Below are 72,089 nucleotides of genomic sequence, written 5' to 3'. Positions count from 1 at the left end.
ATTCCCTCGCTTCTTGTGTCCACCTGTTGTCCCACTGTGAGTCAGTCCATTGCCATTTTATGCTCCGTCTCCTCTCTCTCTCTCTCTTTCCTGAGCCCAATACGTATCAATAAAAAATAATAATAATAAAAAAATTTTGATTGCAGCAGCTGAATCCCATACCCTCTCAGATTTTAAATTCTCTCAACCTACATCACTTCCCTGAACACCTGCTGCTCAGACCCATGACCCATCGCTTTGTGCTATATTAATAGTGTTTGCTCCTTTCACTCTTACCGCAACCAGAGTTTGTCAATCAAAACTATCAAATCGATACATGGGATGGAGTTCCATTAAAAGTTTTGATCATTTGATACCCAAAATATGGAAAGTTTAGTCATCTGTTCCTCCTCCAACTGCCAAAGAGACTTTTGTATAGTCTCTGACGGAGGCCTGTTGGCAGGTGGCCACGCAGACGGAAGATGATATCAGCCCCTGTTTGAATGTTCTATTCTTGGGCTTCAACTGGAGAGGCAATAATGTCTGAGTTTGACGTGGAAGGCTCAGCTCGTGCTGTAGTTCTGCCCCCATTCATGGACACACTCTTTCCATCGGCGCTGCCGAAGCAGTCACGAGGCACTCAGTACAATGGGTGGTTTGCCATTGTTTTCGCAGCGGTAACCAGAGCAGGAATTTGGAATTCGGCCAGGGTAGCGAACGCGATGGCTGATATTTTTCTCGAAAGCTGTTGTAGTTTGATTAATAAATAATGTTTGGGGTGGTTACTGATCACCATACATTATGATGTTTCTTTTTCCATGAGAAATGTATTCAATGAACGCTTTGGGTCCTTTTGGATGCACCAGCAATATTAAACAGGGATATAACATCTGGTTATGTGCAAACTACAAAAAGCTGATCCTGTTACTCACTGCAGTTCCCTCCCTACAGGTGTCATAAGCATGAGAACATCATCACGTTGTCACCATGATTGTTACATCTCGACTGTTATTCAATTTTTTTTATTATCAACTGACAGGATCGCTCAGATGTAGCAGACTCTACTTTGAACTGTATAGTCTGTGTTTGATTCTTGATCCGAGTATAGAGTGTCAGCTTGGTGCTTCACAGCTCGCGGGTTTTGCATCAGAGTGTGTCGTCCTTTGGTGAGCTTGTCCCATATATTAGCACTTACTAATGGACTTAAATATTCCTCGGCTGCATTTGGAAAAGAGTAAAGCATTGTTTACAGATGCTCTGATAAAATTCCTTCGTGCCTGATGGAGGATTAAATGATGAATGTCGAATTTGATGTCCTGTGCCGTAATGTCTATGAATTCCAAAAAGGCTGTTCACCATTGTCTATACATCTCACTCCCCTCTCCCTCCTCCCCCACTTCCACCCCAAGTTTACGCAAGTCCTGTTAATGTATTCCCAACGGAAGAAGAACTTTTGGCCTTGGAGAGCACGGCAGCCAAAGCTGGAATCTTGGTGGCCGAGCGTCTGGAAGGTGAACTCATGTCTTACACAGAGGAGCTGAATCATGAGCAAGTCCAAAAGCAGGAGACGGAACAGGAAGTAGCTGGACTTGCGCAAATGCTCCAGAATTTGCAGCTGAAAGCAGCAGAAGTGTCAGAACAAAGGGTTCACCTTGAACATACTGCAAGGGAAATGGAAGAAAGATTTCATTCCCATTTGGCTTCCCTACAAGTGGGTTTGCAATGCGTAAAGTTTGCCATTTTCTGCTTTGTTTCTATCAGCAATTGCTTTTAATGATTATATAATATCAGCAAAGGTGGATGAATTCCATACAACCATCATAAAACAAAAACACAAACAAAAGAACCAAGATGTTTTGGTTTAAATTGGCCTTGCGCTTTGTAGGCCAGGGTGTTGCAACGAGTGCGCCATCCTTCAGAGAAGCCATTTACCAGTTGCCCCATGTTCTAACGTTCCCTCCGAGTGTTATAGATCCCATGGTATTTTTACAAAAGATAGGACATTGTGTGCCACTGCCGTGGCCACATTCCAGCAGCACCATGCAATTGAGCTTCAAACTAGCCAGGATGAACTTTCCACGATGGAAAAGTTCACGACTTACTTGTGGGTGTCCTTAATATGCTCCAGATTGTCATGGGAATAACAATAATACATGTTTCAGTTCTCAGCAAAGCCATTCTCAATTTGAATGACGCAGGTATGGACATAATAATTCAGGGGCATCTAGATATTACATCCACATAGTGGTAGGATTTAACTCTCTCCCCCCTCTATGTCCTCCTACTCTTATGTCATATTAACATCCTGATATATGATACTAAGGGGGATACTCGGTGCTGCCCAGCTGGGTGAGCTTTTCCCCGGAGGTGGTTTTGGAAAGTGTTAGACATTGAAAAGCAATGGAGTTATTGGCCTCATGGTGGTTAACTGTTGCGTGTGGGCCTCCGGCAGCACTACCTCACCCCACATCCCAATATACACTTTATAGCAGACTTTAGTGACATCAAAATGGACGTCAATGCCAGCATTTGGTAGCTTCGAACCTTGCCCAGATTCTGAATTACCTACACCCAAAATTTGAAGCCTCCAGTTGCTATGTTTCAGCCGTGAAAGAATAACGTACAGACGCACAAACACTTGAAAATATGTATATAGATTGATAGCCTTTTAACAGTTATAACTGCAATTGTCATTTTTTTTTGTAAACTTAGCATTTTTTTTTTCTCAACAATTGTCACGTGTCGAGTTGTCGAGAGTAGAAATCCTTTGCTCGATAAATTTCTCGGAAGACAAATATCTTGTTGAACAGCTGTGAAGTTAGGTAAGCATTATATTTAGTTTTGAGTAATTAAGGGCGAAACGTATCCGATAGAAATGTCTGTGTAGGCTTATAAACCTCTTTAATCCCACAGAAACCTTCATAAACCTGCCAGGTGTTTTTGCACAATTGTAGGAAAGAGCAGAAGACCTGGAACAAGAGAGCAGTGAGTTGCAGATGGTTGCTTTGCAACAGTCGAGGGAGTCTCGGGAATTGGCAGCTGCAGAGATGCGACTCCGCTTGGAAATTGCTGCTTACAGGTGTGACACAAATCACCTGTTTCAAACACTCAATCTTTCACAGATAATGAGACAAAGTGCATGGATTTTAAATACTCCACCCCCAAACATCCTTATACCCCCCCCCTTCCTATCCATATCCTGTTCCTGTGTGCCCCCTCCCCCTAAAGCTTTAATCACAAGACAATAGCAACAGCCAGATTGTGAAATTTTCAGGGGAAGACAAAAATCTGCAAAAGGTAAAATGGAAGTGTAACAATACTGACATTTTTTTTTACAGGAGTATGCTGCAAATGGAATGTGGTGATCCTATGTTTGATGAAAAAGAACAGCAATTACGAATCCAACAGAAAGGTGATATATTATTTAACACAATAACACTTTCTGAATTTTTTTTTTTTAATATTCAAAATGGTCTCACTTAAAAGCACATCCTAACTCTTTATGCTGGTTCCTCAGGGTTGCGGCAGCAACAGCAAAAGTCCTGGATGCACAGCCCTCACAAATACTATCCGAGGACTGATGTTGGGCCAAGCTTGAGGACACATACAGAAACGGCCAAGGTCAACAGGAGAAGACACGACTGGATTTGTAACCAAAGAGTTAAGAGCCCAACCATGTTAACTTTAAACCGTTCACCACAAACGGCTTTTGGGTTGAGCAGAAGCAAGAGGTTGAGTGGTGAAAGTGCTGCGAGGTCATCTTCTGTTAAGATTCAACACAGTATGGAAGGAAAAACCATTCACGGAATCCAAAAGGAACAAAAGAGTGATGTGTCCATTTATAAAATCCAAGAGCTGAGTGAACAATCATCGGAGGTAAGTCCTCAAACCGAGACCGACGTAGCAGAAAACAAAGTGCATGACATCGTCCCTACAGCTTATGAAATGGAACCTGCCTCAAAATATATTGAGGATCCAAACAGGATTGGGACAATTGAAGAAAAAAAAGAGGTTGAAAGTGGTGACTTATCCACACTAACTTCTTTGGAGCTCTTAAAAGAAGACTCCTTTGAAACCACACCAGCCGCAGAGAGTGTCATGGAATCGTGCACCGTAGCAATCACTGATAAACAAAAAGATGAACTCATTAGTGAACATGTTGGTACAAATTCCGTCATTGAATATCCCGAAGAATGTGAACAAACATTAATAAGTGATGACGTTGACAAAACCAATGCGAAAGTTGCTTCCTTGCCTCCTGCGCAGCAAGGAAATGAAAGTGAAATGCATGAGAACGCCGCCACTGATTCACAGACAACTGATATAAAAGAGCAATACTTCCCATTGCTCATGGAAACTGAACCATTAGAGGAACAGAATCCTCAGCCTTATGATACCTGTGCAAAAACCGAGGAGCCTGTTCTAAGTCCATCGTCACAACTATATTTGGATGAGCAACCTCTGGGCATTCATGAAGGAGATAATGTGTTCACTGATCCTGAAAATTGGGAAGAAGTCCAAAATGCGTGTGAAAGGTTGGAAGCAACAACTCGTTCAACAGACCTGCAATTAACCAAGGAGGGGGAGATGTCTTTAGATTTGCCAGAAAACTCCGAGAAAGATGACCGGGATAGGAATGTTGAGTTTGATTTGGAATTGCCTTCGACAAACAAAATTTGCGTAATTTCCACTGCAGAATCATCTGCACAAGAAGATGACATCAACATCATTGAGGGGTTGGACAAGCAATACATTCATCCGGAAAGACCATTTTCTCCGAAAGATAAAGACTCAAGTTTCCAACTTGAGTTAGAAATGACACGAGAGCGTGAAGAAGAGTCATTGCAGCCGAAACAACAGTTCCACGAGATTGTTCACAAAGAGGAGGCTTATTCAGGAACTTGTGATGACGTCTTTGGGCACCGAGACGTAATAAGCCAGAGTGAGGAAAACATAACGGACTCTGTTACTGAAGTGACAGAGACTTTGAAAACGCATGATTCAGAGGTTGAGGACTTCACCGTCTCAGTGGGAACATCGAGTTCCATGTCACCACATTCCAAGGAAGACCACATTTATGATTATGGGAAGACGTATGGCACCACAGAAGAAATCCATGAACTGCACATAAATGAATCATCTGAAGAGGAACGACAAAGCTCTCATGAGAGTGCGTTGCAAGTGCTGGAGAGTACATCAGAAGCTGAACATGTCCTTCAGGATGAATCTTTAGCATTACCCCAAGAAGTCCAAGAAATATCCACAAAAGAGTTGAAGTTGGAAGAACCTTTTTCACCATTGTCTGAGCAGACTGACATGACAAAGGAAGCTGTTTTAAAGAAGAGTTCAGAAATTATTCCATCAAAAATGATGGAATGTAACATCGCTGAACAGGCAAAAGTGATTTTTGAATGTGAAGAAGAACTGGACGAGTTGACACTAACGCGAGCTGATGATGAAAGTTATTGTATAGAAGAAGAAGAGGAAAGTGTTGGTGGTGATGCTCCAGCAACTAACTCCTCTTTAAAGTATGGTGATTATCAAGAAATGGTTCATTCTGAGGAAGAACTCCGTGACGAGCCGTCTCAGCAGGAAGAACCCGACCAAGTGGGAATGCACGGAAGCAATGCATCGCAAAATGAGGCAGATGTGACGAGTGATGCAGATGATGAAATTGGAGAAGAGATCAAGGTATTTGGGCACAAACACTTATTGAAAGACCAGCTTCCAACGAGGCTGTTAACTGATAACGTTCCAGAGACTCCTGTCGACTTTCCTGAGGAAGCACCTGATCACTGCAAAGAGACTCTACCGGATATCCCGACATCCGATCTTGAAAGAAGCCTTCTTGAGTATCAAAATACCACAAGTGAATCTGTCCCTCAAACTACCGGCACTGAAATCCAGGCTCCTGGCTTGAAAAAGGAGAAGAAAGTGGAAAGTAGATACACGGAGGTTGAGGCAGATGTGCCAGGAGGAGATGTTGCACTGAATATTGTGGAAAAAGAAACAAAGGAGCGTAAAAAGCGATTGAGGAGAAGAGGAAAAAAGAACCAGACACCTCTTGCTCATCGATCAGACGACACAACCATGAAATTAAATTTGCAGAGAGGGGATTCTGAACGGTCTGTTGATCACAAATCGGAGCAAGAATCGCGTTTGTATGAGGAATCGGCGATTCCACACGAGGAAGCCAGTACTCGAAGCAATGAATGTGAATTGAAAGTTTCAGGAAGTTTGGTGGAAGTCTGGACTAAAAAGAGTGATACAATATCAACTGATGGAATGGAAAACGTAGCCGTGTCGTTCACTGCAGACAATGTGTCACTGAAGCAGATGGAGGAAGGCAAGGACAAACAAGAATGGGAGGGTGCACAAGATGAGTCGCATATACACGAAGATATGGAGCAATTTCCCAGAACAGACATAGATTCCTTCACTGGGAAGAACGTGACAGATAGCGGTTTTGTAGATTCACCGGTGTCCGACATGTGTATTTTATCGACATCTGTCGGTGCACTCAGCAAGTCTACCACATCTGAAAGTTTGCAAGATGAAGGAGCAACATTCCAACAAGACTGTCATGAATACTTTTTAACAAGGGAAGGTGTTGCGGGTGAAACACACATTCCAGAGAGTGAAAGTAAAGATGAATCTACCGTCATAGAAAACGGTCTTGTAAAAACTGACGAGGGAAAAGAACGAAAGTCCTACAAGCCTGATGATTGTGCGGTTGAACCCGACGACTCATTCAAGCTTCAGCCCAACCAGCTAGAAGAGTTTTCTCATGCAGGTGAATATCCTGGGTGTGAGGATAGAAACGTAGTTACAGACCAGGAATGTTTTGGAGAGCAAGGGAAGGAAAATGTGAAAGAGCTCACAGTTCAGCATCAAGAATATTATTCAAAACTGAGCAACAAGAAGGATCTCACTGAAGACATGAGTGAGTGTGACGTTCATGATAAAAATCACAATAAAAAGGTCGAAGATCATTATGTTGACATTATGGACGATTTCCAAATTTTGCCATGGAAAGACAGATTATCGGGAGGTGATGATGAAACTTCCCTGCAAAATGTCTGGAGAAGTAAAAATGAGACGGCGCAAGAGTTATTCAAAGAAGGCGGAGACGACCAGCAAGTTACAAGTGAAATTGATTCCTTGTCATCCCAACCTTCCCTTGAACCACCTTCTTTGACTGAAGACGGCGATGATGTTACCCATGAGGAGATTCGAAGACCTGATTCAAAAAGCCCCCAAATTTTGCCAGTGGTGAGGGGTGATTCTGAAGACGGTGGAGATGTTTATGTTGATGGAGTGCAGTTGACGTGGTTGTCGCAAGATACACGCAGTTTCCCTGTCGTAGAAGTGTTTTCAGAATCGAGTACAACGGGAATTGAAAAGTCTGAATCATCACTTGGCCTTCAGGAGAAGGAAGAATTATTAGAAAAAGAAGAACAAAGTTTAAAAGCTTCTAAAGAAGATGATCAGAAGTTTCCAAGCGAGAAAGCATATCAAGTGCTTGAGGCGGTGGATGCGACAGATATATCAAAAGAAGTTTCCATTGATTATGAAAAGGAGCGTTTTGAAAAACAATATCAAAGCTCAGAATACGTAACGGTTTCTGTGCAACCGCTAGACGATGAGGAGCAGACTCTTATTTTCGTTGAAGATGAGCAAAATATAGAAAATGTGGTAATACCCGAAGAGCTGGAATCTTCTGGAGACGAACTTGATAAAGCTTTCGCGGAAACGAAGAATGATGAGCAGTCACTTTCAGATGAAAAACTTGATGAGGTTGTCACGTTGTCGGATGACGAGAATTGTCCAACAACCTCCAAAAATGTGGAAGAGATTTCAGCAATGGAGGAGGTCAAACTGATAACAACAAAACTGTCACCAGAAGAAAAAATTTCAGTTGTTGAGGAAGGCTCAGAGCCGACCTTGGAAGAGATACACAATATGAGCAATTTATTCAAATTCCAGCAGGAAAACGGGACACAGCCATTTGCTGAAATTGTGTTGGAACAAACACCTTCAAAGGCTGTGGATTCTCAAACCATATTTATCGTTGATGAGGGGAATGAAAAATATCCCGACGCACAGGAAATGTCGGATATGACCCAAAAGGTTGAGAAACAGGATGATCCTGCTCTTAAATTGAAAGAGATATTACGAGATATATCAACAATTGGTGCAGTTCCACTGGACGAGCAAACAATATCATTTGGACTGAACCAGGACAAAGTTACAGGATCTGCAGTTATTCAAAGTCCGGGCTTATTTGAAAGCGATTCGGTTAAAACGTGGCACGAAATAAAAAAGGAAAAACAGTTATTTCATTGTGAAGATGAGTATTCCAAAATTTTGATGCAGGACAATGTTGAAGAAAGCAAACAAAGTCAAAATGCTCCAATCAGTGGAGAGTTCATTTTCGAACAAACAGGAGAAGAACAATCGTTCCTTAGCTCAAAAGAAGATGGTGAAGAAGGAGAAAAACAAACAATGAGGAGTGAATCGACTGACAAAATGTCTCCATCTGTTTACAAAGAAGAACGACATTTGCCATCTGATGAACGAGATGATCATCTTTTGTCAGAATCTGAGACAACCCAATCTACGCTCGCTGCTGGGCAAGAGCAACGATCTCCACCAAATGAAGAAATTCCTGCAGACTCAAAAAGGCAGTGTCAAGAAATGGTTGAGTTGAGAATTGAAGAATATCTGAATCCTTCACAAGCGATTCTTCCCAATGTTGAAACTCAAGTCTACGCCGACTTCAATCAAAATAAGCCGGAGAGGTTTACAGACGGTGATTCAACAATACAGGCCGATACTGAATATGGAAGACCAGAGACTTCATTATATGGAGATGATGAAGAAAAGGAATTGACAGAATTTGAATGGCATGCAGAACAGGTCAAATCAAAAGCTTTAGACTTCCAAGTTTTCCCTGAATTAGATGAATTAGGTGCAGGACATTCATCCTTCACACCTGAAGACTTCACAACGACAGATGAAGCGAAGGAGAACGAACTTTCAGGCATCATGCCAATTTCTGCAACATGCTCCTTTGGCACATCAGACAGCATCATTCAAGAGGCAATCGCATTGGGAAACGACACACCAATAGAATCTGATGACTTCCATTTCACGAGTTTAACGCAAGAGGAAAACGTCTTACCATCACTCGGAACGACCACGGAGTCATCATTGGCTCATCTGCACGCGGAGGATGCACCTGAAGCCTCCTCCACCTTTGTTAAGCTGGAGGAGAACCAGGAGGGATTTGGAAAAGAGAATGATGAAATTGCAGAAGAAAACGATGAAATCGATACCATGTTCCAACAAAATTATCACTCCTACAGACTCACAAACTCAAATCAACCGGTGCTTGTGGATACGGGAGAACAGCAGGTTGGGTTCATGTTCCTGGATGAGAGTAATGTGTCATTTCAAGGCCACTCATTACATTGAAGCTTTACTCAACAATTATCCTTTATCTTTCTTCAACTTGCAACTATAAATTTTTAACTTCAGAAAACTCCTGAAACTACCAATGTTTTGCCCGTGGGCCCAATTCGTACCACAATGGCTTTGCATTACTTTACCAACGCATTCATCCACCATTTCTGTCACGTGCAACGTCATGGGAATAAAGAGTGAGACGTATGAACCTTACGGGTACAAAAAGTGAGATTAATTTTTATCAACAGCAAGATATATTAACAAGGTTCACATTTATCGTGGAATCGCACTGTCATACTCGATACCAAACATAGGGCATCATCATCCACCAGTGTGATGCTTTGTAGCTACTGTATTTGATACTCTTACTCCGTTGTAGAATAACATGCAATCTATCTAAAGAGCCCAAAAAGGATAATGTTGAAGAAAACAAACACAGCCTAAAGTACCTTAAGTCATTTTATTTGAATAAAGCAAACAATGGTGACTGGAACCTCGGTAGGAGGAGTGGGGAGGGGGGAGAGTGGGTAGTAGTGGGAAGGGGGGCGGGACAGCTGAAACATTTCCCTTGGCCATTCCTTCACCATCTTTGGACCCTTGAGGGTTATGCCTTACAATTTATGAACAGGTGTCCCCCATGCTGAAGCTGTTCCTGACACAATTATCAGAATTAGACCAGCTCCACCATCGAGTGTCCCTAATCGCTTCACTTTCCACTATATGCCTTCCTCTTATCGTCCTTTTGTCTTAATGGTGTGTATTAGGTAGTTGGAAACTCTCACATAAAGGAATAAAGTGCAGTTGAAACTCGTTCTTTCTAGTTTGACCTTTCTTCATGGCATTTGGTTTTGGATGAAAGCTTTCCTTGTTCTTTTCGTCTGGATTGGTGTTGTGGGAGAAAAAGATTTTTGGAAAAAGTTGGAAAAAAGTTGTTGTTGGAAAAGACCAAGAGGAAATACAATGTGAAAGGAATATGTTTGTTTTGAGGGTTTGAGTGGTTGGAATTTTATGGGATAGTGAAAAAGAGGGGGCGGGGGGGGGATCGGGAAGGAAACGCAACTAGAAAATGGTGATGAAAATAATTCTCAATTAAGCGGAGTATTTTTGGAAATACAGGGATTTAAACTATTTTCTTTTCTTTTATATATTTTTTTTCCTTTGAAAGATCGAGGCTCATGGTAGAGCAAGGCGACGGAGGGTATGAACCGAGAGGGGGGCTGGAAAGAACGAACAGAAAAAAGGAGGAGGAGGAGGAGGAAACACAAGGGGCTTCAAGATGGATCCTCACCACCACGTCAGGTCATTCCCCATCCATAACTGATTATCTTTTCTCGACTCATTAACCCTCCCAAAGCCCACCCCTTCCTTTCCAGGTAATTCCACCCCTCCTCCCTTTTTGTTCTATTTCCGTTTCATCCCCGGTTTCCTCTTCTTGCTGTGTTTCAGCTTGTTCACCCCACCCACCGTGTCCTCTCCTTAATCTCCACGCTCATTCTTCCTCCAAATGTTCCTCTATTGTGCCTCTATCTTGCTAGTCGTGTGTGTATCCTACCACCCTATGTTCTGATCCATTCTGTGTTCTTGCTCTTCCAAGAGTCTTGACTTTGGATACAAAAAGGAGGGTTGGGTTCTGCGGCGTCAATGAGGGCGAAAAGTTTTGTTTTTGGCACTTTTCTGCAAGTTTACTCCTCGATGCAGCTTGTGAGCGCAAACGTCTGATAACCGTGCTCATTGCGACATCGATTGTTTCAAAAATCCAATTTCTCAACCTCGTTAGACCAGGTTGTTTGAGCTACGCGTCAATCATATAATTTCTCAGGAGAGGGCAGGTTTGAGCTATTTTTCAAACGTTTGAGATTCCACAGACGGACAGGTACGCCGTTTAACACCTGTTCTAAACTAAATTTCATCATTGACAAACTGAGAATGTCACTTGTAAGAGACAGGCGTGAAGGATATGTCAACAGAAAAACCGTCAGTTCCATTGACTGACAGTTATAAAAAAGACAGTTTGAATGAGTTTAATTATTTATTTATTTTTCATTCTTGTCCATCAGTTTAGAGTGGAGAGCCAATAGGAGTTCAGCAGAACAGATGCCAAAAACTCATGTGTTGCTTCTTGTCGATCTGCGGGTGTAATTGAATCTCTCAAATGTGCATCACTTCTCTGCTGGGTTCACCTTCTGTAAAGGCGAAGCAAACATTTCGGTAGAGACGATCGCAGGGACTTCATGTAGGTATGTACACTCGACATTGAACCGTCTCGACTGGGTTTGAATGTTGACTCAGCTATAAACTGTCACTCTGGTGTTCCACGTTGAGGGCGACACATCGATGTGTGCTCCATCCGTTGGAAAGTCCTGAAGCCGGAGGACCCTTCGATCAACACTGGTTGTTGGTGGACGTCAAATATCCCATGGTCTTTCGCCAAGAGTCGACGAGTACTCGCCGGAACCCTGCACAAAATTAGAGCTTCTTGCAGCACTCAGTCGCGTGTCATGCCTGGGCACGAAGCATGTCAGGTACCGCAAAGCCACTTGGGCTCAAATGGTCCCCGGATGACTTCGCAAGGCGGGAATAATTTGGGCTAGGAAAGAAGAAGAATGAGAAGAGTTACGTCAAGGTCATGAAGTCCTTCGTATCTTTGACATGCGATTTCTGAAAGATGTTGCTCCAACAGCCTCCGACAGTTCTTCATGCCATTGCTCACTGAAATACATTCTCCTGAGGGTTCTTCATGTAAACTTTATACTCTTGAGTGGAAATTGTACTTTATTAATTACAGTTGCCATAATTACGTTTGAATTCCCTTAAGGGGCTGTCACACCTTGACGTTTTAGCCAGCGTATGGCAAGGTCTCAAAATGTATGTAAAACGCTGGCGTACGCTGAACTATTGATGGTTTTTTTTTTTTTAGTTTTGGGCATATAATAACGTGTTGGACGTATGCATAACGTATTAGTAACGTACACAGAACGCTTTAATCACATATAAATAACTTATACCAATGAATGCTGAGCGTGTTGTCGGCGTTCACAACCTATGCCCAACGATAGTCTAACTTATGCATAGCGCGCGGCAGCGTATCGCCGACGATCACGTGGCGTAGCCTATTAAAAGGCTGCTGCACAATGATTCAAATCATAACCGCACTAGACATCGAAGTGCGAAGCCGCTGTCACAACTTGACGTTTTAGCCAGCATATGCTGACGTATGAAAAATTTGCCGAACCAAGCTGGCACACGTCGAATACGTTAATGGTAAGTTTTGTATACGTTAAGAGCACGCTGGCATACGTCGTAGTTTTCTGTCATACGCCGAGTACGTCGAGAAATTTTCAGCATGTTGAAAATTTCTCGACGTACTCGGCGTATGACACACGTTCCACATACGCTGGCATAAGTTGTAGGCACGCTACGCGATCGTTGACATGCGTCAACACACGTTACTTGTATGTTACTCATAAGTCGAAACACGTTGAGGTAATAGTTAGTGTCAGTGTTCCTGACTCCCTGTTTTTTTTTTTTCTTTTTTTTTTTCTTCGGTATGACGGTGATGTTGACACTTTGATTTCTAGTGCGGTTATGATTTAAATCGTTGAGCGGCAGCCTATTAATTATATTATATTATAACCGCACCAGAAATCGAAGTGTCAACATCACTGTCATACCAAAGAAAAGAAAAAAAAAACCAGGTTGGCTGGAACACTGACGCTAGCCATTTCCTTGACGTGTTTCGACTTATGAGTAACATACAAGTAACGTGTGTCAACGATCGCGTAGCGTGCCTACAACACGTTACTCATAGGTTAGAAATAAGTTTCGGGTACGCTAAACATTACCTCGACGTGTTTCGACTTATGAGTAACTTACAAGTAACGTGTGTCGACGTGTGTCAACGATCGCGTAACGTGCCTACAACTTATGGCCAGCATTATGCGGAACGTGAGTCATACGCTGGCAAATGTCGAAAAATTTCAAGCATGGAAAATTTGTCTAACACCTCGTCGTACAAAGACGTATGCCAGCATACTACGAAAAAAAGCCAGCGTACTACGACGTATGCCAGCGTACCACGACATATGCCAGCGTGCTCTTAATGTATACAAACTTACCCATAACGTATTTGACGTGTACCAGCGTTTTAGCCAAATTTTGCATACGTCAGTATACGCTGGCTAAAACGTCAATGTGTGACAGGGTCTTTACAAGGGACTTCAATGCAGGAGGAGGCCATTCGCCCCATCAAAGCCTGTCTCATGGTTGCCAACCTATGGGTTTTTATTTTGTATACCTTGTCGAGGCTCGTATGAAAGCTAACACACAACGCACAGCAAGGGGGGCACGAAACAAGAGGGGCGAGAGTGGGAAGGACAAAACAGTGGAGAACAGAGACATTAGGAGATCTGCGGAGGGGAGAGGGATGGGGTGGGGAACATGGTGAATAGAAGATGGACATTACAGGGACTTTCAGGAAGGAAAGCAGGGAATTTGAAGGAGGTGGACTTGGGTGGATTATCGGGGGTAGAAAAGATCGTGGATTTGGATGGGGGATGATAAGAGGTGGTGGTGAACAGCTGTTTTGAAGGCCTGGAAGGAAGAATGGGATTGAACAGAGTGAGGGAGTTTATTCCAAATGCGAGAAAAAAGAGGAATGAAAGAGTGAAGGTGAGTAATGATTTGGGATTTCGATAGTTTTACCAGAATGAGGTTGTTGGCGGACCTTGAGTGCCCTGTGGAAATGTGGTGGGGACAAATCGCAGAGAGAGAGAGAGACCAGGGGGGGGGGCGAGGCTGGAGAGGAGACGGTAGAAGACAGAAAGACCACTGACCAGCCTGTGATGAGAGAGTGAGAGACCCAAAGACTCAGCCTCATCACGGGAGATGCCAATGATCCGAAATGCCTTGGTTTCCACAGTGTGAAGCCCAAAAAGATGCGAGGCAGGAGCACCAGCCCAGAGGGGAGAGCAGTACTCCATCAGGATGTGGACCAAAGCTTTGTCGCGATCAGGAGCTCAGGTGGGCCAAGGAAGGACTTTTCATGATGGAGGATTCCCAGTCGGCGACTGGCTTTGGAGGTGAGGTTTGAAACGTGGCTTTCCCAGGAAAGGTCATGGCAGATAGTGAGACCCAGAAGCTTGAAAGAAAGGACTTCTTCCAGAGGATTGTTGTGACAGTGGATGGGGGGGGGTTTCTCAACGGTCCTTTTGGAGAGACATGGTGAGAGTGTGAGATTTGTCTGGATTGAAAGACATGTTCCACGTGTTGGACCAGTTTGTGATTTTTACCCAGATCTGCAGTGAGCGAAGAAGCTGCTACTTGCCGGTCTGAAGGATGACAGATGGTACGACAGAGGGTGGAGTCTATCCTTCAATCACATACAGCGATTGATTGTATGTGCTCTATCCTTTTTAAAAGCCCAACCTCACGTCCCATTTTTAAGTCTTTAGCACAGTATAACTCAGCCGAGGTTTGAATTGGCGACTGCCCAGATTCGGAGGGGACACTTTCTAACCCAGTGTTTCTCAAGGTGGGGCGTGGCAATATTTTGGTGGGGCATGAGAATTCAGAATTAATGAATTAATATATGATCGCTTTCGAGAGAAAGAGAGAGAGAAAGCTTAGAGAAATCGACTGGAAATCACGAAACGTGCTGATTTAAGGCTGAAACTGACAAAATTGGTTCCTCGAATCAAACAAATCTGCAGCCAGCGTCAAGGGCAGGGCTCCCATTGAAGTGAGAAGCAATTGAATAAAATCTGCAATAAAGTTTTAATGAAGCCTTTTGAATACATATGTAGTACATACTGTAGAGTCTCCAATCAAGGTGGGGCGTCCAATTTTTTTTTTTGAAAATCAAAGTGGGACGTGGGACAAAAAAGGTTAAGAAACACTGCTCTAACTATTAAGCCACCAAGTTTGGTGGCATAATGGCTGGAGTGTCCCAGACTAGAGTGGAGTGTTTTTAAATGCCACCAGATATTTTGGTGAAGATCCAGATCCAGATCCGGATCGATCATTATTTAAAATTATTTGTGTGATTCTTGATCACCATTGAGAGATGAGGCCAAAAACGATGGATAACATGATATATCAAAAAGTTATGGATGGATTCAGACGAAACTTGGTGAGCGAGTTGGGTAGGTGAGAAAAACAAGCCGATTCAATTTTTGGAGGTCCGGATCCGATTCTGGGCTCTCGGTGGAATACAAAACATAAACTGTTCAGCCTGGCGGAGGTATGCGCTTTTTCGAGTGCTGTTATAGTTGTATGTGAGTATGGCTGTAATTATATAAATGAAAACACCACGTTAACAGATTAAATTGATCTTCCTTTCAAAATGCACATTTATTATTAAAGTCTTCTCATCCCTGAGTTGAAAGCAGTCTGCATTTCTCAATGGAATTTTTTTGTCTCACGTTGTCTTTCGAAAATTGTAGGCCGTTGCATGTTGGTGCAATTGACAAATTTCAAATGACTGTCTCGTGGTAGACTGGTCAACGTTTGGTGTGGCTTACATTAATAGTGGACCATATTATAACAAGCCAGAAGGCGGACATGGGTATTCGATCAAGTCGAATTTAGTCGTTTTTCAGCCGTTACCAGACAACAAAAGCGTCTATAGCAACGGTTCTTATTGTATGTTGTCTGGTATGAAAAAATTTCGAAGTATTTTTGAAAATGTACGTGCAAATTTTTTTTTTTTTTTTTTTGAAAAAGCTTCTAAATCGTCCAAAACGTGAATAATTTTTTTTTGGGGGGAAACCCCAAGTTCAGAGGGTTGCCATTTGGAAGGTTGAGGGAAATTCTTAATTTTGAAGAATTTGTTTTTTGCACAATCGCTAAAGATTATGCAGAAAAAAGTTTCAGCATCCTACCTATCGCATTAAAAAAGCTCGATCTGGAGACCATTTGGCTGTGATTTTTCAGTTTCAGGGCTGCCATTTGGAAACTATAAGAGATAGAACCTGACGCGATGGGCCCGTTCGATGGGGAATTTATTCATGGAGCTTGTTCAAAAAAATGCAGTAGTACCCCCTGTAGGCTAGAGCGGGAATTTGGCCAGCGTGCCAGCGATATCTTGTCTACTCTTCTCGAAGGAGACGGTGGGATCTTTAACATCCACCACTAATGCTGGCAGATGAGACACCCAATTTATCATCTGTGCAATGGATGGCACATACACACACACACCTATTGAAGTATCACCCTGCATGTAAAACACCAGTATGACACTTTATTTCTGATGGAAGACTTATACCAGGGCAGAGTGAACCTAAAGTTTGCTGTTATCCAAAGCTAATGATCCACAGGCTTTTCATCGGCCATGCCACACCTGTATACTGACAGAGCTGTATGCCACACCTTCTAAATGAAGCACATCACCATGACATTTCTCACAGGCTTGTTCAAAAAAAATGACCTGAGGATAAAGCACAATAAAATTCATAATTCTCGCTTCAAGGGTTAATGCTGAAGATTGTATTTTCGTTAAAATACCCCCACATTTAGAGGTTTTTCGGCCATTGCTAGACAACAGAGGGGTCCATAGCAACGGTTCTTTCTCACACATAACTAGGACATACCATGAACCTACCATACCAGTTTCATGTATATCTGACTCATAGTCTCTGAGATATAACGAACTTCGTTTTTTTATTGTTTTCGACCAGGGTTCATTCAAAGTCTATCTTCTCCGACAGTTTTCATAGGATCCGGCTGGAAATTTTTGACAATATGGCTGAATGTACTGCCCACAGTCACTCGTGGCCTAATTTTTGATTTTCGGAAAAAAAAAAAATTGAGATTTTTTTTGAAAATTTCAAAGGTCCGTTGCTAGGCAACGGATGGGTCCATAGCAATGGTTCTCATTTGCACACAACTAGGTCATGGTATGAACCTACCAACCAAGTTTCATCGAAATCGCCATTGTATTAACAGAGCACTGGACTGAACAGACATACAGACAGACATACAGACAGACAGACAGACAGACAAACATATCGACGGAAATACTGATCATAAGGGTAGACTAGATCGATGACCCAACAGAAAATCTGGCCTACAAACTCAGTTGTCCAAGTCATTCTAAGATTCCAAGACATTCCTTGGAAATGAAAGAACTACTCACAGCCTATAAGGCCTTTGTCCCTACATCAATGGAGAACCGCCCTTTGCTCTGGACTGATGCTCTGGACTGATGCCCCCAAAAAAATTTAATCTCTGCGCATTGGCAAGTACTCCTCATGGGGAATAAGTGTGATATTTTATGACATCATAGGTGCCTTTGCTATGACGTCATAATTGCATATGTAGAACACTACATCTGATCGGTATGAAAATTTTTGAAAGTCATCTAGGGATAAAACGGTCTGCAGAACAAAATTTCTGTGGCTGTTCCTGTTTGGGTTTGAGGGTTGAATAGTAACAGCTGAAATGTGAATCCGATCCAGGTTCCTCCTCATGACTTCATTTTTTTTCTTTTTGCTTATTTGGTTTCCTTCTTATTACTCCAATGCAGGACTTGTATCTATTTGGTATTTAATTTGATTTGAATTGAATTTATTTCAATCCCACTCTAGATTAAATTGAATAACTAATAATGATTAAAAAAAAGAACCTCATGGGTCAGGGTCACGTGTCCGATAAAAGCGGGACGTCTTGGTACCCGGTCATCACTGCCGGCAGTTATTAAGTGGCAGTTCTAATTATGTCTGTTATGAATTACATAATACAAAACTACACAAACACCACGCAAAAGACACCACATAAAAGCAGTCCTGGCGAGGGTCTGCAATTTCTGATTGGTCTTTTTCTTGTTCCCTTGTTGTTTCCATATGTTGCCATCTGTCAGTTTGTGATCTTTTTACCCTCTGTCCTTTCGCTCTTGCATGAGCCTTGATGTTCTATTTTTAAAAAGGTGCTCGGATATATAATGTCCTCTATATGTGTGCCTGGTGTTGGCTTAATCGTTAGGGTGGAGGGCTTGGGATCCTGGGATCCTGATATCCTGAGTTCAAAACCCCCTCGGCTGTTCAATTAATACTAGGTGTGGTTGACTGCCTGTCATCCTTCTGAGGTCGGCAAAATAAGTGCCAGCTTGCTGGTATCCTGTGTCGGATTGGTGACCCGTCCAGAATTCTGCCCAATAGCCAAGGAGACTGCTTAGGCAGCACCAACGCTCTGCACAGAGTATGCTCCCAATGCATCCATGCATATGTATATATGATTACTAATGCTGGATGACAGAGAGTAACAACCTCCACAAAAACCTTTTGTTAATTTTTTTTTTTTTTAAACATAGTTTAGAAGAACAACGAAGCTTGAAAATCATTTTAAATGACTCAAGTACCCTTTCATCGATTATTTTTGACACCGTAAAACGTGATTGTCAGCACTCAATGTCACATACGTACGTTTTCTAATCATTGGACGGGTTGTACTAAACGGCGGCGGCACACCCACGCACCCACCAAGTATTTATGTATCATCCAAGATTGTTGAAAGGAGTTTTTTATTTTTATTTTTTTAAATAACAAACGTACTTTATAAGTAACGAACATTCAGAATATTTCAATTTTCGTTTGAAAATAATTTGGTATCTGTAGCCCAAGCTCATGTGGGAGTGATCGGTAGATTTGGGTGTTGGTATTTATTAGTGCACCCCGATGGAGGTTTCTGAGCAGCAATTCCCCTTCCGTCAGTGGCATTTTGGAAGGTTTCCAGAAGTGTCGAATCAGTATCTTTACTACTGATGCCTTCGACTAAACTTGAACCTTCAGTCTGTTGGATAGTGATCTAAATTCCTCAAGACGAGGCCACCCAGCTCACAGGTTGTGGGTACTTAAACACAAGACCCCGCACGGCATATTACATCGAGAGCATCTGCTCTGATCCTGGGAGATCAGTGGTGGTTCCAAGCCCGACCGCGTCATACCAAATACATTTAAAACGTACGTACTGCTTCATCCTATCTTGATGCTCAGCGTGTAAAATAATAGAGCACGGACAAACAACGATATGTTGGCAATCATTGCATAGACTTGATATGCCTAATGGCTTCCTCCTGCATTGAAGTTCCTTGTAAGGTAGTAAATATTATAAATTATTTCTTCTTCTTCTTCCTCTTTACTATGCAGTACATGGTGGTTGGTTGCATAATTTGCTGGGTGCAGCTACGCCGCTGATGCAGTACCCCCTGTAGGCTAGAGCAGGAATTTGGCCAGCGTGCCAGCGATATCTTGTCTACTCTTCGCGAAGGAGACGGTGGGATCTTTAACATCCACCACTAATGCTGGCAGATGAGACACCCAGTTTATCATCTGTGCAATGGATGGCACACACACACACACACACACCCATTGAAGTATCACCCTGCATGTAAAACACCAGTATGACACTTTATTTCTGATGGAAGACTTATACCAGGGCAGAGTGAACCTAAAGTTTGCTGTTATCCAAAGCTAATGATCCACAGGCTCTTCATCAGCCATGCCACACCTGTATACTGACAGAGCTGTATGCCACACCTTCTAAATGAGGCACATCACCATGACATTTCTCACAGGCTTTTTCAAAAAAAAAAAAAATGGGTGTCTGCTCGCATTCAATGTAGTTCAGCCGAAAGGAATGTTTAAGATGCCCAAAGCATGGGTGTCAAATATAACCTTGACATGAGAAGAAAGTGAAAAGAACAAAAATAGGGGCATCATTGTTATTTTCTTGTTGTATATAAGCAGCCAAACAGGATATCCTAGCGGTATGCACACCCAGCTTTGGGCAGTCTCATCTGGGTTTGAATCTTGGACCCACCTACAAATGTATCCATACGTACCTCCGTCCATCTGATGGACATTAAGCTGCACGACCTGTCTGCCAGCACTAATTCTTGGTGGCCGTTAAAGATCCCATGGTTCCATTCCCAAGGAGTAGGCAACAGGGTACAAATTTCTTCCACGTTCAGGCGAGCATTCTGATTTGGGATGACGACTTGCCAAGGGTTGGTTGTAGCCTAAAAAATGTCCCTCGTCTTGACCTGATACACTCCAGAGCTCTACAAAGGGTATGGATCTCTAAAAAAAAAAAATGTTTTGCATCAGTTTAAATGTGTAAATCTCGAAGACACCAGACTCGTTTTGTTTGCCGCTGTGTACCAACATGTCGAAGACTTGCCTTAAGCTCATCGTTCAAACGAGTCCAATCCTTGGCAAACCTGTTTAAGTGATAAGATACAACAGCAAAGTTCATTATCCATCGCTTTAAAACGAAAGAAGGTAAACACTTTCAATTAGTCATCTGAAAATAACAGCAAAAAATGAAAAACAAAACAATAAAAAGAGCAATCAGAGATTGCAGACCCTCACCAGGACTGCCTTTATGTGCTGTATGTTGTGTGGTGTTTGTGTACTGGTGTTTCATGTTATAGGAGACCAAATTATAACTGCCACTTTATAACTGCTGCCAGTGATGATCGAGTACCAAGATGTCAGCTTTGATGCAACCCCCCTTTGATCGGACACCTGACCCTGACATATGATGTGTTTTTTTTATTATTTTCCAATTTAATTTAGAATGGAATTAAAATAAATTCAATTCAAATCAAATGGAAGACCAAATAGGTACATTCCATAAATAAATAGATAGATAGATAGATAGATAGATAGATAGATAGAAAGATAGAGAATCAAAGAAAATAAATAATTATGGTTGCCCGACCATGTGTCTGATCAAGATTAAATTTAAAACATATATTTCACATATCTATGAGATCATAAATGTGAAGTTTCACATCGATTGATTAAGCAGTTCCAGAGAAAACATTATTTAATATTTTTCTTCATTCCGATATGGCTGCCAAACCATGCGACCTATCAATTATTCCTTAACAAATTTGTACACGCATGTCGTGGGGAACATTTGTGTGAAGTTTCCCCTCGATTTGTCCAGCCATTCTGGAGAAGAAGATTTTTTTTATAGGTTTTAGGGTAAATCCAATATGGCTGCCAAACCATTTGACCAATGGCATCATATGTGTGAACCTTGTGTTCCTCATGGATAGGCGGTCATACGTGTAAAATTTTGCCTCGATATGTTCAGCCACTTCAGAGAAGAAGATTTTTTTAAGGTTTCTTTTCTTTTTAAACAATATGGCTGCCGAATCACGCGACCCCAGATGTCATCAAAAAAATTTCTGTGGACCATTTTATCCCGAGATGACCCTCAAAAATTTTCATACTGATCAGATGTAGTGTTCTACATATGCAATTATGACGTCATAACAAAGGCACATATGACGTCATTTTTGAAAAACCACACTTATTACCCATGAGGAGTACTTTCTATATGCCAAGTTTCAATTTTTTCAACACCTATGGTGTCAATTTCGTCTCGATCTGACGAGTGGTTGCGGAGTAAAACGCGAAAGTTCTGTGCGGACAAACAAACAAACAGACACGAGACAAACGGACCCAAACGCAATACCCTCTCCTTCGGCGAGAATAATTAAAAGACTTCATTCTTGGTTTTGGCTTCTTGGCCATTCCACTGTTCATGTTGCGATTGTACTCCGAGATACATTCCTTCTTTTGTGCACTACTGTGTACTGACATGTCGACAAGTAGCCGCAAGCTAATCTTGCAAAGGTAGTCTTACGCTGGCAAGACGTGTTTCGGTGATAAGATATGACAGCAAAGTTGGTTACTCATCGTTTTTTTTTTTTTTTTAAAGAGAGTGACACTTTAATCTTGTAATTTGTGGAAAAAAAAAACATCAAAGAAGAAATGAACACTTGATTCTTATCTTTGGCTTATTTGGCATGTCAATGTTAGCATTGGCACAATTTGGAACGACGAAGAACCTCTCCCTTTAAAAGTGTGAATCAGCCATGAAAGGTGTTGTGTTGTTGTGCTTTCAGTAAGTGAGGTACTCTACCACAATCACCTGTTAAGTCCTCATGGATCTGATAAAAATGCAATGGTCCTGCAGGAACAACAACCGGAGGCAGCAATGTGGGATCTGGCTTTTAATTTCTGTACAGATTTGAAGTTTATGGAAAAGGAAGCTGATAAATGACGAAGGGATGTCATACTGAAAATTGGGGGACTGGGGGGGGAGCAGTGGGGAACGCGTTGAATGTGCGACGTATGGACAAATGAATGAAAAAATGAAGCCTGCAGGTGGGATTTGAAAAGGGTGGGCAGGTGGGGGGTGAGGGTTCGTTTGGCGGAAATATAAAAGAGAGTGCTTTGGGATGGAAGATGACCAGAGATGATGGTGGGCTGCCATTTTGAAGCACTGGAGGGAAATGACTCAAGGAGGACAATTCCACAGGTGGGAGAAAAGGGGGGGGGGGAGGGAGGCAAAGGAGTGCAGGTAAACAAAATGCCTGGTTTTTGGAATGTTAACAATAGAGTTGCTGAATTTATTTTTTCATTCTGAGAAGGACCAAAAGGAAAAGGGTTCAACAGTATACGAAAGAAAGGAGAAAATCTGGAGGCCACCGACTTATCTGCAATAACAAAGCAGGATTTGTTCCTCGGGCATTTCAGAAATGCACGAAAATTCAATTTAAATTGTTGCTGAAAATTCAGAAAAGCAAGTTTCATTATATTATATTGACATGTCATGTGAGGCCGACTGAGCGTGATGAATTAACGTGATTACTCAGATACTGATCTTACTCCAGGAGATAATGAGAAAGATAAACGGTGGATTTAAAATTGCACATGTATAATGTTGTTGTGGTTTTGCAAGTACACCCCCAAGCATACAAGAGACAAGCAGGTTCCAGGAATGAGCTATTGTGAGGAATTGGCTGGTATAATAACTAGTATAAATGCCAGCCAAAAATAACCGGTTGGAATTATTTTATTTGAAATGTTCAACGAGACTGCAAGATATGATGTTTCGTAAAAAGAAGCATTATTTTAAAACACTACATGTAGAAATGTGATCACATTTTCTTTATCTCCTGGGACGTTTTGTTTCGATGGTACAGCCTCGTGAGCGTGCCAAAGTCCGAAGCCTCGGCCTAGCGTCAGGTGTGCTTTCATCTTCTTTCTTCATTGCAACGTAAATGAACACTCGTTTTACTCTGTGCATGTTACACATCATGTGCAGAGAATTTCCCCTCCCTGTGCCTTGTATTTATAGAGAGAGAGAGAGAGAGAGAGAGAGAGAGAGAGAGAGAGAGAGAGAGAGAGAGAGAGAGAGAGAGAGAGAGAGAGAGAGAGAAAGAGAGAGAGAGAGAGATGCCACTGAGGAGCACTGAGGGGGTCTGGAGCAGAACCACTGCCTGAAAGCTAAGCTTTTCCCGAATGCTTTGTTGGCTGACTGTACGACTTTGTCTGAGCGAGACATTACATGCCTGCTCGACTGTCTAAAGCAGGAGGTTAACTGACCACACAGCTCTGAACAAGGCACTGATGCTTTCCACAGAGTGCTGATCGTCTGTGCGTCTTATCTGTACCAACAAATGAACTTGGCGGTTCCCACCTACCTTTGCATCCATATCGACAAAGCCACCGACACACCCTTGCTCTCAGTACCTCCTTCCTTCCTCCTCTCCCCCCCCCTCCCAATGACCAACCAATTCACATTGGGACCAATGCAAGTCCGCATTGTCTGTATCGGGTGAGCTGGAGTCGTACCAAAGTCCACTCTTTTCATCCTCTCGCCTGTCTTTCCAGGTTAATTGATGATGCGCGTCATGTCCTGTGTGTAGCAATATATAAGACTGTCTAAGTGGGCTCCATAAGTGTTAATGTAATTAATTACCTCATGTATATTTTTCAATGTGCTTTGCTTTGATTGTTAATAAATGAGTTATTTATGCGTAATTGTGAATTATGTGTTGATCAAATAAATGTGCTTGAAAATGGACAATGTTTGTTTTGTTGTAATGCTTCACTGCTTGTCTGTCCCAAATTTAAATTGTGTCATTATTTTGATCCTAATTTTACTTTTTTTGTTGAGAGTACTGGATTTTGTTTGTCATTTTTGTTGTAACCAGAATTCTTTTTGATTTAGGTTTATTCTCATTTTATTCCATTCAGCATTATTAGTTAACCGTATATTTAATTTCCATGGACGTACTTTAACTCTTCTTTAGCGAGAACGGCGCTTGAGCTCGAGAAGATACCTCCACCAGGCTGAACAGTTTACATTTTGTATCCCACTGACATGCAGGATCCGCATCTGGACCTGAACCAAAATCTAATTGGCTTGTTTTGTTACCTACCAAACTCATCCACCAAATTTCGTCACCAACCTACTCATCCACCAAGTTGTCACCCACCTACTGAGGTCAGGTCAGGTGCAGCACGTCCACTTTCTGCCAGTACTCCAGGGGCCTCCGTCTGGCCATCCCCCAGACAGATTCCAGGCCCATCTCCATCTCCTTGAGATGCCGATCAACCTGCTGCAACCACGAGGCACGTGGTCGGCCCATTGTCCTCCTCCACTCACGAGACTCCCTCGCTGAGAGAATCTGGTGAGCAGGATCAGCGTCAGGAAAACGAGCCACAAGTCCATACAGCGGCAGCTGACGCTCACGGAAGATGCAGGTAACAAATCTCATTTGAGTCTCTCTCAGCAATCGCTCGTTGGACACAAAGTCCGACGAGTGATAGCCAAGGATTCTCCCAAGAGACCTGGTACCAAAGGAATTAAGTCTACGTCTCAGATCCCTGGTCAGAGTTCAAGTCTCGCATCCAGAAAGCAAGACTGGAAGCACCAAGGACCTGAAGACTCAGACTTTTATCTTCCCACACAGGTACCGGCAGCGCCACACCCCATGATCCAGTGAATCCATGACTCCCCAGGCCCGACCCAGACGTCTATTGACCTCTGACTCACAGCCAGCAGAGACATGAATATCACTGCCAAGTTAAGTGAATCTCTCCACGACCTCAACATCCTCACCACAAACAGACACAGACAGGACAGCAGCATCCAAGATGTCATTGAAAGCCTGGATCTTAGTTTTGACCCAGAAAACCCGTAATCCCAGTGGCTCCGACTCCTCATTCAGCACCTCGAGGGCCCCCAAAAGGATATCCAAAGTCTCCGCAAAGATGACTGCATCATCTCTTGTCACCTACCTCGTCATCCACAAAGATTTGTCACCTACCAACTCATCCACCAAATTTTGTCACCTACCCAACTCGTCAACAAAGTTTTGTCACCTATTGACTCATCTACGAAGTTCTGTCACTTTCCGACTCATCGACCTAATTTTGTCAGCAATCGACTCATTCACCAAGTTTTGTCACCTACCTACTCATCCACCAAGTTTTGTCACTTACCTACTCATCCACCAAATTTTGTGACCTACCTCTTCATCCACAAAGTTTTGTCACCTTCCTACTCATCCACCAAATTTTGTCACCGACCTACTCAACCAAGTTTTGTCAGCTCCATACTCATCCACCAAATTTTGTCACCTACCTTCTCATCCACAAAATTTTGTCACCTACCTTCTCATCCACCAAGTTTTGTGACCTACCCCCTCATCCACAAAGTTTTGTCACCTTCCTACTCATCCACCAAATTTTGTCACCTTCCTACTCATCCACCAAGTTTTGTCACTTTCCGACTCATCGACCTAATTTTGTCAGCAATCGACTCATTCACCAAGTTTTGTCACCTACCTACTCATCCACCAAGTTTTGTCACTTACCTACTCATCCACCAAGTTTTGTCACTTACCTACTCATCCACCAAATTTTGTGACCTACCTACTCATCCACCAAGTTTTGTGACCTACCCCCTCATCCACAAAGTTTTGTCACCTTCCTACTCATCCACCAAATTTTGTCACCTTCCTACTCATCCACCAAGTTTTGTCACTTTCCGACTCATCGACCTAATTTTGTCAGCAATCGACTCATTCACCAAGTTTTGTCACCTACCTACTCATCCACCAAGTTTTGTCACTTACCTACTCATCCACCAAGTTTTGTCACTTACCTACTCATCCACCAAATTTTGTGACCTACCTACTCATCCACCAAGTTTTGTCACCGACCTACTCATCTACCAAATTTTGTGACCTACCTCTTCATCCACAAAGTTTTGTCACCTTTCTACTCATCCACCAAATTTTGTCACCGACCTACTCCACCAAGTTTTGTCAGCTACATACTCATCCACCAAATTTTGTCACCTACCTTCTCATCCACCAAGTTTTGTGACCTACCCCCTCATCCACAAAGTTTTGTCACCGACCTAATCATTCACTAAATTTTGTGACCTACCTACTCATCCACAAAATTTTGTCACCCACCTTGTCATCCACCAAATTTTGTCACCCACCTTGTCATCCACCAAATTTTGTCACCGACCTTGTCATCCACCAAATTTTGTCACCTACCTTCTCATCCACCAAGTTTTGTCACCGACCTAATCATCCACCAAATTTTGTCACCTACCTTGTCATCCACCAAATTTTGTCACCTACCTTGTCATCCACCAAATTTTGTCACCTACCTACTCATCCATAAAGTTTTGTCACCTACCTTCTCATCCACCAAGTTTTGTCACCGACCTAATCATCCACCAAATTTTGTGACCTACCTACTCATCCACCAAGTTTTGTCACCTACATACTCATCCACCAAATTTTGTGACCTACCTTCTCATCCACAAAGTTTTGTCACCTTCCTACTCATCCACCAAGTTTTGTCACTTTCCGACTCATCGACCTAATTTTGTCAGCAATCGACTCATTCACCAAGTTTTGTCACCTACCCACTCATCCACCAAGTTTTGTCACTTACCTACTCATCCACCAAGTTTTGTCACTTACCTACTCATCCACCAAATTTTGTGACCTACCAACTCATCCACCAAGTTTTGTCACCGACCTACTCATCTACCAAATTTTGTGACCTACCTCTTCATCCACAAAGTTTTGTCACCTTCCTACTCATCCACCAAATTTTGTCACCGACCTACTCCACCAAGTTTTGTCAGCTACATACTCATCCACCAAATTTTGTCACCTACCTTCTCATCCACCAAGTTTTGTGACCTACCCCCTCATCCACAAAGTTTTGTCACCGACCTAATCATTCACTAAATTTTGTGACCTACCTACTCATCCACAAAATTTTGTCACCTACCTTGTCATCCACCAAATTTTGTCACCTACCTTGTCATCCACCAAATTTTGTCACCTACCTTCTCATCCACCAAGTTTTGTCACCGACCTAATCATCCACCAAATTTTGTCACCTACCTTGTCATCCACCAAATTTTGTCACCTACCTACTCATCCATAAAGTTTTGTCACCAACCTTCTCATCCACCAAATTTTGTCACCTACCTTGTCATCCACCAAATTTTGTCACCTACCATCTCATCCACCAAGTTTTGTCACCGACCTAATCATCCACCAAATTTTGTGACCTACCTACTCATCCACCAAGTTTTGTCACTTACATACTCATCCACCAAATTTTGTGACCTACCTTCTCATCCACAAAGTTTTGTCACCTTCCTACTCATCCACCAAATTTTGTCACTGACCTACTCCACCAAGTTTTGTCAGCAATTGACTCATCCACCAAGTTTTGTCACCTACCCAATCATCCATCAAGTTTTGTCATTTACCTACTCATCCACCAAATTTTGTGACCTAATAAACTCATCCACCAAGTTTTGTCACTTTCCGACTCATCCACCAAATTTTGTCACTGACCTAATCATCCACCAAGTTTTGTCAGCTACATACTCATCCACCAAATTTTGTCACCAACCTTCTCATCCACCAAATTTTGTCACCTTCCTACTCATCCACCAAATTTTGTCACCGACCTAATCATCCACCAAATTTTGTGACCGACCTACTCATCCACCAAGTTTTGTCACCTACCTACTCATCCACCAAATTTTGTCACCTACCTTCTCATCCACCAAATTTTGTCACCGACCTAATCCTCCACCAAATTTTGTGACCTACCTCCTCATCCACAAAGTTTTGTCACCTTTCTACTCATCCACGAAATTTTGTCACCGACCTACTCCACCAAGTTTTGTTAGCTACATACTCATCCACCAAATTTTGTCACCAACCTACTTATCCACCAAATTTTGTCACCGACCTACTCCACCAAGTTTTGTTAGCTACATACACATCTACCAAATTTTGTCACCTACCTTCTCATCCACCAAGTTTTGTCACTTGGCTACTCATCCACGAAATTTTATCAAAACTCCGACACAGCTTTTTGAGACATCAACCTATGTATCGTTTTTGGTCCCATCTCTCAAGGGTGACGAATCACTTATACATTAAAATAAATTCTCATATCCGGTACCGGATTCAGATCTTTACCAAAATGGAATAACTTTGTCCTTATCACACCCCCAATGTGTCCACCAAGGTTCGTCCGCATCCGTCCAAAACTTTTTGAGATATCCTGCTCACAGACAAACAAACAGACAAACAGGGTTGAAAACATAATCTCCAGGCTCCATCAACCTTTGGAGGCAGAGGTAACAATTACATCATTATTTCTGAAAGGCACAGTCATGTCACCTTCAACAATCACTGCAACTGCCACTTTGGGAAGGAGCTTGACAGGAGAAGGAGCTGGCCTCGTCTTGAGGAGTTTAGATCACCATCCGACAGATTGAAGGTTCAAGTTTAGTCGAAGGCATCAGTGGTAAAGATATTGATTCGACACTTCTGGAAATCTTCCAAAATGCCAGCTGGTAGAAGAGGAATTGCTGCTCAGAAACCTCCGTCAGGGTGCACTCATAAATACCTGCCAGGACCAACACCCAAATCTACCGATCGCTCCCACATGAGCTTGGGTTGCAGATACCAAATTATTTTAACATGAAATCAGAAATATTCTGAATGTTCATCACTTGTAAAGTACGTTTGTTATTGAATTTTTTTTAATTAAAAAAAAACCTCCTTGCAACAATCTTGGATGATAGATACATAAATACTTGGTGGGTGTGTGGGTGTGTGTGCAGAGGTTTCGTACAACCTGTCTAACGTATGTAACACTGAGGGCTGACAATCAGGTTTTACGGTGTTAAAAATAATCCATGAAAGGGAACTTGAATCATTCAAAATGATTTTCATGCTTCGTTGTTCTTCTAAACTATTTTTTAAAAATAAAAATAAACAACAGGTTTTTGTAAAGGTTGTTACTATTTGTTGTCAAGCGTTCGTAATCATATATACGTATACACATATATTACATGTCGTCGCAACTTTAAAAAAAAGTAGAACATCGAGGATCATGCAGGAGTGAAAGGACAGAAGGTTAAAAAGGTCACAAACTGACAGATGGCAACGTATGGAAACAACAAGGGAATGAATGCATAGGAAAGGGAACATGGGGTGGAGGTCGGAAATAATGTCACCTTAGAGTAAGAGGGTTGCGTTGGGAAGAGTTAGTGGGGGAAGAAACGAATGTGGGTGAGGATGGGAGATGCCATGAGTTGGTGATGCACCCCTCCCCTCTCATGCTGCTTTCCCTTCCCTCCCCTCACGCTGCCTTCCCTTCCCCTCCCCTCATGCCGCCTTACCTTCCCACCCCTCTCATGCTGCTTTCCCTTCCCCATCCCTCACCCTGTCTCCCCTCCCCTCGCGCTGCTTTCCCTCCCCCTTCTCATGCTGCCTTCCCTTCCCTTCCCATGCTGCCTTCCCTCCCCTTTTCTCCTCCCCTCTCACACTGCCTTCCCCTCCCCACCCCTCATGCTGCCTTCCCTTCCCTTCCCATGCTGCCTTCCCTCCCCTTTTCTCCTACCCTCTCACATGACCTTCCCCTCCCCACTCTCATGCTGCCTTCCCTTCCCTTCCCATGCTGCCTTTCCTCCCCTCCTCTCCCCTCACACTGCGTTCCTTTTCTATCAAGCTGCCTTCCCTCCAGGTCCCCTCACACTTACCTTCTCTCAAACCCCCTCCTCTCTCGACCTCCCATGGACATCGCTGGGCGGTCTCTGCATGCTGAATTAACGTACCACATCCTGTTCAATCTTTCACTACCCCCCCCCACCCTCTTTCTCCATAAGCTCCACTCCAAAATGCAAGTCACGAACCCTTCCCCCCATTTCCCCCTGAAAAACGCAAGTCCAGAAGCCCCTCCCCTCACCTCCTCCCAACCCTCCTCCCATCCTCCATACTCTCACCCCCCCTTTCTTCGCTCTTCACCCCTTCCTAGCACCCCCCCTTCCTCACCCCCTCCAAGCTCTGCCTCCCCTCTTTTTTGTCAACCTTGTCGAGGCTCGTGTGAGAGCTAACACACAACGCACAGCAAGGTGGGGGGGGGGGGCATGAGACAAGAGGGGTGGGAGTGGGAAGAACAAAACAGTGGGGAACAGAGACATAAGATCTGTGGAAGGGAGAGGGATGGGGTGGGGAACATGGGGAATACAAGATGGGCATTACAGGGACTTTCAGGAAGGAAAGCAGGGAATTTGAAGGAGGTGGGTTTGGGGTGGATTAACGGGGGTAGAAAAGATCGAGGATTTGGATGGGGGTGATAAGAGGTGGTGTTGAACAGCTGTTTTGAAGGTCTGGAGGGAAGAATGGGATTGAACAAAGTGAGGGAGTTTATTCCAAAGGCGGGAAAAAGAGGAATGAAAGAGTAAAGGTGAGCAGTGATTCGTGGTTTTGGTAGTTTTACCAGAAGGGGGTTGTTGGCGAATCTTGAGCACCCTGCGGAAATATGGTGGGGACAAATCGCAGACAGAGCGGGGGGGGGGGTGGGGGTGAGACCGGAGAGGAGACGGTAGAAGACAGAAAGACCACTGACCTGCCTATGGTGATTGAGTGAGATGCCCAAACACTCAGCCTGATCGCGGGAGCTGCCAATGATCCGAAATGCCTTGGTTTCCACAGTGTGAAGCCGAGAAAGGTGGGAGGCAGGAGCACCAGCTCAGAGGGGAGAGCAGCACTCCATCAGGCTGCAGACGAAAGCTTTGTAAGTGGTCAGGAGCTCAGGTGGGCCGAGGAAGGACTTTGCACGACGGAGGATTCCCAGTCGGCGACTGGCTTTGGAGGCGAGGTTTGAAATGTGGCTTTCCCAGGAAAGATCATGGCAGATAGTGAGACCCAGAAGCTTGAAAGAAAGGACTTCTTCCAGAGGATTGTTGAGAAAGTGGATGGGGTGGGGGGAGGTTCCAAATGGTCCTTTCAGAGAGACATAGTGAGAGTGTGAAATTTGTCCGGATTGAAAGACATGTTCCACGTGTTGGACCAGTTTGTGATTTTATCCAGATCAGCAGTGAGCGAAGAAGCTGCTGCTTGCCGGTCTGAGGGATGACTGATGGTACGGCAGAGGGTGGAGTCATCGGCAAAGAGATAAAGAGGATTTTCCAGAGAGTCCGAGAGATCATTGATGAAAACCAGAAAAAGAACAGGGCCCAGAACGCCACCTTGAGGAACTCCTGCCTGGACAGGAAGAGGGAATGAAAGAACTCCATTTCGGGCCACACGTTGACGGTGACAGGAGAGGAAGTCTGCGAGCCATGAGTGGAGATGGCCTTGGATTCCACAGGAAGAGAGTTTGGTGAGCAGGGCAGGATGCCAGACCATGTCAAAAGCACATGATATGTCCAGGGATATGGCTCAGATTTCCTGTCCGACATTGAGGACCTCCATCCATTGATGGGAGAGCAGAAGCAGCATATCCAGGGTCGAGTGACCTGGTCTGAAACCAAATTGATGAATGGAAATCAAGCCATTGGAGAAGAGGAAGGATTTGATGTCTGAAACGATGATGGATTCCATAACCTCGCTGATGATTGGGAGAAGGCTGATTGGTCTGTAGTTGCAGGGATCTGTTTTTGCACCTTTTTATGCAGGGCGGTGATGTTTGCTGATTTCCAAGCAGATGGCAGATGACCTTGAGCAAATGAGAGGGTGAATAGAACAGAGAGAGGGTGAGCAAGAGCAGAAGAGTAGGTTTTTAGGACATGTGGGCTGATGCCGTCTGGACCGGTTGCAGAATCTGATTCGAGGTTTGACAGCAAGCTCTCCACCTTGTCAGGAGAAAAGGACACAGAGTCCAGCGACAGTTGCGCGCAACTGGGTAAGGTGGGTCGAGAAAGTGATGGGTTTTGGACACAAGATTTTGATGCAAACACCGAGTTTAGGCATTCAGCCTTTTCACATGCGGTGTCAGCAGGTAAGGGAGGGCCATTTGTGGTCAGGGAGGGATGGAGGGGGAGTATACATCAGAAACAGATTTGATTAGACACCACCAGGATTTGGAGCAGGGAGAGAGGTTTGAGAGTTCAGACTTGACATTAGAAAGATGTTGTTTTCTGGCTCTCCTGAGGGTAGATACACACTTGTTCCGAGCTTTATGGAAGGAACTGAGATTACCCTTAATTGGATTTGATTTCCATGAGGCAAAGGCAAGTTGTTTCAGGACAACTGCCTCACCACAAGCTTCAGTGAACCAAGGGCGGGAGGAAGGGAAGGACAACTGAAGACGAGAGGGGATAAATCTGTGCATGAGGGAGAACAGTTTCTTTGAAAGAATTCCCAGAAAGAGTTGATGTTGGAGAAAGTAGCGATGGGAAACCAGTCGATAAGTTTGATGACTGCTTGGAGACCCTGCCAGTCGGCTTGAGTGAAATGCCAGACTCGACGGTGGTGAGGTGGTTCTCTGATAATAGCCAGAGAGATGTCCACCTTGACAAGGACGTGGTCAGAAGAATTGATTGGAGCGAAGGAAGAGCAGCAGACATTTTCAGGGAAATTTGTCAAAATCAGATCCAGAAGAGATGGAGTACCATTGGTTGAGATCCGGGTCGGGAAATTAACCGATTAAGTAAGTGCCAATGAGTCGCAGAAAGCTTTTGCTGAGGTGCCATGACAGGTGAGAGAGGTACCCACACCTCACCAACTGGCATGATGACAATTGAAGTCGCCACATATGAGGAAGAGAGAGTTTGGATGAGAAGATAGAAGTTGGTCCATGTTTTCGGATAGTGAGGTGTAGATGGAGTCATCACTGTTCGGTGGATGGTACAGTACACATATAAACACGAGGTGGGAGTGGAGGGAAGCCGTAGCCAGAGGTATTCCTGGGGTTGTGGGGGAGTGAGGGCAGTGCATGGAGAGTGAGGAATAGAGTCTTTGATGAAGAGAGCAACTCCTCCACGAGGACGAGGTTCAGGTCTGTCATACCGGAGGAGGGAGTAACCAGGGAGAGATACTTGGGAGTCAGAGACGTCTTGAGGGAGGAAAGTTTCTGTTCAGCAGATTATGTCTGGTTTGTCAGTGGCAGCCTGGAGGGAAAGATCTGTAAGGTTTGAGCAAAGACCCTGGATATTTGAGGTCCATACTGTTAACGAAGACGGAGGGGAGGGGAGGGGGAGGGTAGGACAAGGGAGGAGGGGTGAGGTAAGGAGAGTTGTTAAAAGAGTGTGGGGGATTGCAGAGAGCTTGGGGGAGGGGCAAGAAAGGGGCAGAAGGCAGTTGAGGATTTGAGGAGGTAAAGTGAAGAGATGGAGGTGAGAGGGCAGTGGAAGGAGGCAGCCTTGTGGATGTGAGGGGAGGGGCAACTTTTAGAAGGGGAAGTGAAGGGGGTGAATGGTGGGAGAAGGGTGAGTGGGGAGAGTTGAGGGAGAAAGGTGAGGAGGGGGTTTTTGAGAAAGGTGAGAGGGAAGCTTGGAGGGAGAATCGTGTGATGGTTGCTTTGAGAGGGAGGGGTGAGAGGAGTTAGTTGGCACAGAAGTTGGAAAAAAAGAATGGTTGATGGAAAGTGAACATTCATAGAAAACTGGGGGTTTTAACATTTTTAGGTCAGAGATGTGATTAAAGACTTCTTGATGGATGCAATAAAGGCGAATTAAGAGAATGGAGAGAAGAAACGCTGTAACAGTTGGATTTTTTAAGCAAGGTATGAATGAAAGGTCGAATTGAGAGCAGTTTGTGGAAATAGAGGAAGAGTAGCACATTATGATACAGTAAAGAGAACCACACATGTGAAAGAGGAAGATGAAGCATTATAAGAGATCGTTTTTATTATTGTTTGAGTTTCCATCAGATTTGGTAATCGAAAGGTTGTAGAAAAAAATCGTGAGGTGAATGGTGAATTTGGATCGGTAAACGCAGGAGGTGGAAACAGATCACGTGGTTCCGGGAGAAGCACGTGGCTCTGGGAGGTGTATAGTCAAAATTGAATTTATTTATTTATTTTTAATAACGATTGCGTCACATTCGGAAAAGGGAAGGTTGAAGTAAAATCGTGGAGGTGTATGGTGAATTTGGAACTGTAAACACAGAGTGAAGCTGCTGGGTCGATGAAAAGTATCAGGGACAGGAAGTGGGTGAAGAGAGACTCGTGGTTTCAGGAGGTGTATCGATGGAGAGGATACAAGGAAGATTATTATTTTTGAAGAATCAGTAAGATTCGGGAATGGAAGGTTGTTGGAAGAAATCGTGAAGGTAATGGCGAGAGTGGGTCAGCTCAAGTAGAATAAAGATGGTGTGCCAGCAAGAGGAAGAAGAAGGATCAGGATCAGGATGAGGACTCATGGGTGTGCAAGGAGAAAGGTAGTTTTTTTGTGTGTGTTTGTTTTGGATTTAAGACAAGAAATGGAGTGTTTCATTAGGAGGGATGGGCGACGTTGGGAAAGTGGGGAAAATAGGAGTTGATGGTAATGGGGAGAGAATGCAAATAAAAATGATCGTACACCAAGAGGGGAAGGATGGGTAGGCCTCGAGGAACCCGGTAAGACAAGGTCGACGAAAACTCACAAAATAGCACGATTTTTGAAACAAAACCAAACTAGGAACACACAGTAACATGTGGGTGAGAAAATAAACTTAAAACGGGACAACTACCGACAGGAAACTTAACTTTGAGAAAGTCATCAGAGAGCCCTGAGAGACCTTGCGGTCACTCCAAACCCAGAACTGGAAGACTGAAGACTCTCCTCCCTTAATACTCCAATCAGTGAAGTGATTGGTTGCATTTGTTCTGAAAGGAAGTGCAAGAGTGAAAATTGTGTTTGGGTTCATTCAAACATCCATTTTGAAGATAATTAACGGCCTTATTTAATTATATCCTTCATCAGGCGCCTCCTCGGCTACCTCACTCTTGATGGGGTCTTCAGGCGTATCCTGAGTTACCTCGCTGGGGTCTGAAGCCGCCATGTTTTTTTAGCCTGCTTAAACATGCCTTGATTTGGAACAGGCCGCAATGATTTCTTCATGATTTCTTCATGTTTCCGGGTGCATGGATTTATCGACAATTGTTAATCGCTTGCCAAGCCAGGCATTCCACTGGAGTGCTTGCTTGAATGCTCAAGCCACTTGCCGAGCGCCCTACAGTCGTAAGCGGTACAGTTCGTGTCCCGATCGGGATGTACAGTCGGTAGTTGCTACACAAGTAGAGGTATGTATACAGCACACATGGACATGGTACACATGGGTAGATTTGGATCTGTAGGTACTCTCTGTGGGTGTGTGGGCATGCCATGCCATGGGCCCCCTGGCAGCAAAGTTTCATACCCTATCTTAAGGCCCTGTCACACCTTAAAGTTTTAGCCAGCGTATGCCGACGTATGAAAAATTTGGCGAATACGCTGGCACCACGTCAAATACGTTATGGGTAAGTTTTGTATACGTTAAGAGCACGCTGAAGCACGCTGGCATACGTCGTAGTACGCCGAGCTCGTCAACAAATTTTAAGCATGCTCAAAATTTTTCGATGTATGCCAGCGTATGACTCACACATTCCGCAAATGCTGGCCATAAGTTGTAGGCACGTTATGCGATCGTTGACACACGTCGACACACGTTACTTGTAAGTATCTCATAAGTCGAAACGCGTCGAGGTAATGTTTAGCGTAACCGAAACTTATTTCTAACCTATGAGTAACGTGCTTTGAACCGATGTGTAACGTATCTCCAATGCATATTGACGTATGTAGACGTATTTGACGTCTTCCGGACGACCACAGAACTTGCTGAGCGTGTTTCTCACTTACAGCTACCGTATAATGGCGTATTGGCAGCGTTTAGGGGAGTTGGTATATAAAAATGGGCTTCACAGGAGGAACCCGTCAGTGTTCCAGACTCCATGTTTTTTTGTTTTTTTCTTCGACATGACGGTGATGTTGACACTTCGATTTATAGTGCGGTTATGATTTAAATCGTTGAGCGGCAGCCTATTCATAGGCTACGCCACGTGATCGTCGGCGATACGCTGCCGCGCGCTATGCATAAGTTAGACTATCGTTGAGCATAGGTTGTGAACGCCGACAACACGCTAAGCATTCGTTGGTATAAGTTATCCAAACATTCTGTGTACATTACTAATACGTTTTGCATACGTCCAACTCGTTATGAATACGCCCAAAACTGAAAAAAAACATCAATAGTTCAGCGTACGCCAGCGTTTTACATACATTTTGATACGTTACCATATGCTGGCTAAAACGTCAAGGTGTGACAGGGCCCTTATGGAGGTCCTATCAGGTTTTCCTTTGTCCTTATGACTGTTGCTAAAGCATTTGGTTATCGGGTGTGCTTTACAAAGGTTATATGGTTTCTTTTTTGTGAGTTTCAAATGACAAAACATAGGCTCCAGAAGTTAACTTAGCAACAGTTCCAACTGCTAAAAAACGCAAAACACATTCAATTGTCCAATTTTGACATTGTTTGGGCGTTTTCCAAACAAGCCAGGTTGGAAATCTATATTTCCAACCTGACCTCCAAGGCCACTCACCGACTGGGCATACTCTGTCATGCAAAGTCCTTCTTTGGCCCACCTGAGCTCCTGACCACATAAAAAGCTTTTGTCCACAGCCTGAGGAAGTACCGCTCTCCCCTCTGGGCTGGTGCTCCTGCCTCTCACTTTTCTCGGCTTCAGGCTGTGGAAACCAAGGCATTTGGGATCATTGGTAACTCCTGCGGAGAGGCTGAGTCTTTAGGCCTCTCACTCTCTCACCACAGACAGGTCGGTGATCTTTCTGTTTTTTACCGTCTCCTCTCCGGTCTTGCCCCCCCCACCCCGCTCTGTCTGTGATATGTCCCCTCCCCCCCATATTTCCGCAGGGCGCTCAAGATCCGCTGGCAACCCCCTTCTGGTAAAACTACCAAAATCACAAAGCACTTCTCACTTTCACTCTTTCATTCCTCTTTTTTCCTGCCTTTGGAATAAACTCCCTCACTCTATTCTTTCCCATTCTTCCCTCAAGGCCTTCAAAACAGCTGTTCACCACCACCTCTTATCATCCCCCATCCAAATCCTCGATCTTTTCTACCCCCGGTAATACACCCAAGCCCACCTCCTTCAAATTCCCTGCTTTCCATCCTGAAAGTCCCTGTAATGTCCATCTTCTATTCCCCATGTTCCCCATCCCATCCCTCTCCCTTCCACAGATCTCCTAATGTCTCTGTTCCCCACTGTTTTGTCCTTCCCACTCCCTCCCCTCTTGTCTCGTGCCCCCCCTTGATGTGTGTTGTGTGTTTGCTCTCATACGAGCCTCGACCAAGGTATACAAAAAAAAAAGCTTCTCCAGTGTGACTTGCAATGGGAATGAAAGTAAGAAAATGTTCAACCACCTGATGATCTGATTTTCTAACATAGCGAATAATCACAGTCAGCTGATGAGTGTGTGATATGTCTGGCGTTGAATCAACACTTAGAGAAAAGTATTTAGCTTCCTTGATTTCTTTTACAAGAGTTTTCAATACTTCGTTTCCCATAATCTCTATGACTTCCTCAAATATTGTTGAACATAGATATGAAGCTTTTCCTCGTCCTTGATTCCCATATTTTGCTCCATGAGAACTAAGAAAAGGATCATACTCGGCAATTAATTCAAGAATCCCAAGGTAGTTGCCATTCTGTTGAGAATTAAATACTTCTGTATCACCACGAAAGGCTAATCCATGAGATGAGATCAACTTTACAGCTGAAACTACTCTTTGCATTACTTTTTTCCCAGTATTCTGTTTCCTTTGTGAATTGGATTTCTAACATTGAATCGATTCGTCTGGAAATCAATGTCATCATACAGGTGTTATGTCCAGAACTGGTCTCATGTTCTGAAATCCGTGTGGAGACATGTTTCCAATCTGAAAATCCACCAATGGAGAACTGGTATGGTTTTTGATCCATGTATACCGTCAAACAGAACGCAAGCAAAACAATATACATTTCCTGTTGAGGGAGAATACATGAGCCACTCCCTTTTAATATTCTCACCAGTTATATGTTTTCGGAATATCAATGAATGAGAAAATTTTTCTTTTCTGATCAGGGTATTGTCTTACTGATGAAGAAAAGTCGTCGTCATGGTGCTGGCATTCCACGTGACCTTGTTTACACCGAAAGTCACGCACCTCTTCTGTTGTATTTGAGGTACTCCACAAACCAATGTCATCTTGAGACTCTGATTCCAGGTCCTCTTTCTTCAGGTGGACAAGCTCAGGCTGCTCATCATCATCAACTCTTTTGACATTGGTATCGCAAGGGACAACTTCAACTTCTAGCGCCTGAGCCTCTTTCATGTTGCCATCAAAATCATTAGGTTGAGATGCATCTTTTGTCTGCTCTGTTTGCTGTTCTACTGCTGGTGCTGCATTGCATTTGAACCCAAAATCAAATAACTTTGGACATTTACTGAGCAGTTCTTCATGCTTCAGTATCTTCTCTCGTCGTTTTTAGATCCTGGTGGAGGATCTCTAAGTCTTACTGACGTTGTTGTTGTTCTTCAACTTCTTCTTGTGGACTTTTTTTTAGATCCTCGTGGAGGATCTCTAAGTCTTACTCACGCTGTTGTTCTTGTGGACTTTTTTTTGTTTCACAGCCTACAGTTTTCATCGAAATTTCCTGAAACTTGGCGGATATATGTAAAAATACCCTGCGCAGACAGCAACCATCTCCGATTTTGAAAATACCTCCGAGAGAAAAAAAGTTATGACGTCAAAATATCTCCGCTAATGGAAATCGCCTAAAAAATTATCTCCGAAACTAGGCAAGCTTTTTGAATTCTGTTTGCGGGAATCGAACAGGGCATTGGCAGAGATGAATGACCACACATATGATACATCACTATGACGTCATATCAATTTTTATGACGTCATTCCAATTTATTGACATTTTTTTGTTTCACAACCCAGAGTTTTCATCGGATCTTCATGAAACTTGCCATGTGTACGCAGAAAGCCCACGCGCAGGCAGTAACCATCTACGATTTTGGAAATTCTTCCTAGAAAAAAAAGTTGACGTCATAATATCGCCACTAATGGAAATCGCCCGCACCATTATCTCCAAAACTAGTTTGTTTCACAGCCTACAGTTTTCATCGAAACTTCTTGAAACTTGGCATATATATGTAAAAATACCCTGCACAGACAGTAACCATCTCCGATTTTGAAAATTCCTCCGAGAAAAAAAGTTATGATGTCAAAATATCTCTGCTAATGGAAATCGCCTATACCATTTTCTCCGAAACTAGCTTTTTTCACAGCCTACAGTTTTCATCGAAACTTCCTGAAACTTGGCGGATATATGTAAAAATACCCTGCACAGACAGTAACCATCTCCAATTTTGAAAATTCCTCCGAGAAAAAAAGTTATGACGTCAAAATATGTCCGCTAATGGAAATCGCCTAAAAAATTATCTCCGAAACTAGGCAAGCTTTTTGAATTCTGTTTGCAGGAATCGAACAGGGCATTGGCAGAGATGAATGACCGCACATATGATACATCACTATGACGTCATATCAATTTTTATGACGTCATTCCAATTTATTGACATTTTTTGTTTCACAACCCAGAGTTTTCATCGGATCTTCGTGAAACTTGCCATGTGTACGCAGAAAGCCCACGCGCAGGCAGTAACCATCTACGATTTTGGAAATTCTTCCTAGAAAAAAAAGTTGACGTCATAATATCGCCACTAATGGAAATCGCCCGCACCATTATCTCCAAAACTAGTTTGTTTCACAGCCTACAGTTTTCATCGAAACTTCCTGAAACTTGGCGGATATATGTAAAAATACCCTGCACAGACAGTAACCATCTCCGATTTTGAAAATTCCTCCGAGAAAAAAAGTTATGATGTCAAAATATCTCCGCTAATGGAAATCGCCTATACCATTTTCTCCGAAACTAGCTTTTTTCACAGCCTACAGTTTTAATGAAAACTTCCTGAAACTTGGCGTATATATCTAAAAATACCCTGCGCAGACAGTAACCATCTCCGATTTTGAAAATTCCTCCTAGAAAAAAAGTTATGATGTCAAAATATCTCCGCTAATGGAAATCGCCGAAAACATTATCTCCGAAACTTGGCAAGCTCTTTGAATTCTGCTTGCGGGAATCGAACAGGGCATTAGCAGAGATGAATTACCGCACATATGATACATCACTATGACCTCATATCAATTTTTATGGCATCATTCCTGTTTTTTGACATTTTTTGTTTCACAACCCAGAGTTTTCATCGGATCTTCCTGAAACTTGCCATGTATATGCAGAAAGCCCACACGCAGGCAGTAACCATCTCCGATTTTGGAAATTCTTCCTATAAAAAAGTTGACGTCATAATATCGCCGCTAATGGAAATCGCCTATACCATTATCTCCGAAACTAGGCAAGCTGTTTGAATTTTGTTTTCAGGAATCAAGCCGGGCGTTAGCACAGATAATTTATCGCAAACCTGATGCATCACAATGACGTCGTATTCGTTTTTATGACGACATCATTAAGAGGATGACGATCTTAGCTCATTTGAGCTTGTTAAAGAGATAATTCAGCATACTTATACTTTCATTCTGCATTTACAAATGAAGTAACTTTTCACAGTAAATTAATTTCACTCAATCTCTGGAGGCCCTCAGCTGGTGGAGGCCCCTGGGCTGCAGCCGATAAAGCCCATGCCTTAATCCGGCACTGCACACACACACACACACACACACACACACACAGACACACACAGACACACACAGACACACACACACACACACACACACAGACACACACAGACACACACAGACACACACAGACACACACACTTCGCCGGTATCGACAATTTTTCGGGAATCAGCAAGTTGGAGTCAGTGTGATTACCAACTACAGTACTTACTGTACAACACAAAAACCTTGAGTAGTTTTCACCGAAAAACAACGTTACATTATATAGATGTTTGGGAGATATGTTCAGAAACGTTATTCTTTATAAACAGCTGCGTGACGGGTGGGAAAAAAAAAATTGGCTCGGTAATTTCGAAAACACGTTAATACTGCAAACGGCTCGGAAATCGGATGTAATTTCACAACTCGCTCAGAATGAGAGCCCTCATTCAGATGACATCACCGGTCACGTGACTGTGGCAGCTCCGCCATATTGAGCGGCAAGAAAGTATGACCGCGTCCATAACAACCGATAGTCTCCACTTCAACTACACCGTTATTTCCAAGCAAGCGATTTTTTTTTCTGCAAATGGGTAAGAGTTGTTGTGCCCCGGGATGTACTCAGCGATATACTAAAGGCTCTGGAGGGCAGTTTTACCGCTTTCCCGACGAAGTAGACCGACGAAATCTTTGGATATCGGTTCTGAGAAGAGAAAAATGGCGGCCTGGCGAACATGACCGGTTGTGTCGCCTTCATTTTGTCTCCGGTATGTAACTAATTTCTGATACGTTATTTCAGTAGTTGGTATTAAATAGCCGGTGGTTACAAAATATTGTCTGATTTGTATCATTAAAATGCATTATATCCCTTGTTTATTGACAGAATGAGATTGGCTCGATCGCCTTTCTAACACCCGTCGAACGCGCACAGTTCTGAGTTGTTTCCTCGAAACTTGTCTTATTGCTATTACATCGCAGATTAAATTAAACTAGCCGAAACCCCGTCACAGATGGATTCCGTTACATGAGCCCAATATGACAACCAGTGGCGGCTCTTGTCAGAGCCGGATCCCAGTCGATGTACTCCATGGCCTTATCTAATGAGGCCTACACAACGTCCTTGTACACGACATTTTGGTGTACACTACTCCTTGTGAAGAAGTCTCCTGATTTTGTGCACGTGTCTACTTTGACGTACAAACACCGTGTCAAAACTTCTCGGGTCACAGTTCCGAGAAAAACGTGACGCGACCGCTAGGAGGAGCACACAATTGGTCCTTCAGTATTAATATATAGAAGATACAATGTTTCTTGTTACATTTTTTTGTGTCAAATTCACATTCTGAGGGAGTCAGCATGTGCAGAAGAGGGTTTGACATTGCAGACGCTATTTTCGAGGAGTGGAATTACACCTCTCAGTGGTGACGGTCTGTCGACGACAGACGTAATGACGTCAGCAAATGACCGATGATGTCATGATGTCCTTAAGCCACTCAGCGGTGACGTCACACGTCGCCATGTAAACGAATGTAAAACGAAAAGTGTTTATTCTGCTTCAGAGTTGAAGTTTGACTATTGCCACTATGTGCGATGCACTCTTACAGGTACGAAGTTTCTTTCAGTCCAGGTCACAGTACCGAGAAAAACGTTAGGCGACTGCAAGGAGGAGCACAAAATTGCTCCTTCAGTATTAATATATAGATAGTTTTTTAAATAGCATTTTAGAAATTTGAAAAAAAAATCAGTGTAACATTTTCATGACAAAGTCACATCGATATGTATAATACATAAAAAAAAATACTAGCACTTAGAAATATCGACATCAGCGTGGCATTACACCGTATGTTTGTCATGGAAAAAATAGAATGTATCTGTAAGCAAACTGACGAACGAAGATTTTCTACAAACTCAGCATTTAGACAAGAGCTTCACTTGAAATTAACTTGTGGCAGCAGTCAGGTTAAAAAAAAAAAGTGACGCTGGTTGCTGAACAAAACAAGCAACAACGATAATACAATAATAGTGAAATGAAAGAAAACAGGCTTAACCTTTGCCCTCACGATAATACAGTTCTTGTCAGCTTTCGTCGATACTATGTCACTAACAAACCCGGCAACATAATATGAGTAAGCGTCCATACTCTTGAAGGCTTTCAGGCTGGCTTGAGTGTAAGGACTCGGCGTTTCAACAAGGTAAACATCGATGTCAGGGAAAACGATTTGAGGACAAAATTTCCTTTCTGTTGTCCATTTATCCTTTGAAATAATATAAGGATCTTCACGAAGACCACACAGCTTCAGTTTTTCGCGGTACCTCTTCTTAGAAATATCATCTAATCCATGGGAATAGCCCAGAAGTTTGCGTGACACGTGCGTGGGCACCATGATTTTTTGCCACTCAATATGGCGGAACCTTACCTTCCGCTGTGACGTCACTCGCTTAGTGCATGGGGTCAATTGACTTTACTCGGCAAGTGGATTAAACTGTTTCCTGCATGTCTGTACACGTGTCACGTGGTACATCGGTTCAGGGTCCAAGCAAACTCTCCATGTAGAGTACCTCGCAGAACCTCCGAAAATATAGACAAAGATCTGGCAGACGCTATGGGGGACTCGGCGTGAGGTCTTGCAGTGAATGCATTATGTCATACGGCTCAATGAAGCTGGTTAATTTTGGCACATTCCTAAATTTTTTGTCCACTCAATATAATTCTCCAAACAGTGGAAAAATATAAATTTAATGCTTTGGAAATGTCACATTTTCTTGTGTATCTATGGAGAAGGAGGGAACGTAGCTTTGCTCGCTTAAAATAAATAGGTGTATCGGCTTAGTTATTAGACTCTTTATTTCTTTAAATTATCGGATTTCGCAACAGATTTCGACGCTTATTTAGTCCAGATGATATCCGATCCTCAAAATTGAAATAACATTTTAATGATATACTTTAATTAGTCCGTGAGGGTAGATCGTGGAAAATCGAAACGTATTCTTGAGGTCGGACATACGTCACAGTCATGTGACTTCGCTTGGTAACGCGACCCGCCCCGCCATATTGGAAAAGGGGAAAACAAACGCAGCACCGATCACAGACGCACGTACATCGTGGTTTTAGTTGCACGCAAAGCCGAATGATTTGTTTCTTTCTGTCGATGTATTTCAGATAAATTGTTGATACATCGTGTTCATCCAAGTGTTTGCAATATCATATCAATATATAGAACATTTGTGAGGTGATGCATTGGCCAGATATCGAGCCAAAATACAGTTAATTGGACTTGCTTCTTGCCCCAACCAGGACCTTGGTGATTCGTGGATCAACAACCCGAAGGAATGGCCGAATGTGCAATACCCGGACGGATGTACATGTATCTAGTCAAGACACCAGGTATGTAATTCAATTTTAAACCAAGTTTTAACTGTGTATTATCAAATATTACTGTACTGGAGTGTTAATATATTATTTATGAACTCCCGAGCCGACGTGGCTAGTTAGTAATAGTTTTAATTGACCTGCCTTGTCTGTACTGTGTGACAGTGAGTCATCTGTGCTCTTTGTGGGTCACTCACTGACTCAGCAAGAATATCAATGAATGATTAAAATATTGCTCACATTCATGTTGTATAAATTCTGTCTTATCCCTGATTTTAATGATGTGTATGACTGTGTGTATGAGCGTTGCCGTATGTGAGTGAGCATGTGTACCTGTGTGTGTCTACGTTTTGTAATGATGTAGCAGTGCGTGGATATTTCTTGTGGCTGTTGAGTTGAAGCGCCTGGGCTGAGGACAAGACTGCGGTGGAACTTTAAGGAAAGGCCGACACATTGTCATTGCATTTAGTTTGCAAGTTCTAATCCTATTAATGACAATCAAGGGTCGAGGCATTAATGTTTTTGCGTGATGTACCGTTGCTTAATTGCCCTGGTACTATTTTAATAACTAACCACAGAATATATTTTTCTTTTTAATCTCAGGAGTGTTTACACATGAGGCAATGAAAAACTACCGATCACTGGAAGCCCACAATTTTTTTGTCTCATGGCTCTAAGCCACAGAAGTCTCCTCTCTGGTTCAGTAGCCCGATTTGGTATGAGATAAAAGGAGAGTTCTGAATTTTTTGCCTTGTTATTAGTACAACTGAAAATACAGCAACTTTTTTGGCATTGTTGCAAATAATAATGTGTAATAAAGGCTACAAAAGAAACAAACTTGTAACAGGTACGAGTCGAGTGCTGTGCGATAGCGCTAGCGCTACATACACCGCTGCAACGCATAGCAGGGCGATCCGAGCGAACGAGGTACTTTGTTTTCCCCTTCGCCAGCGTTGCTATGCGGACATTGCATTATGGATCGGCGAAGTTCCCGGATGTTCGACCCCGAGAATAATGCATGAAATCGCTCCAAGCTCCTAATTTGAAAAGTATAGTATTACAAAAGCGATGTATACAGCGATTTGTAGCTATGATGAACAGGCATTCGATTATGAGTGAGGAAAGTGAAAAGAAAAAAAACTTTATCATTAAGAAATCGTTTTGGCCTTTTTCCTAGTCAGGGCATGGTTGAGCAGGCCAAAAAACGTGGCGGCTTCAGACCCCAACAAGGTTACCTTGGATACGCCTTAAGACCCCACAGAGAGTGGTGACCGAGGATGCGCCTGATAAAAGGTATAATTAAATAAGGCTGTCTTCAAAAGGGGAGTTTTAATTAACTGAATAATTATCTTCAAAATGGGTGTTTTAATTAACCCAAACATCCAATTTTCACTCTGCACTTCATTGGAGTTTTCTTCGTATGCATGTAAAGTTTCAGGCCGATAGGTTTTATGGTTTTGAAGTTATGGAGGAGACACACTGACACATACACACATTGACATTTATTAGTATGGATGGGTCATCCAATCCATGCCTGCCAGTGGTTCCCTGGTTATCTTATCCAGCCACGACCAGGTGAGCGCCCAGGGATATTGCCCTATGTTTTTATGACATCATAGGTGCCTTCGTTATGATGTCATAATTGCATATGTAGACGATTGCATCTGATCAGTATGGAAATTTTTGAGGGTGATCTTGGGATAAAATGGTCCACAGAAAAAAAAATTTGATGACGTTATCCATCATGTGATTCAGCAGCCATATTGTTTAAAAAAAAAAAACCTTCAAACATCTTCTCTGAAGTGGCTGAACAGATTGAGATGAAACTTTACACGTACCGACAGCCTGTCCATGAGGAACAAATGGTTCATACATATGACGTCATAGGCCACATGGTTTGAAGAAAAATATCACATAATGTTTTCTCTGGAACCGCTTAATCAATCGACATGAAACTTCACAATTATGAGTTAGTAGTGATGGGGAATACATGTTTTTAATTTCAACTTGATCTGACGCACGGTCTGGCAACCAGAATTATTTAATTTTTCGATCTGGGTTCTTTTTTGTTGTTGTTTTTTGTTTGTTTGTTTGTTTTTGAATAATGCTCACTTGGCTGTGCCGAGATGGGTTTGAGGGTAGATGAGTAGCATCTGAAATGCAAATCCTATCCAGGTTCCACCTGATGACTTAATCTTTGCTTTTTGCTTGTTCGGGTTCCTTCTGATGACTCCAATGCAGGACTGTACCTATTTGGCCTTCCATTTGATTTGAATTTAATTTATTTTAATCCCATTCTAAATTCAATTGAATAATTGTTTAAATAGCATCATGGGTCAGGGTCAGGTGTCCGATCAAAGCAGGGTTCCATCAAAGTGGGACATCTTGGTACCCAGTCATCACTACCAGCAGTTATAAAGTGGCAGCTCTAATTATGTCTCCAATTAATTACATAACACACCAATGCACAAATTCCACACAAAACGACACAAGCACCACATAAAACGCCTTGGTGAGGGTCTGTAATCTCAGATTGCTCTTTTTCTTGTTAATTTTTTAAAAAAATTTTCATTTACGGATGTTTTCTGATGGTTATGTGATTTCTTCTGGTGTTTCGGCTTTGATGTCCATTGGCACGCAAAATTACCGTGTTTCCCCATTGTCTTGGGTTGCTCACCTACATTTTTTTACATTTATCGTTTTGTTAATTTATTGATTTTAATTTATTTATATTGTTATTGTTGTGGTGGTAGATGGAGAAATTTAATCAGAAAGTTAGGAATGAATAGAGTTGTTTGGTCTGTGGACGTGTAGGAGACATGTTGATGTAATTAAGTAGGGAGACTGTGAGCTTAAGTGTTACGTGTCACCACATGGGGCGTGGTGCGGTGTTAATTAGATAGGGATTAAGAATAAGTTCCTCCAGTGTGTGATTGGTCCCCTGTAACCTATTCCTACGTTTTTGCATCAACAAGCAAGCCAAACGTGCCGAGAAGGCAGAAGCCCTGCCTCCAAAGGTGATGGCGGGCGAAGTCACGCCCCCAAGGCTGATGATTGATGGGCGTGATGTCAGAAGCGAAGAGGCTTGCCTAACAAACAGAGAGGCCCCACCTTCCCGGGTTTTGTGCGAGCAAGCCACTGGTGGTTCGGTGTGATGTGAGATGGAGCTGAGAGATCTGGAGATTGAGCAGTCGCGCAATGCAGCCGTGCGATCATGATAGTATTTCTGACTCTGACACTTGTTATCAACAGTTTCACCGATGTCAGGATGAACAAGAGAAAGTCTGGTTTTGAGTTCTCACTTCATAAGCAATTCAGCTGGAGGCACTCCAGTTACGGTATGTGGTCTGGACCTGTAACATAGCAACACGCGTGACAAACGCGTTTGATGCGAACCTTGAGCAACACGCATAACCCTTGCTTGATAATCTGAACAGCACACACTGCCTGACCATGAGAAGCAGGTTTAAACAGAGCAGAACTGACATGTTTGATACCATTCAACCTCATGAATTCCTGAAATTCCTGACATGTAAAACACAAACCATTTTAGCTTACCAACACATCAGGTAGACCATGAGTAGCGGACATGACACGTAAATTCTCAATGGTGGCGGCAGAAGTGCTGATAGACGCGATCGAGCACTCAATACACTTGGAAAATGCATCGATGACAACAAGGAACATTTTCCCTAAGAACTGACCTGCAAAGTCAACATTATCCTGGACCAAGGTTTGGAAGGCCATGACCAAAGACTCAGCGGTAATTCCGCTGGTGACTTGCTGATCTGCATACACATATCACAACAATTAACACAAGATTTAACTTCAGAATCAATGCCAGGCCACCAAACATAAGACCCTGTGATAGCTTTCATCGTAGCAATACCAGGGTAGGTACTAAGTAGTTCAGAAACCAACTTCTCTCTTCCCTGCTTTGGCATGATGACACGTCGGCCCCAAAGTAAGCATTCTGACTGGACAGATAGCTCATCCCGATGACGTAAATACAGTTTGTACTCCTCTGAGTCTGGTATACGGGACCAATCGCCAGTCATCGCACAACGCTTAACTACAGACAACACATGATCTCTGTTGGACCACAATCTCACTTGAGCAACAGTGACTGGAGAATTGTCACTCTCAAACGCATCAATAGCTAATACGAGGTCAGCAGGTTGAGGGATATTGTTACAATCAGTGATGAGTACCGGCAGTCGACTCAATGTATCAGCACAATTCCCAGTGCTCGGCCTGTAACGAATAGTATAATTGTAACCAGACAGCGTCAAGGCCCACCGCTGAACACGTGATGATTCATTGGTGTTGATTGCCTTGTTCTCTGAAAACAAGAAGGTGAGCAGTTTGTGATCAGTTTCAGGCTCAAATTTACGACCAAACAAACACTGATGCATCTTGGTTACCCCAAACACACAGCCTAATGCTTCTTTATCAACCATACCAGAGGCTCTTTCAGCTTTCGTCAAGCTTCTGGAAGCATACGCAACAGGTTGTGACTTTCCCGACTCATTGGCTTGTTCTAACACACAGCCGACCCCCAGAGGCACTGGCATCACATGACAATACAAGATGCTTACATGGATTATAATGAACAAGCAACTTGTCAGAACACAATAGACCTTTAGCGTCCTTGAAGGCATCGTCCTGGGCCTTGCCCCAACCCAAGTTTTTCCTTTCCAACGTAACTGATGCAGGGGTTCTCGCACTTTGCTCACCTGCGGCAAGAAACTGCCAAAAATTGTTGAGCAAACTGAAAAAGGAACGCGATTGTGACACATTTTCTGCTTTGGGTGCGTTCTTGATTGCTTCGACTTTGCAATCACATGGAAGTAGCTCTTCTGCCTAGGAATACCACTTCGGGTGCCTTAAACACACATTTCTCACGTTTCAGTCCAAGTCCCACTTTGTCCAAACAATGCAGGACTTCCTCCAGGTTACTCGGGTGTTCTGCGGTGTTGCAGCCCGTGATCAGGATGTCATCCTGAAACATGACAGTCTTTGGCACAGATTTCAATCGACTCTCCATGTTTCCCTAAAATATGGCAGCTGCTGAACGTATTCCAAAAGGACAACGATTGTTGATGAACATCCCCTTGTGAGTGTTGATGCACGTGAGTTTCCTTAACTCCTCATCTTGCTCTTGTGTCATATCGGCAGACGTCAGATCCAACTTGGTGAATGACTTTCCACCAGCTAATGTCAAAAACAGGTCATCCGCTTTGGGCAGTGGAAACTGATCCTGCATGGAGTGGTGATTTATGGTCACCTTGTTGTTCCCACAGATCCTCACTGCTCCATCGCCTTTCAGGACTGGAACAATTGGACGAGCCCATTCATTGAACTCAACAGTAGAGATGACCACCTTACTCTGGAATCTCTCAAGTTCACACTCGACATTTTCCCTCATCAAGTAGGGAACAGACGTAGCTTTACAGTAGATGGACTTTTCTTCCTAGTCCAGATGAATCTTAACTTTCATCCCCATGAAGGAACCAATTCCTGGCTCAAACAGAGATGGAAACTTCTGCAGCACTTGAGCACAACTGGAAGCCTCCACTGAAGACAGCTTTTTGAGCTCATGCCAGTTAAGCTTTCTGCTCTCAAGCCAGTTTTGACGGAGTAATGTCGGGCCATTGCCTGGTACAACCCACATAGGTAGTTCATAAGTCACACCATCATAAGACACACTGACATCTGGAACACCGGAACAATTTCCTTGGTGTAGATACGAAGTTTGGGCTTCACAGCCTCACAGTCCCGCAGTTTGTCAAATATCTCCTGGCTCATAATTGACTGACTTGCCCCTGTGTCCACTTCTATTGACATCTGCTTGCCATTCAGTTGAAGATCAACAGTTATCGGTGTGGTGCTGCCACGGATTGTATACATGTCATACTCCTCACCATGCAGTGACGACTCATCAGCTCCAGCAACATGGTCACCATCATCCACGTGATGGGTGGTGCCATTACGATCACCACTGCTGGAATGGGAACACCTCTTTTGAAGATGTCTGATCTTGCCACATCCGTTACATGTATACCGCTTGAAACTGCACTGGTCAGCCATATGATTTGCACCACAACACCAACACAAGTTCTTGAGGCCTCTCGCTACCGATGAATCAGGTTTCAAACGCACAACTGGCTTATGCGAGATGCGACACACAAGATGCGAGACTTGGACTCTGACCAAGGATCTGAGACGGAGACTTAATTCCTTTGGTACCAGGTATCTTCGGAGAATCCTTGGCTATCGCTGGTCGGATTTTGTGTCCAACGAGCGGTTGCTGAGAGAGACTCGGATGAGATTTGTTACCTGCGTAGTCCATGAGCGTCAGTTGCGGCTGTATGGACATGTGGCTCGTTTTCCTGACGCTGATCCTGCTCACCAGATTCTCTCAGCGAGGGAGTCTCGTGAGTGGAGGAGGCCAATGGGCCGACCACGTGCCTCGTGGTTGCAGCAGGTTGACCGGCATCTCTAGGAGATGGGGATGGGCATGGCATCTGCCTGGGGGATGGCCAGACGGAGGCCCCTGGAGTACCGGTGGAAAGTGGATGCAGCGACGCACTCTTCTGGCGCATGCTCCCATACCTGACCTGAACTGGCTTAGATGTTGCCTTATACAAAGATTGAGCAATCTTATTAACAGTATCTGCACTTGAAGAGTTCTGGCTTTTCGACGACATCTCCTTCAGGTTTTCAGCAGTTGTCATACACACCTGTGCAATCCTCACTGCTTTTCCTCGGTCACGGTCATCTTCTTGAGCAAGGAGTTTTCATAATATGACATCATGATTTACCCCAATCACAAAAAAGTCTCGGAGCATCTCATCAAGGACAGCACCAAACTGACACGGTTCTGCTAAACGGCGCAGATCAGTGACAAAACGGGAAATGTCATGATTTTCCTGGCGAGTGTGTGTCTAAAACTTCTACCTTGATATGATTAGACCAGCTTTTGGCATGAAGTGTAGCTTGACTTGCTCACAGAGTTCTTCATATGATTTGTTGGTCGGTCGCCATGGTGACAGCAGGTTTTTGATGAATCCGTACACCTTCTGCCCACTCACAGTCCAGTCCACAACACAGTCGACGACGCACGGCATCACCAACAGCCGCCATGTTGTTGGCCACGAAATACTGGTCCAGTCTGAAGACAAAATACCCCCACCTCGCACGCCCCCCTGACCCCCACCTCACACGCCCCCCCCGACCCCCCCTCACACACCCCCCCCGACCCTCACCTCATATGCCCCTGGTGATTGTCACACGCACCCCACTCCCTCCCTCGCACGCAAAATGTTTCAATGTACAATGTGTACCGTATCCTGTACGTGAGATGCGTTGTACGTACGTCACTGTGTATGAGAAAAGCGTTGCACTTTATTTCGTACTTGACAAGCGTTGACGAATGTGGAATCCCCTTGTAATGCCTACGTAGTAAATCGATGTCTCCTCAAGGCTCATTCAATCTCTGATGCTGGTGCTTTGTAATTGCAATGAATCACGCGAAGAATGTCTACATGAACGTCCTGCGTAACATTGTTCTAACCGCATAGTGGGGCACTGCAGGCACGTCAGGGATCAAGTAACCAGCAATCTTTCTTATTTAGATAAAGAGTAACCTTTAAATGTGCTCAGATTTTTGTTTTTAATCCAGATGGAAGGTTTCTTCCCCTGATATTTAATATGCAGTTGCAAGAACATGGCCATATAAATAAATTCTGGCACAGGATAAGGTCGTTGCTTCATCATGACTGTGTCATATCTACACCCGAGCACTCCCCAAAAAACAGTTAAACCCAAGTAGAGAATTTGTTCAAGGAACTGGCACGCGTTGGTCTCATCTCTCCGAAAGATCTTTCATGAGCATAAGTTGAATGCAGAAGAGACAGCCAGTTTGTGGTACCCGTCGGAAGGATGGCATGCGGCATCCCTTCATCCTTCTTGACATGGAGGCGACATGCGCTTGACAAAGGGAGAACCCAAAACGATCAAAGTGTTTGTGACGTCACTGGAAATGTTCTACATTACAATCCTCAGCAGGATTAGGTTTTGTTTGAACACCATTTATAACACTTAGCCAACTTGTTTTACACGATATCTGTATTAATGTCACGGCGACCAAGCACAAACAACGATTTGTTTGTGACTTCTTTGAAAATTACCGCTTTGGGGTCAAACGCAAGGCTCGGCTGCGCGTGTTGTATTTTTATACCTGCAACGTTGCGACGACGTTTCAAGCATCGTCGACACGTTTTGTGTTAACTGGGGAGAATTTCGTGTGGGATGGGCTTTCGGGTTTGAGAAAAAGAAAAATGTCACCCTTGTAGAAGCACAGACGGCAAACAAAGGTGTCATTTATTTTTTAATCGAACAAAAGAACTGAAATATTTTAAGGAGAGGTTTCGGCTACAATATCACAATGTGCGCACCTGGCCACTCTTTCTTTAAAGGTCACTACAGTCTCAGACACCCAAGATTGTTTTTGTGCCTTCACAAGGTCTTTAGCCAAAGTTAAATACGGAGGCCTCATCAGAGGCTACTGAGAGTGGCAGGCCACAAAGGGTGAGAGTTGGAAGGAGGAGAGTTATTACCCACAGCTACCTGTAGAATCGATTTGGCTGATATACTGAGCTGTTGCACAGCTGAACAGGTTTCGTGCACACAGTGATGCAGTGGACCGGTGGATGGAGGTTAGAGAACCCTGAGGGCGTTCAGAATAGGCAAAGTGCTGCTGCAGTCACGAACGCCAAGGTCTCGTGTGTACGAGATTCTCGTCCTTGTACACACGAGAATCAAATGTTACCAAGGGATAACACCAGGATGACAGTTTATAGCAAGCCGAGACTATGCTGCACTGATGGCGTGTTGCTTTGCTCCACAGTTACTTGATTAATGAATTCCAAAATCTCGCCATGGCTCCGCTACCCGAAACGCTGGCACTTTCTGAATTCTACAATGACTCGGCTCCCCAATGTCTCGCACAAAATTTTTCGCGATTTTTTTTTTTTAATTTTTTTATTAACCTCCGCCATCTTCGAAGATGGATGGAGGTTACTGTTTTCACCCCTTTCTGTTTGTTTGTTTGTTTGTTTGTTTGTGAATAGTATTACGGAAAAACTCCTCGACGGATTTCGACGAAACTTGGTGGGGGGGTTCGGTATGGTCCAAGGATCATGCCATTAAATTTTGGACTTGGTCTCCCCCCCCCCCCAAAAAAAAAGTTAGAGAAAAATTTTTTGTTTTTGCATTTCTACATGTTTTAAGTGATTTCCACCCCCCCCAAAAAAAAATTGTTAGAGAAATTTTTTTTCCATTTCTACATATTTTAAGTGATTTCCAACCCCCCCCAAAAAAATAGTTTGAGAAAATTTTTTTTTGCATTTTTACATGTTTTAAGTGTTTTCCAACCCCCCCCAAACAACTTGTTACCCCCCCCCCCAAAAAAAGAAAAAATATTTTTTTTTTCATTTCTACATGTTCGAAGTGATTTCCACCCCCCCCAAAAAAAATTGTTCGAGAAAAAAAAAATTTGCAACTTTTTTTTCAACAAAATTTCGATTTTTTTTATTTTGCATTTTTACATGTTTTAAGTGATTTCCAATCCCCCGCCCCCCCCCCAAAATGGAGAAAAGAAATAGAACTGTCAGCACTGTTGACATCATATTTTATGAATAAGATATAAGGTTCACTTGAGTGACCCAGCAGTATTGGCGGCGGAGGTTTTGCACTCTCCCGTGCTCCCCCTCTAGTTTTTGTTGTTGTTGTTCTGCCTTAATTGGGCCACTCTGGCTCTCATGACTCAAGTCTTCAATCACTCCCTGAAATTGTCTCTCCACATCCTCCATAGTCAGTGCAATTTTCGACCAACCAGTGAATCAAACAAATCAGCCCAAGCAATGCCGTTCATTCAATTCAATAATGTTTACTGAAAACTTTTGGTCGTATTTGAAGAAAAGATAGAGTCATGTGCATTGGGTGTGGGAATCCTCACTGAGCAGAAAGATGAGTAGTAAGAGCAGCAGAGCAGGTTTTCTTTTTTTAAAATGAAACATGCATTGATGCTTTCTAGGCCTGTTGCAGGATCGGAGTCGAGGTTTGCCGGAAACATCTCCACCTTCTCAAGTGGGAAAGACGCGGTATCAGGAAACAGTTGGGTACGAGAGGGTTGACTCGGTGAGGGAGTGAGGGTTTGGGTACACAAGATTTGGAAACAAACACAAAATTGAGGTATACGGCCTTCTCATGAGCAGTCAACTGTGGTGCCATTTGAAGTGAGGAAACGGATGGAGAGGAAGCATACACAAGACGCTAGATACAGACTTGATATGGCGCTTTCAGGTCTTTGAATAAGGAGACGGGTTTGAGAGTTTAATCTTGAAGTTGGTCACATGTTGTTGTCTGGCTTACCTGAGAGTGGACACACACTTGTTCCAGCTTTTGTGGAATGATCTGAGACTGCCTTTGGTCGGATTTGCCTTTCAGGAGGAGAAGGCAAGTTGTTTGAAGACAACTGCCTCACCACAGGATTATGTATCCCCAGGGTTGAGAGAATAGGTATGATTAATGCAGATGAGATGGTATAAATCTACACAAGGGAAAGCAAGTGTGTATGGAAGGATTCCCAAGCACTATTAATATCAGGATTGGTGGAAATGAAGCAGCAGTCCTGAAATGAGAGGGTAGCATGCAGTCCCTGCCAGTCAGCTTGAGTGAACTGCCAGACTCTACAACTACATCATTGAATCAGCTCTCTGACAATATCCAGAGAGATTTTTTACTCTCACAAGCACATGATCAGATTAACCGATTGGAGCAGAAGAGCAACAGGAGACATTAGAAGGAAAATTTGACATCAGTAGGTCAGTACCAAGTCCAGGCAGGAGGATGTGCCATTGGGAGAAATCCAGGTTGGAAACTTCACAGATTGGGTCAGGTCCATGGAGTTGCTGAAGTCCTTTGCTACCGTATCACGGCTGATTGAAGAGCTACCAACACCAAGCCAATTGGCATGGTGACAGGTGCAATCACCGCATATGAGAAAGAGAGAGTTGGGACGGGTGGCTATAAGATGGTCATTGTTGGCAGGAAGGGAGAGGTAAATATAGTCATGCCTGTTCAGAGGACCATACAGCACACAGACAAACCAGGAGATGGTTGTGAAGGGGAAAGCGCAGCCAAAGATACTCCTGGGGGTTAGGAGTGGGGATGGTAGGCATGGACAGCGGGAAATGGAGTGCTTGACATACACTGCAACTCCGTCACTGGAACATGGTTCAGGCCTGTTTGACCGGAAATGACAAGAACCAGGGAGAGACACTGAGAAATCGGGAAGATCCTGTGGGAGGAAGGATTATGTTGGGCAGATGTCAGGTTTATCAGTTGCAGCTTGGATTGAGAGATCTGTGAAATGGAAGTGAATAACTCGGATATTGGAAGTCCAAAGAGTTATGGACGGGTGAGGAGGTGCTGTTGGCATGGGAGTGAGAAAGACGGGAGGAGGTCGGAAGATGTGAAGAAGGAGAGGTGAGAGGATGTGGAATGGGATGTGGCGTGAGCATGGAAGGGGAAAAACACTGCGGCGGCAGAGAGAGGGAGCAGGATGCTGAGAAAACGGAGAGCAGTTGGAACGCTGAGAAAGCCGGGAGGGAGCGGGACGCTGGGGGAGTGGAATGGGACATGGATCAGGCATGACACTGGGGAAGCAGAGAGGCGGTGTGACACTGGGGAAACTTATGAGACTCCATGCATAGTTACTATTTGATTCATATCACCTTCCGCACATCGCTACAAATGCCACAACCCGTGAAGAGGAGAGGAGAGAAGATTGGGACCATACTCTGTGCAGAGTGTTAGTACTGCTTAATATTAAGCACCCTCCTTGGCAATTGGGCACAATCCTGGACGGGTCGTCACTCCAACACAGGATACCAGCAAGCTGGCACTCATTTTGCCGACCTCGGAAGGATGACGGGCAGAGTCAACCCCACCTGGTATTAATTCAACAGCAAAGTGGGATTTGAACTCAGAATCCTAGCATCCCAAGCCCAACACCCTAACCATTAAGCCAACACCAGGCATACACCCCGCGAAGGTGGCGTTACTAACACGAATCTGATGGCATTTCCTGTAATAGACACTTCACATTGGGGGTGGTGGGGGGGGGGGGAGAGTTGTGGCATGGTGGCACCCTCAACTGTGCACGTAACCCTTCACCATGCACTGAACAATAATGTAACAATAGATTTCTGCCCTACATCGAAATTTTAACCTTTCTTTTGACTTTCCGTTTGAGCAACAGCTCAAACCACATTTTTCTTTCATGCATATTGATTGGCATTCATGCATCATGACGTCACGTGTGTAATGCCACCAGGCAGTGCCGATATTGTCTATGGGTGTAATAAAGGCAAGAATTTATTATTTGGCTGGAGCACAGGCGCACAGCGACACGCTCATTTCCCAAGGCATAGTTAGCATTCCCTCAACGCATGCAGCACATGATGCTGGAATCCCAGGCTGAAATCCCATCAATCAACTTAATTTCTCCATTGTCTATTAATCTTGCAATTCATGTTAAGGTACACTTACAGAAACATCTTTAATGCTGAATGAATCACTGCTAGTTTTGCTGGTGAGGGCTAGTGTCGAACTGCCTCAATGGACAGTGGAACAATGGATGCAATCAACAGGATTGAAGTATGCTGACAACATCAGAAGCAAGGGAATCCTGTCGTGTTGGTAACTCAAACTTACACTGCATAACTTAAAGACACCTCTGAGCTATCCCGTTAGCCTCATCTCTTCCAGTGTGTGTGTGTGTCCTCCATAACTCCAACATTTATGAAACCTCGCAGCCGAAAACTTTGCCTGCATACCAAGAAAACTCCAAGGAAGTGCATGACTGGAAATTGGGTGTTTGGGTTCGTTTTGAGGATAATTAATAGCCTTATCTAATTATTATCCTTTATTAGGTCCATCCTCGATCACCGCTCTACGGGGTTTGAAGGAGTATCCAAGATAACTTTGCTGCGGTCTGAATCCGCCACGTTTTTTTTTTGGCCTGCTCAACCACGCTTGGACTTTGAACAGGCTGCAACGATTTCTTAACGACAAAGTTTATTTTACACTTTCCTCACTCATATTATCAGGTGCCAGTTCATCATAGCTATGAATCGCTGTATACATCGCTTTTGTAAGTGCTATAGTTTTCAAATTAGGGGCTTGGAGCGATTGAACGCATTCTATGATACGATTTTCCACGATCTACTCTCACGGACTAATTAAAGTACATCATCGAAACATTATTTCAGTTTTGAGGATCGAATATTGTCCAGACTAAATAAATGTCAAAATCTGGAGTTAAATCTGATAATTTAAAGAAATAACGAGTCTTGCAACTAAACCGATATACCTATTTACTTTAAGCAAGCAAGGTTATTTTCCCTCCTCCATTCATGGACAAGAAAATGTGAAATTTCCAAAGCATTAAACTTATCTTTTTCTGCTGTTTGAGGCATTATATTGAGTGAACAAAAATTTTTAAGAATGTGCCAAGATTAACCAGCTTCATTAAGCTTATATGACTAAACGCATTCACTGCTTGACCGCTCTACCTGTCCGCCAGAGGACTGTTTATCCATAGAGTCTGCCATATCTATGTCTATATTTTCGGAAGTTTCACAAGGTGCTCTACTGAGAGTCAAAGTAAATCTGGTGAAAAGGGGCACTTTAAAATAAAGTTATAACGTTTGCGCGAACCGCGAACGATGTGCCACATGACGCATGCACAAACGAGTAGACAACATTGGCGGATTATCTGCAATGTTTATTTCGTGGGCGATTAAACTTTGCGATGTCTCCGGGGTTGTTCTCCATTAAACGGAAACTCTTTTATGGATATGGCCATTATTTGAACGAATTCATTTTCTTTGTCTAGCAGCTGCGTGTGCCATAAAGGCGGCTTTAAAGTTAAAGGGATCCCATATGGTATGCAGCCACAGCCTGTCCAACCGTTCCTCCCAATACAGTGCAGCACCCTCCTCCCACAACTCGCCCACTCTACCCTCCCCCCTCTCTCTCTGTCTCTGTCTCTCTCTCTCTCTGTCTCTCTCTCTCTCTCTCTCTCTCTCTCTCTCTCTCTCTCTCTCTCTCTCTCTCTCTCTCTCTCTCTCTCTCTCTGGGACATATCCGGACGATGGTTATGTCTGCCCGGTGTTTGTCTCCGGACGCATCCATATGGTCTTTGTCTCCGGACACGCCCGGGCAGTGTTTGTCGCTGGATGCATCCCGACGGGAGTTTGTCGCTGGACGCATCTTGATGGGATTTTATCTCTGGACGTGTGTGGACAGGAGTTTTTCTCTGGACGGGAGTTTGTCTCTGGACACGTCTGGACGGGAGTTTTTCTTTGTGCCCGGGTGGTGTTTGTTTCCCGGCCGTATTTATAGTGTGCCGGTAGAAAATGGATTTCAGACTATTTTTGTTTCCATCTTCACTGTTATTCTATGCAGAATCATTTTATTGAGACGGTATGAATGGAAATTGAAGCTCCACCGCATGTCTGCCATCTTTTTCCTCTCACCTCACACTGTCTTATCATCACCCATCCCTCCTCGTTCCCCCATCCTTCCTCATTCCCCCCGCCGTCCTCTCTCCTCTCCCCTCCACCTCTATACTCCCCCCTCCCTTCTCTTCCCCACCCCTCCACTTCTCTTCCCCACCCACCCGAAGCGCCGGGTGGTATTTGCTCGTAATATAATAAGTAAATATACAAGCAGACTAAATTAATTGTATAATTCAACAATAGCCATGATTTCGGACAATACATTGAACAACAACAAAAACAACCCCATTAGGCACCAATATATGAAATCAGCCGAGGAAATGGACATTTGGCCCAGTCATGTCTGTCGTATCACCGCGCATCTTTCCAGAGACAGCATTATTGCGCTGGGTTCTTATGAATGAAGAAAAATAAAACCTTTACCCTATATTGTTGATTATGTTGAAGTAAATCTTTCACATGCACTGTTATTCCATGAACCAACTTGAACGGCACTCGGGTAGAGCACATACCTCCACCAAGCTGAACAGTGTACGTTTTCTATCCCACTGATAGGTCAGATCTGGATCTGGGTCTTCGCCAAAATCCAATCAATTCGTCCGTGTCACACACCCAACCTCTCCACTAAATTTCGTCCGAATTCCTCCATAACTTTTTGAGATATCCCGCTCAAAGACAAACAAACAAACGAACAAGAAAGAAAGAAAGATATGCATATCACGATACTTGCGAAATCCAAATTCACTGAACAATAGTTGCCGTGGAAACAGAAATTTGGTAATTCAGAAAATTCGACCGATCAAGTGTGTTTCATGATGGAATGTTGTGCATTACAAATCTGGTTGATACATTTTTGAATTGCCGCCGAATAGGTGTTTTGCATGTTTTGGATGCCACTGACGTTGACCTTTGACTAATTTTGAATTAAGAGCCTGGTGTTGGCTTAGCGGTTGGTGTGGTATTCTTGAGATCCTAGGGTCCTGAGTTTGAGCCCCTGTCTACCGTTGAATTAACACCAGGTGGGGTTGGCAAAGCCTTGTCATCCTTCTGAAGTTGGCGAAAGTGTACTGCTAATAGGGGCATTGCATTAGCGGCACAGCTGCACCCTCAGCCAATGATGCTACCCGCAGCCATGTGCTGCATACGAAGGAGGGGTGTTAAGGTTCTTAGACGTCATAGGGTCTTTGGGGTCTTAAAGGGTATTCAGGGTCTTCGACTTCTAAAAGGTGTGACGGTCTGTAAAGGTCTACATGTCCAAAAGGTATGTTCCAATTGTCGTAATTAATAGAGGTAAATAATAGACATAGTCAAGGTCCAATAATAAGTAATTAACAGACGTACTCACGGCCCAACTCATGTTCAAACAGAACGTAATTGACAGACATACTTACAGGGGTCAATCAAGTCTTCACTTGGACAAGGGTTCACCGTCAACCCATGTTTTTCAGTTTCAAATACAGTCCATACCTACTGTAGATATCAAGTGAATTGGTTGAAAATTGATGATTCATGTGACCTTGACCGTTGATCCTTTGACCTATTGACCTCAAAAACAATATAATTTCAGCTTGTCACTACCTCGAGTCGGTGGTGAAGTTTCGTGAAGATTGGAGTGAAAATGTGATCTGTCGGCGATTGAAATACAAACACAGACAGAACTAGAAGAGCACTCAGTAGAGCGCATACCTCCGTCACGCACTGCGTGATCCAGTCGTAGCTATCGGGTTGAATACATTTTTGAAATATCATGCGATATATCGTCCTTGGCCCCATCTCTCAATGGTGAAGAATCACATTTAAAAAAATTAAATAATCCTCGTATACGGATCTGCATTCGGATCTTCACCAAAATCGAATCAATTCGTCATCGTCACATGTCCAACCCGTTTCCCAAGTTTCATCCGAATCCGTCTACGTATTTTCGAGATATCATGCAATATTATTTTTAGCCACGTGGCTCAATAGTGAAGAACACATTAAAATTAAATAATCATCGCATCCGGATCTTCACCAAAATAGAATCAATTCGTCCTTGTCACACACCCGACCTGTCCACCAAGTTTTGTCGGAATCCATCCATAACCTTTTTGAGATGTTGTGCTATATTTCGTTTTTGGTCCTATTTCTCAAAGGAGAAGAATCACTTGACAAATTCAATTATCCGGATTCGGATGTTCAACAAAATTAGGCGTTGCTGTCCTTCTCCAGTTACCTACATACACAAACAATTTCATAACGATTGCTTGAAAACTGTGGCCAAAAATCGTGTGACAAGCAGAAACAGACAGACAGGCAAAGAGGCATTGCCACTGACCAACATTCTTGGCCAAATTTTTTTTTTTTCACCAAGTAACAGATAAACAAACAAAACACACAGTGGTGAAAACATAACCTCCATCCACCTTCGTTGGCAGGAGTAACGAGAAAGACACTCGGTAGAGCGCATACCTCCGCCATGTAATGCCTGATCCACGGGAACATACCGGGCCCAATACAGTTTTTAAATATCATGCTATACGGTTACTATATCGTGAAGTTACTCTCAATGGTGAAGAATCGCTTGAAAAATTAAATAATTCTCATATCCAGATGCAGATCCGGATTTGGATATTCACCAAATCCTTGCGACACACCCAACCTGTCCACCAAGTTTCATCCGAATCCGTCCACAACTTTTTTGACATATCATGCTACATGGCTTTTAAAATTGTAGTAGTCGGATCCAGATCCGGATCTTCACCAAAATCTAATCAGTTCGTCCTTGTCACTCACCGAACCTGTACACAAAAGTTTTTACCCGGATCCGTTCATAACTTTTTGAGATATCCTGTACACAAACAGACAAACAGACGGACCGAAAGGGGGTGAAAACATAACCTCCTTTAGTCGATTTGACGTTTCTATCTGTTCAATACCAAACCGAGAAATGTCCTTTCCTATGAATTTTTTATGTTTATTTGGAATCGTATGAGGTCCCAGAACAATTCGAGCTTTGTTGCCCAAATGGCAACTTTGGGCAATTCTGGTAATTTGCATAATCCAAGATGGCCGCAGATCACCATCTCGATAGTTTAATTTTTTTTACCCGCTTGTCCTAAAATGGTGCGAAATACCTCTTTTCAAGTTTTTTTTTTTTTTATGTATCTAGAATCCATTTCTGATGTTATTCCTTCGATTACAGGTCTATCTCGCGCGTTGAAGGTCAGATGAAGGTTAAATTTGATGTCGGGGTGGACGGCGAATTGAATCAACTTGATGAACATTAACGATTCACTTTATTCATGTTTTCTTAATGTGAAAAATATCACCAACATGTCACAAAAGCTGGTATTCACAATTACATAAGTGTAAAATTGTACGATAAGACGATAATTGTCATCTTCCCCAACGGAATCAAATTTCTGTATGCTCCCACTCTTAATCGGGATCAGAACGACCATCCTCATCCTCCTGGCCTTCGCTCTCCTGACCGGCACCCTCATCAAAATTCTCTTTCCCAACATCCTGATCTACATCATCCTCCTGATCTGCGTCATCCTCATAAGCCTCCTCCATATCGACGTACTCCTCATCTGTAGTTTGAACATCTCGTCTCTTTGAGTGTGGATTGCAGCAGCCATCTTCACCAGAGCAGTTACAGTATGACGTACATGAAAGATGTTCTCTGTGGCAGCCACTCACCTTCGTGATGCCCTACCTTGACACCGGATCACGTCAATTAGCTCTGGCGGTGCCGGGTCACCCTTTGCAGTGCCAAGAACAGGGATATTATCCTGAATCTCCCATCCAAATTTTGTGAGATCAGCTGAATCATCGGGTGGAGCTTGGTGGTATGCCGCTTTCCACAACATCACTTGTAAATGAGCCCTCAACACGTGTTGTAACAAGTTGGTGGTCTGATCTGTTGGTGGTGGACTGATTTTGGTGGTCTTGTCAGTTGGTACTGCAGGAGGAGTTACCTTCTTAGGGCCAGTGTAGTGCACAAGTGTTATGGCCTTGCTATTGCCCACCGACTTGGCCTGCTTGGACGCTCGGTGAGGGATTACGAGCGTACTGACTCCAGGCTGAGTGTTTCCAGTTTCTATGATCCCAGCTGGATCCATTTGAAATTCCGTCGCCATGGCATGTGTCTCATGGCGACCATTTGGGGTTGACACCAGCAAGTCAAAGTTGTCATACCAGCCAAATATGAGTCAACAAATATGAGCCCGCCCTTCGAAGAGGCTCTGTAGTACCTTTCGGCACTCTGGCCTCCCATTGACCGGAGCGCCTCGGCCCTGCTCGCCCTTCCCCCATTGGCTGGAGGAAACACTCCATGACCTTCCTCAGAGTGGACCCTCGATCTGATGCGATGGAGGCTCCGCCCACGCCTTCAGCCAAAAACACGTGGACAATGGAGTCGGTGGTTTGAAGAAGTGAAGGGGGGTTTGTTGTAAAAAATTAGTTTTCTATGAGTGTACATTTCATCGATAAGCAGGTTCAAAGCGGCATCATCAATCGTGGGGCTCTGGTCAGCATGCGCAGGAATTCTCCTAAATTCATCATAACGGCGGCGAACATGATACTGTGCCTCAGCTGCGGATAAGTCATCTGCTCCGTGACAACGCATGGCAACTTCCCGACTCCACACATCATTCCGATCATCACAATAGCGTAATACAACAGCCTTGAAGGGTGGAGCATCCTTGACATCCCTTTCTTTCGCGCTGTACCCACTCTGTCCCATCTATCGGGATGTTTAGGATTTACAGGCTCACAAGATGTAGCACAAAACGAACATTGTTTTCTTAAAATGAAACCCTTTGACTTGTGATCGTCTGATTCTGGCAGTTGGTGGTTCTTCGCTGTCGAAACAGCCCTCCTTCCTCTTGTTATCCACAACTTTTTTGACATGATACTTGGAGGTGAATGAGCAGTAGCAGCCTTGATGAACTTCTGCTAATGCCTCGTCACCTTGCGAATCCAAAACATCCACTGCATTCTAGTAAGGGTTTCATCGTCACGCCGCTCTGTTGCACATTCGATAAGTCTTTTTACTGCTTGTAGCTTGAATGTTCTAACTCGTCCAGGCTTGCTGCAGGTCGGTAGAAAGCACTTCCCAGCATCAGGCGCTGTATCGGTCATCTCGAATCATGCGAAATAAACACTACAATTAGGAAGAAAATTGCACAAATGCATGTAACCTATTAGCTATAACATTATATATATATATATATAAAATATTTTTCGGTGCCATTTCGTTGAAACATCCGATGGTTGTCCACACAGAGATCAAATGTAACCTTGACCTGAACTTCTGCACGTGAGATTGACATGCAATCGAAAAAAAATAATATCAGAAATGGATTCTACACACATGAAAACCTGAAAAAAGATTTATGACACACCATTCTAGGATTAGCGAGTCAGATGCCGAGTTATCGAGATGGCGTTTGGTGGCCATCTTGGATTATGCAAGTTACCAGAGTTGACCAATGTTGCCATTTGGGCAACCAAGCTCAAATTGTTCTTGGTACCCATCTATCTATCTATAATTCCAGCAATCTCTGTGTGTGTCGTCTGTCTGTCTGTCTGTCTGTCTGTCTGTATGTGTGTGTGTCTGCGACCGCCGTTTCTCGACAACCCCTGATCCGATCTAATTGAAACTTGCCAGGAATATTGCTGGGGACCTGAGGATGTGCCTTTTCAAGGTTTGATATTAATTGGACAAGTGGTTCCCAAGTTATGGTCATTTATTTACCAAACCAATGACAGAACACGGTGCTATGACATCACAATTGACGTCACAATTCTTGTTGTTCTTTATTTATTTATTTATTTATTTATTTTTTGCACGTACGGCCACGCACGTACGGGCCTGCACTAGTATGAATATAAATCGACAAAAAAAACTTCATAGGAACGAGCCTTTCTAGGTTTAGGAAATGACAAATCGACTCGCCTTCTGTGGTGGAGGTGAAGAATGCACCCGAACGTGTTATTCACAATCCCTTCATGGAATAACACATGGAACTTGCACTCATTACGGAAAGTTTGTAAATTTCGTAAAACAAAGGACAAACATTGTGTTCAAGAAAGGGGGAACGGCTCGATACTCTCAGTGTCCACCCCCATTAGGTCGGTGGACGTTTGCCAACGGTGTGGAAGTTTTGGAATGCCTTCAGTATGGAGTGCTGCGATCCCACACACCGGGTCTTCCTATCCACGAAATGACGTCATAAAGAGGCATTGTTCAAACTGGAGAAACACCCTGTGGAGGTGTTTCGTGCAAAACCGGGGGGAACGACCAGGTGGATGAAGAGCAATATGGTTGTCCACACCACTTACCATCGATGTACTTGTGGATGGAGGATGTCATCATTTTACAAAATGACATTCATGCTCCATTTCCTTTCCATCTATGTTGAATAAAGTTAAACAGTTTCTCCTTGGAATGTCACAATAACCCCCGATGTTCACACCAGCCCAACCCCCCCACCCCCCTTTCACGGGTCGAAGCCAAAAGGATGACTTTAATGTCCCCAAAACGAATGACCTTTTTTTTCCAGATAAAGGATTTGCTGGTGCTATGAGTTATGAGTGTGTTTGGAGGAAGATTGTTTTCAGGTTCCCATTGCTGGGAGGTTTTCTTTCACTCGTGCTCATGGCAATGACACCATGCTTCCCGGAACTGAACCGCATGCAGCCTCCTGCATGTTGCACCATTTCAATCGATTTGTCCAACTTTCTTGTCACATTCCGTAAATGCTTCATCAGAGCCTTTGCGTCAAAGTTTGATGGACGACATACAGTTTTGGGATTACTTAAGGTTACTGCCACCACGATGATCACCAGAGCCACCACCACCATTTTAACTGCACCAATCGTTCCCCTATTATCGTGAGGTCGACCAGGGAGTGTTTGACCCGAGTGCTTCAGGAACTGACTCGTCAGCCCTGATATTCGGGATGCCGGTGACAACTCGTCTCCTCCATGGAACACACCGAAGAATGTTTGAGTGTCCAACGACCGGTACTCAGAGACCAGCGCTCCGGATTGACGTCCAAACGATGGACGACGCACACTTTCATGTATCACCCTGCAAGTGAAACACCGTGAGGGTGACCGTTTATCGCTGGGTCAAGATTCGAACCCAGCATACATCGCTCAAAGGCAAGAGGACCATCTATTACTTATTGTGGCAGCCATCACTGAATGTGGCTGGATGCATTTTAGAGGAGTGGGGGATATATTCCAGGCACGATGTTCATGATGGTGACGGTCGTTTCGACCCTTTTCGCTGAAGATCTGACACTTCCCTTAAATTATTTCGCCTTACACCATTTCGGTTTAGTACTCCTCCCCACGACGACGTCTGGCAGGATGGCCTCGAGGGACACATGCTCACCTCAAAGGTGTCGAACCTGGGTTCAAATCCCGAGGCAGCTTCATACTTTCGAATCCCGACCCAGTTACAAACTGTCAAATCCCGACCCAGCTACAAACTATCGATTCCTGACCCAGCTACAAACTGTCGAATCCTGAGGCAGCTTCATACTTTCGAATCCCGACCCAGTTACAAACTGTCAAATCCCGACCCAGCGACAAACTATCGATTCCTGACCCAGCTACAAACTGTCGATTCCTGACCCAGCGACAAACTATCGATTCCTGACCCAGCTACAAACTGTCAAATCCCGACCCAGCCACAAACTGTCGAATCCAAACACAGCTACAAACTGTCAAATCCCGACCCAGCTACAAACTGTCGAATCCCAACCCAGCTACAAACTTTTGAATCCCGACCCAGCTACAAACTGTCGAATCCCGAGGCAGCAACAAACTGTCGAATCCTGACCCAGCCACAAACTGTCGAATCCCGACCCAGCTACAAACTGTCGAATCCAGACCCAGCTACAAACTGTCGAATCCCAACCCAGCCACAAACTGTCGAATCCCGACCCAGCCACAAACTGTCGAATCCCGACCCAGCCACAAACTGTCTCCTGAGGCAGCCATAAACTGTCGAATCCCGAGGCAGCCACAAACTGTCGAATCCCGACCCAGCGACAAACTGTCGAATCCTGACCCAGCCACAAACTGTCGAATCCCGACCCAGACACAAACTGTCGAATCCTGAGGCAGCTACAAACTGTCGAATCCTGGGGCAGCTACAAACTTTCGAATCCCGAGGCAACTACAAACTTTCGAATCCCTACCCAGCTACAAACTGTCAAATCCTGAGGCAGCTGCAAACTTTCGAATCCCGAGGCAGCGACAAACGGTCAAATCCCGACCCAGCTCCCAACTGTCGAATCCCGACCCAGCCACAAACTGTCGAATCCCGACCCAACCACAAACTGTCGAATCACGACCCAGCCACAAACTGTCGAATCCCGACCCAGCCACAAAATGTCGAATCTCGACCCAGCCACAAACTGTCGAATCCCGACCCAGCCACAAAATGTCGAATCCCGACCCAGCCACAAACTGTCGAATCCCCACCCAGCCACAAACTGTCGAATCCCGACCCAGCCACAACTGTCGAATCCCGACCCAGCCACAAACTGTCGACTCCCGACCCAGCCACAAACTGTCGAATCCCGACCCAGCCACAAACTTTCGAATCCCGACCCAGCCACAAACTGTCGAATCCCGACCCAGCCATAAACTGTCGAATCCCGACCCAGCCACAAACTGTCTCCCGAGGCAGCCACAAACTGTCGAATCCCGACCCAGCCACAAACTGTCGAATCCCGACCCAGCCACAAACTGTCTCCCGAGGCAGCCACAAACTGTCGAATCCCGACCCAGCCACAAACTGTCGAATCCCGACCCAGCCACAAACTGTCGAATGCCGACCCAGCCACAAACTGTCGAATCCCGAGGCAGCTACAAACTGTCGAATCCCGACCCAGCGACAAACTGTCGAATCCCGACCCAGCCACAAACTCTCGAATCCCGACCCAGTTACAAACTGTCGAATCCCAACCCAGCTTCAAACTGTCAAATCCCGAGGCAGCGACAAACTGTCGAATCCCGAGGCAGCTACATACTTTCGAATCCCGACCCAGTTACAAACTGTCAAATCCCGACCCAGCTACAAACTATCGATTCCTGACCCAGCTACAAACTGTCGAATCCTGAGGCAGCTACAAACTTTCGATTCCTGACCCAGCTACAAACTGTCGAATCCTGAGGCAGCTACAAACTTTCGAATCCCGACCCAGCAATAATCTGTTGAATCCCAAGCCAGCAACAAACTATCGAATCCCGACCCAGCCACAAACTCTCGAATACCGAGGCAGCCACACACTGTCGAATACCGAGGCAGCCACAAACTGTCGAATGCCGACCCAGCTAGAAAATGTCGAATCCCGAGGCAGCCACAAACTGTCGAATCCTGACCCAGCCACAAACTGTCGAATCCCGACACAGCTACAAACTGTCAAATCCTGACCCAGTAACAAACTGTCGAATCCCAACCCAGCTACAAACTTTTGAATCCCGACCCAGCTTCAAACTGTCAAATCCCGAGGCAGCAACAAACTGTCAAATCCTGTCCCAGCCACAAACTGTTGAATCCCGACCCAGCCACAAACTGTCGAATCCCGACCCAGCGACAAACTGTCGAATCCCGACCCAGCTACAAACTGTCGAATCCCGACCCAGCCACAAACTGTCGAATCCCGACCCAGCCACAAACTGTCGAATCCCGACCCAGCCACAAACTGTCGAATCCCGACCCAGCCACAAACTGTCGAATCCCGACCCAGCCACAAACTGTCGACTCCCGACCCAGCCACAAACTGTCGAATCCCGACCCAGCCACAAACTGTCGAATCCCGACCCAGCCACAAACTGTCGAATCCCGAGGCAGTGACAAACTGTCGAATCCCGAGGCATCCACAAACTGTCGAATCCCGACCCAGCTACAAACTGCCGAATCCCGACCCAGCGACAAACTGCCGAATCCCGACCCAGCCACAAACTGTCGAATCCTGACCCAGCCACAAACTGTCGAATCCCGACCCAGCCACAAACTGTCGATCCCGAGGCAGCGACAAACTGTCGAATCCCGACCCAGCAACAAACTGTCGAATCCTGAGGCAGCTACAAACTGTCGAATCCCGACCCAGCCACAAACTGTCGAATCCCGACCCAGCCACAAACTGTCGAATCCCGACCCAGCCACAAACTGTCGACTCCCGACCCAGCCACAAACTGTCGAATCCCGACCCAGCCACAAACTGTCGAATCCCGACCCAGCCACAAACTGTCGAATCCCGAGGCAGTGACAAACTGTCGAATCCCGAGGCATCCACAAACTGTCGAATCCCGACCCAGCTACAAACTGCCGAATCCCGACCCAGCGACAAACTGCCGAATCCCGACCCAGCCACAAACTGTCGAATCCTGACCCAGCCACAAACTGTCGAATCCCGACCCAGCCACAAACTGTCGATCCCGAGGCAGCGACAAACTGTCGAATCCCGACCCAGCAACAAACTGTCGAATCCTGAGGCAGCTACAAACTGTCGAATCCCGAGGCAGCCACAAACTGTCGATCCCGAGGCAGCAACAAACTGTCGAATCCCGAGGCCGCCACAAACTGTCGATCCCGAGGCAGCCACAAACTGTCGATCCCGAGGCAGCTCCAAACTGTCGAATCCAGACCCAGCCACAAACTGTCGAATCCCGACCCAGTCACAAACTGTCGAATCCCGACCCAGCCACAAACTGTCGAATCCCGACCCAGCCACAAACTGTCGAATCCCGACCCAGCCACAAACTGTCGAATCCCGACCCAGCGACAAACTGTCGAATCCCGACCCAGCGACAAACTGTCGAATCCCGACCCAGCCACAAACTGTCGAATCCCGACCCAGCCACAAACTCTCGAATACCGAGGCAGCCACACACTGTCGAATCCCGACCCAGCCACAAACTGTCGAATCCCGACACAGCTACAAACTGTCAAATCCCGACCCAGCGACAAACTGTCGAATCCCGACCCAGCCACAAACTGTCGAATCCCGACCCAGACACAAACTGTCGAATCCCGACCCAGCCACAAACTGTCGAATCCTGAGGCAGCTACAAACTGTCGAATCCCGACCCAGCCACAAACTGTCGAATCCCGACCCAGCCACAAACTGTCGAATCCCGACCCAGCTACAAACTGTCGAATCCCGACCCAGCGACAAACTGTCGAATCCCGACCCAGCGACAAACTGTCGAATCCCGACCTAGCTACAAACTGTCGAATCCCGACCCAGCCACAAACTGTCGAATCCCGACCCAGCCACAAACTGTCGAATCCCGACCCAGCCACAAACTGTCGAATCATGACCCAGCCACAAACTGTCGAATCCCAACCCAGCTTCAAACTGTCAAATCCCGAGGCAGCGACAAACTGTCGAATCCCGAGGCAGCTACATACTTTCGAATCCCGACCCAGTTACAAACTGTCAAATCCCGACCCAGCTACAAACTATCGATTCCTGACCCAGCTACAAACTGTCGAATCCTGAGGCAGCTACAAACTTTCGATTCCTGACCCAGCTACAAACTGTCGAATCCTGAGGCAGCTACAAACTTTCGAATCCCGACCCAGCAATAATCTGTTGAATCCCAAGCCAGCAACAAACTATCGAATCCCGACCCAGCCACAAACTCTCGAATACCGAGGCAGCCACACACTGTCGAATACCGAGGCAGCCACAAACTGTCGAATGCCGACCCAGCGAGAAAATGTCGAATCCCGAGGCAGCCACAAACTGTCGAATCCTGACCCAGCCACAAACTGTCGAATCCCGACACAGCTACAAACTGTCAAATCCTGACCCAGTAACAAACTGTCGAATCCCAACCCAGCTACAAACTTTTGAATCCCGACCCAGCTTCAAACTGTCAAATCCCGAGGCAGCAACAAACTGTCGAATCCTGTCCCAGCCACAAACTGTTGAATCCCGACCCAGCCACAAACTGTCGAATCCCGACCCAGCGACAAACTGTCGAATCCCGACCCAGCTACAAACTGTCGAATCCCGACCCAGCCACAAACTGTCGAATCCCGACCCAGCCACAAACTGTCGAATCCCGACCCAGCCACAAACTGTCGAATCCCGACCCAGCCACAAACTGTCGAATCCCGACCCAGCCACAAACTGTCGACTCCCGACCCAGCCACAAACTGTCGAATCCCGACCCAGCCACAAACTGTCGAATCCCGACCCAGCCACAAACTGTCGAATCCCGAGGCAGTGACAAACTGTCGAATCCCGAGGCATCCACAAACTGTCGAATCCCGACCCAGCTACAAACTGCCGAATCCCGACCCAGCGACAAACTGCCGAATCCCGACCCAGCCACAAACTGTCTCCCGAGGCAGCCACAAACTGTCGAATCCCGAGGCAGCCACAAACTGTCGAATCCCGACCCAGCGACAAACTGTCGAATCCTGACCCAGCCACAAACTGTCGAATCCCGACCCAGCCACAAACTGTCGAATCCCGACCCAGCCACAAACTGTCGATCCCGAGGCAGCGACAAACTGTCGAATCCCGACCCAGCAACAAACTGTCGAATCCTGAGGCAGCTACAAACTGTCGAATCCCGAGGCAGCCACAAACTCTCGAATACCGAGGCAGCCACACACTGTCGAATCCCGACCCAGCCACAAACTGTCGAATCCCGACACAGCTACAAACTGTCAAATCCCGACCCAGCGACAAACTGCCGAATCCCGACCCAGCCACAAACTGTCTCCCGAGGCAGCCACAAACTGTCGAATCCCGAGGCAGCCACAAACTGTCGAATCCCGACCCAGCGACAAACTGTCGAATCCTG

At 44.4% G+C, this 72,089-nt stretch overlaps 1 protein-coding gene and 1 long non-coding RNA gene across 2 annotated transcripts in view; both read left to right on the top strand.

Annotated features, from left to right (window-relative positions):
* Positions 1 to 10,257, top strand: part of LOC147020993 (uncharacterized) — an 11,178-nt gene extending 921 nt beyond the window's left edge. Inside the window, exons 2-5 of the mRNA XM_085890777.1 lie at positions 1,389 to 1,690; positions 2,934 to 3,058; positions 3,318 to 3,391; positions 3,497 to 10,257. Coding sequence (XP_085746903.1) covers positions 1,389 to 1,690; positions 2,934 to 3,058; positions 3,318 to 3,391; positions 3,497 to 9,456 — 6,461 coding nt within the window. The 3' untranslated portion in view covers positions 9,457 to 10,257. The remainder of the gene's footprint in view (positions 1 to 1,388; positions 1,691 to 2,933; positions 3,059 to 3,317; positions 3,392 to 3,496) is intronic.
* Positions 10,258 to 34,765: 24,508 nt separating this feature from the next.
* Positions 34,766 to 65,483, top strand: LOC147020992 (uncharacterized). Its single transcript, XR_015060694.1, has 3 exons — positions 34,766 to 34,978; positions 44,593 to 44,682; positions 65,376 to 65,483. It is a non-coding gene; the product is annotated as an uncharacterized LOC147020992 (long non-coding RNA).
* The last annotated feature ends 6,606 nt before the right edge of the window (positions 65,484 to 72,089 follow it).

This window comes from Eptatretus burgeri, chromosome 8 (assembly GCF_056783735.1).
Source record: "Eptatretus burgeri isolate ZD-2024b chromosome 8, Ebu_testis_v1, whole genome shotgun sequence".
Lineage (NCBI taxonomy): Eukaryota > Metazoa > Chordata > Myxini > Myxiniformes > Myxinidae > Eptatretus > Eptatretus burgeri.
Note: the sequence above shows the minus strand (reverse complement) of the source record. Positions and strands in the feature narration are given on the sequence as shown.